Source organism: Ostrinia nubilalis, chromosome 19 (assembly GCF_963855985.1).
Source record: "Ostrinia nubilalis chromosome 19, ilOstNubi1.1, whole genome shotgun sequence".
NCBI lineage: Eukaryota > Metazoa > Arthropoda > Insecta > Lepidoptera > Crambidae > Ostrinia > Ostrinia nubilalis.
Genome location: NC_087106.1, coordinates 548126 through 620214, shown reverse-complemented (window position 1 = coordinate 620214; position 72089 = coordinate 548126). Strand labels below are relative to the sequence as shown.

The 72089-nt window shown below is 38.3% G+C and overlaps 4 protein-coding genes and 1 long non-coding RNA gene across 5 annotated transcripts; 2 read left to right on the top strand and 3 right to left on the bottom strand.

Annotated features, from left to right (window-relative positions):
- The first annotated feature begins 14382 nt into the window (after positions 1-14382).
- On the top strand, positions 14383-22283 carry LOC135081009 (TNF receptor-associated factor 3). The gene is made up of 10 exons (XM_063975731.1): positions 14383-14567; positions 16862-16975; positions 17489-17631; positions 17964-18177; positions 18783-18924; positions 19352-19518; positions 19933-20128; positions 20357-20472; positions 20832-20987; positions 21749-22283. Exons 1-10 carry the CDS (start codon positions 14454-14456, stop codon positions 21977-21979), a joined length of 1593 nt encoding a protein of 530 aa, XP_063831801.1. The 5' UTR covers positions 14383-14453; the 3' UTR covers positions 21980-22283.
- Positions 22284-23302: 1019 nt separating this feature from the next.
- Positions 23303-32999, bottom strand: LOC135081014 (uncharacterized). Its single transcript, XM_063975736.1, has 7 exons — positions 32922-32999; positions 31529-31697; positions 28339-28428; positions 25479-25590; positions 25097-25172; positions 24725-24858; positions 23303-24098 (listed from the first exon to the last, which is right to left on the bottom strand). Exons 2-6 carry the CDS (start codon positions 31670-31672, stop codon positions 24732-24734), a joined length of 549 nt encoding a protein of 182 aa, XP_063831806.1. The 5' UTR covers positions 31673-31697; positions 32922-32999; the 3' UTR covers positions 23303-24098; positions 24725-24731.
- On the bottom strand, positions 26870-27985 carry LOC135081018 (uncharacterized). The gene is made up of 2 exons (XR_010259097.1): positions 27375-27985; positions 26870-27088 (listed from the first exon to the last, which is right to left on the bottom strand). It is a non-coding gene; the product is annotated as an uncharacterized LOC135081018 (long non-coding RNA).
- A 558-nt stretch (positions 33000-33557) lies between the features above and the next one.
- Positions 33558-58457, bottom strand: LOC135081012 (NEDD8 ultimate buster 1-like). Its single transcript, XM_063975733.1, has 8 exons — positions 58231-58457; positions 57642-57901; positions 38788-38888; positions 38395-38519; positions 37714-37871; positions 36328-36453; positions 35620-35815; positions 33558-33810 (listed from the first exon to the last, which is right to left on the bottom strand). Exons 1-8 carry the CDS (start codon positions 58357-58359, stop codon positions 33643-33645), a joined length of 1263 nt encoding a protein of 420 aa, XP_063831803.1. The 5' UTR covers positions 58360-58457; the 3' UTR covers positions 33558-33642.
- Positions 58458-60785: 2328 nt separating this feature from the next.
- On the top strand, positions 60786-66458 carry LOC135081015 (uncharacterized). Its single transcript, XM_063975738.1, has 3 exons — positions 60786-60917; positions 65382-65582; positions 66242-66458. Exons 1-3 carry the CDS (start codon positions 60890-60892, stop codon positions 66436-66438), a joined length of 426 nt encoding a protein of 141 aa, XP_063831808.1. The 5' UTR covers positions 60786-60889; the 3' UTR covers positions 66439-66458.
- The last annotated feature ends 5631 nt before the right edge of the window (positions 66459-72089 follow it).

The window sequence follows — 72089 nt, the reverse complement described above, 5'->3', positions numbered from 1 at the left end:
GCGCCACTGCAAGAAAGGATTTTTTCCTGGCGGCTTGGTGACTGGAATTGAACCGCCACCGGTGCAGACGAAGAAGATGGTGAATTGTCTGCACGTGAAAAAAGAGGTTGTCCGGCTTGCAGAAATTTATATAAGTTACCGTTCCTTGTGTGAAATTAGAAAATGTAAATAAAACAGCTCCCTCTCAATTGACACAATTTATTTTTATCTCGTATGCTCGTATATAGTTAACAATTACGATATTATAATAACTACTGTAATAGTGCCAATCTCAAGGGATTCAGGGTCGTTAATTAGGTTCGGTTTGGTGAATATTATCGCCACTACAAATTTCTTAAAACTCAGCCTAAATATTAAAAGACTCTACTAGTTAAGATAACTGCGCGATGTCAGGTCGGAAAGACTCCTACTTGAAGGATGGAAAAGTGGGTACCTTGGAAGCCATGCGGTTATAAGCCGTTACCCTGAACGTTCCTCTCTTCTTCCGGGGTCCAACGGGTCTCGCACACTTTTAGGTTACAAGCAGCGTCCTCCACGGCCTCAAGCGCGCAGTGCCAGATGAAGCTCTTGCATCTCTTTGACAGGTAAGCGTTCAAACTCTTGCAGAGACAGAGGTTTGATGACAAGGAGGAAATGCGAAGAGATCAGCAGTTCAGAAAGGAGTAATAATTATAGAAATCAATATGAAATATTGAAATATCTAAAATATGAAATGTAAAATCGTAAAATATGAAATTTGAAATACGAAATTTGAAATCCCGCATGAAGGCTGTTCACTAATTTGAGCTTCGCTCGCAGCCCTCAGCAACCCAATACCCTCATCCGAATAGAATTTAGGGAATTTCTGAAAGAAACCATCACATAAAATACCACGTACTGGAATACGAAAAATATCAATCACGAAAAATAAATAAATTCTCCGACGGGAACTTACCTCATGTGTGATTATTTTAAATTATATTATGAAATTATCGCGGATGCATTCTGCAACACACGATTTAAAACACAGGGGATTACATCCCCGAAAATAATAAAATTGCGGTTGCGCAAGATCGACCAAAATTCCAAAGTGATTTGACAGCTCAACTGACAGCCTGCGAGTCATTGACATCGCAAGACGTTTCGTTTCGCCGCTTAGGTAAAAAGCAAATACTAATAAAAACCATGATGAAAACAATCTCCTGAACACTGAAAATATTCTATTAAAAAATAGAATAATCAAAACAAAAACATTAGGAAATGTTTCAATAAAATATTTTTGAATTGACTGAGCAAAAAGCGCCATCTATTGCAAATTAATTCAATATCACGCCAATAGATGTCGCTAGTGGTATCCTAAATCCAAATATCGAGAAGAAATATCAATTTGTGAAAACAGCCAAAACTGCAACGCTACAGTCCCTCTAGTATTTATGGCCGACAAATAAGCTAAAAGACAGCGTACTAGCACAGAATAATAATAAGTACTACGTACAGAAGTTTTACTTCGCGAAGGTATTTAAAAAAATGTATGCTCAATGTCATTAACAATATGGTGTAATTTAGCCTGTCTCAAGAGTCAAGCACCATTTTGTTGACAAACGTCAGTGATCGGCACTGCGCCGAAGCTATAGGGCTGACTTCGGTAAAATGATGTGACGTGAGGTGTCAAACTGCGGAAAATGGTGGAGGAAATACATGATTTAGCATGAATTATCATGAATAATATTAACTAGGTACTTATTTACCTCTCAGTGTCTTGAGGCAACTTAAAAAAGTACATTCTGTGTTTTTATTATTATTTAGGCAGTTAAATACTGCACAGTATTTAGTACACCATTTACTTTATTTTCTTCCATCATACACAAGAATACGCGTGCGTGAGTCAATGTTCGCTCGTATGTGAGGCCTTGTCGAATAGTATCCTGTAGGTAAAAAAAAACCGTAAAATTCTTGGGTCTACATATAGATAGCAATTTAAAATGGCAAAGTCATATAGATTTTGTGTGTAATAAACTTTCCCAGTCATCATACAGTCTTTACCATTTATCAAAAAAAGTAAATCTCCCTGCGTTGGTCACATCTTACCATGGCTTCGTAGCTTCCAGATTGAGGTACGCCATAATCTTTTGGGGAAATGCTACTAACTGGGATAGAGTATTTAGGTGTCAAAAAAAGTGTATACGTGCTATGTGTGGCTTGAAGAGAACTGACAGTTGCAAACCTCATTTCCAAAATTTAAAAATATTGACTATGCCATGCCTTTATATATTTGAGCTGGCTCTATTTATTAGACATAATCCTTCCCTGTTTAAAATAATACCAAGATCGCGTAATCGCAACATTCTTATAGCCGTTGATGGATGTGTGTCATATAAGACAGCCCTCTACGACATGGGTGTTTTTGCTATGGCTCCGAAAATTTATAATAAAATACCTAATCATATTAAAGAGTGCACTGATATCTCAATCTTTAAACAAAAGCTATTTATATTTTTGATCAGTAACAGTTTTTACTCAGTGCATGAGTTCCTACAATTTAATAGTTTTTCTACAATTTCTTCCTTGACAACCTTGATTTAATCTAATATTGACTAATATCCGATTGACTGCCCTGCATTTATTTATTTTAATCTTACAATTAATTTAACTGACATTTATGATTTGACATTTAATCTGCTCATTATTACTTTTCTTTATTTATAATCACGCTTTAACATTTGTATGCCGACAAGGCTGATCACGGCTTGAACACATCTTTTGTTTGTACATCATACTCCTTACCTGTGTTTCACAAATAAATTATTTGAATTTGAATTTGAATTAGGTGGGCCATCGTGCGTGTTTTGTTTTCGATGTAAACTCGCGGAGATGAACAGGCCTGGTACTAGTCAAAGTAAAGGTCAGACATGTTTGCATCAATCAAACATATGACGTAACGACATAATATTACGTTACGCCATAGGAGTAATAACCGCAGTCGACGCAGCGCGTGCGCATCTGACCAAATATTAGCTTTTGATACATTTTCGTATGGCGGACTTGTCATAAAGAACGCAGGACAATATTAATTAAGGCTTGGTATTTCTGCTAAAGTAGCTATTTCGCGCTGTCAAAATCTGCGCGCGCAATACTTCGCCGAAGACAGCGCGCCAAAGAGCTCTCGCGGCTACACAGTATAGAAATACGCAGTTGGTTAGGTTAGGTTGACTTCCTTCCGTTCAAGCGTCACACTCACAGCACTTTCTAATACAAATCATATCCAAGTGATACAAATTAAAACAACTTTCAAAATTTTTGGGAATATATTTTAGAATCGAATAAATATAGAATATACTGCCAAAGTAAACACGGTTCAAAGAGGCGTGGCGTCACCCGACCTTCCGGAAGTTCCGCGCCGGCTAAAAGAATTTCAATATTACGTCACCCGACCTATCGGTAGATCCTCGGGAGCTTGAGCGATTGGAAAAACATTTTATGATCAGTTACTCGTAGTAGCGATTATTTAGAGCTTGGATAATAAAATATAGTTGTTGCAATTCACAAAGCTTTGCATGTGGTTAATTACATTAATCAGTACACGCATCAATTTTGTTCAGTCTTTTTGTTTATTAATAAATAAAAATATCATACTAAAATTGCATACATATTTGTTTGTATTGGTCTGGGTGTTTTCTTTCCATAATTTATGTATAACGTATGTACGGGGCTCTGTATCGAAAATCACTATGAGCAATGAGCATCACACACTGTTACCTGGAGTGCATTACCGCAGCAAAATTTGTATAAATGTTGTGCTTTAGAGAGTCGAGAGTATAGCAGATAATTAGTCCATCGTGAGCAGAAATTTGTCCACTAATAGCAAAATTCGTTCAAATTATAGTTTTAAAGTTATTGGCTAGAAGATTCTTTTATCTTGCAGCTTAGACCTTTAGCTACAGACCTTAGACAGTATTTTTGAAACATTCTTACGCATGGTGGAGGAAGGGACGCTCTAGAGCAGTGGTTCTTAACCGGTGGTCCGCGGACCACTGGTGGTCCCTGGAGGCATTCCAAGTGGTCCACGATGTGCACTTGCACACCTTGGTCAAAATCACTTTTAACCGATTTTTGCAGTCAAACTGGTTTTGACCGATTATAAGGTGGTCCCTGACAAGACAGAAATTTGGTAAAATGGTCCCTCATGACTTAAAGGTTAAGAACCACTGCTCTAGAGACTCAAAACTACAAGGATACACATAATAAATAAATAAATAATAAATCTTTGGACAATTTCACACAGCGCCAGCTAACCCCAAAGTAAGCAACTTAATGCTTGTGTTATGGGTGCTAGCTTAACGGATATACTACTTATATACTTTTTTTTTTAAATACATACATATTATACATAGTAACACCCAGACCCGTCACAGAAATTAAAATTCATCATTTCAATTTCTGCCCGGCCGGGAATCGAACCCGGGACCTCTCGGCATAGTAGTCCGCTCTGAACCACTACACCAAACGGCCGACAACATGAACACATGAACTCCAGTTTTAAATCCGTTGATATCTACTGCTCTGCCATGTTTTTGGCTATAAGATTCTTCTATCTTACGGCTTAGACCTTTAGCTACAGACCTTAGACAGTATTTTTGTGAAAATTCTTACGCATGGTGGAGGAAGGGACGCTCTAGACACTCAAGTCTACAAGGAGTCACATCAACTCCAGTTTTAAATCCGTTGACATCTGCTGCATCTGCCATCTTTTTGGGTAGAAGATTCTTCCATCTTGCAGCGTAGACCTTTAGCTACAGACAGACCTTAGACAGTATTTTTGAAACATTCTTACGCATGGTGGAGGAAGGGACGCTCTAGAGACTCAAGTCTACAAGGAGTCATAAATGAACTCCAGTTTTAAATCCGTTGACATCTGCTGCATCTGCCATCTTTTTGGCTAGAAGATTCTTCTATCTTACAGCTTATACCTTTAGCTACAGACCTTAGACAGTATTTTTTATTATTTATTTGTGTCAGAGTGCTCTTCTAAAGAGTGTAAGACGATTGTATGTAGGTCCTATTAAAATGTAATTTTAACTCATTGGTTTTGTCTCATATTTGAGAAATGTACTATGTATCGTTTAAAAGGATGCGAACGATTTAAATTTCAATAGGTAGACAAAATTGATAATTCTTAATTATCAAAAATTTAAGCTTTCTCCAGTAACACTGATATTATTATACTGTGACTCATCAAAGTCATCATTGTCAAAAATATTGACAAATCGCGAACTGTCACGGCCATAAAACTGACACGCGTCCGTCCTCCGTAAGCGCCACCGCGCGACTGATTGAGATTGTCCAAGCCGTCATGGACGATTTTTTCCACATTTTTTAACATAGTAACTAAATAAGACGCAATATAAAAATTTCATCCGTTAAAAGCCCTCAAGTTATTTCTGAACTTTAGTTTAGTAAAAGATTTAGAATCTCAAATCGCTTATTTTAAAAATAAAACCATAAATAGAAAACGAATAGAGGTAACTTTGGGAATATATTCTATCGAGTCAACTTCATCAAATCGTGTTTCCATCCGTTAATAGCCCTAGAAAATATCCTCAACTATGCCCAATAAAAATCTTAGCCTTTAATTTTACTGTTTAGTACCTCAAAAATGAAAAATGAAAACCTCATTTTCGCCATTTTCTCTGCTACCCGGCCTTAATCGTGAGGATTTTCTCAATGTCCTACTCCAGGACTCCCTATTAACGTTGGAAGTCATGAGTGTTATCATTGATGATCTTTAAACAGGAACCTGGAATTGGACCTTTTCATTTCACTATTTACAAGTTAATGAATTCTCATTTTTCATTTAATAGACGTAGTTTTCTTCTTTTTTTTTGCAAGAATCTCCGGGACAATCTGACTGCCAGAGAAACCCCACTTAGGCCTGTGCCTTTAGTCTGGGTTTAAAAAATTCCTGATATAGGCAATCACTATCGAGTATGATGAGATAAGATGCGATACAATATTTGCATTAATTTATTGTTTAATTAAATAAAATTGCAGTGTTCGTCAATTGAGCCACAATACTTGTCCCAACATTGCCAAAATCCAAATATGTATGAATATCGACAGTCAATATATTTCCCTTGACCCAAAAACATTGGCTAGCGTGTATACCGCGTGTCTGCCTGTCGTTATCAGCTCCGCCCCGTATCAGGTATCAATGACTCCACTGATAAGAGATAGTGCTCTGATTCACTTCACAAAAGGCGCTGCTGACACTAGTGCCATTGTTTTGGTGAAAATTGTTTTTATTTCTGTTATAATTAATAAAATAAAAGTTCGGATTAATAATAGTGTTGCGTAAAAGTGACAATACAAATACCCTAAGTGACGTGAAAGAAAAGTTCTTTAGAATTCAGTAGTAAATAGAAATTGTTACATTCTACTAAATTTATAAGTTCTTGGAATTACCTACTGTTCAAATGCTTTAGATAAGAACAAGATTAATTGAACTGGTGTATACCTAGATTTTTTACGATTTTTTAAGGAACAACAATAATTTGAATTGATTAAAAAAAGTTGAAATTAAATGACTGACTGTTAAACATGTTACATTTAAACAATGTAACATCAAATGAAAATGCAACTTAAGAGCCATTTCACAAAAAAGTTCCGCGCGAATTTTGGTAAAAGCTGTCAACGCAACGTCAAAAGAGTAAAAAGAACGCTGAAATGGACAAAAAAATCTTGAGCCGTGACCGTATTAAGACTTGATTTAAGTTATTAATTTTAAGGTAGAATGAGGTATTCAAACTTGATTAATTAATTTAAATTTTTAATAGAGTTTATTAAGTCTTTTATATTTCGATTCATAATGAAACACGAATAGGTATAATATGTAAAATATATATTAAGTACAAAATAAAGACAGTCACATAGTGAAAAATAAATCTGCCCCCTTACAGCTCCATCATCGGACCCTGGATACGAATAATGAAACACGAATAGGTATAATATGTAAAATATATTAAGTACAAGATAAAGACAGTCACATAGTGAAAAAAAAAATCTGCCCCCTTACAGCTCCATCATCGGACCCTGGATACGAAATATTCGTCAAGGCGAATCACACAAGCCCAAACTCCATATGGTTCTATTGTTTTGTTACGGAGGTGGCCATTGCATCTCCTCCAGATCCATTATCAGACAGAGCTAAGAAATAAATAAATAAATATTATTATAAGTAAACAAATAACTAAAATAATTCATCTTACTTACTTTTTACTAGTCTTACTAATATTATAAATACGAAAGTTTGTGTGGATGTCTGGATGTTTGTTACACTTTCACGCAAAAACCACTGAACAGATTTTGATGAAACTTTACAGTACAGTACAGCAGTACTAGGCAGTCTGTGTTCAACTATCACTCGGGTCGGACGTTCCTATTGCAAGACCTTTGGTTCACTCAGTTCCGATACGACTCTAGTGCTGTGTGTAATTATTTTCGTTAATACACTGAGTTTATTAATTTCTACGAGTGGATTTCATTTTGCCTGAGACCTACGCCATGAACCCTGAACCAGAAGACCCTGTCGCCAGCGACAGCGACGCTCATCCATCCCTAGCGTCGACCAGAATAACAATGTATAGGCTATAATTTATGACGATCTGTGACAAACTAAATTTCAAGCGGGTGAAGCCGCGGGCAATACTACATATTTCATACTAGCTTTTTGCCCGCGACTTCTTCTGCGATGAAGTGGAAAATGGTTTCTACATTATAGATTTAAAATATTCTAAGAAAATTAATTTTGTTAAATGATTATATTTTTTGATATAAAATCTACACATCATTATGTTTAAATATTTGAATACTTACAAAATTATGAGATCTTTCTAAAACAAAATTAAAACACTACACCTGCCGCAGATTTCTTTGTAAACAATGTTTTTTTGTTTTTCCTTCAGGTGCTAAAATCACCAGGCTATTGTGTGCGCATACTCTGGAGTATTCCACATACAACTGGTCGTCGGAGAAGCATAGATTTCCATTAAGTCTACTCCCGCTACCATATGGAACTCCGCTAAAACTCGTGAGGGCGCCAACACTTGCTTTTGTATCGAAAATTAGTATGAGCAGCTGCGCACGCGGTTGCCCGTTGCAGGCTCTATGCAACCACACTATTTTAAACCGTGGTCCCTAAGCATGAGATGGGAAACTGCACTCTCTTGAATTCTCTTGAATTTGATGGTGTTAGGGGAATCCTAGGAATGAATACAGACTTTCCAATGGAATCTCCTCATCAATATTGCGAAATTGCGAGTTGCAATGCAATGTTACGTTTTCACTTGTTATTTTATTGTAATCTGACCTTGATTTTTCAAACACGTGTCAAAATAAAATAAAAAAATTTAAATCAAAAGTACTAAGGAATATTTCATTGATATCAACTTAGAAACAAGCACAGATCACAGAAACTAAAGGGAAATGTGACAAGGGACAAATTGGAACATATTGCTTGTGAAAGCAATGATGACAGTAGCGACGTCATTATGTAAACAGTTTATATTGCTTGCATAGTACTAAAGATTATTCGAACGTTGAATACTGATACCGCAATGGATAATGAGCACATAATTTGATTTCTTTGTGTGTGTGAATTTCTAATACGACACTTAGTTTCGAACTCAGCGCATTACTTAGCATCTCTCTATATTTCTATGGAACCAAGTTATCTCCAAAATAACATTCCACACCTTTTTAACCTAGTCAGGTAATAATTTTAATAAAATACGAAGCACGTCATCTATCAATAGGATATATTATTATGTATATTTTAGAAGTTAATAAATTATGCATAAAATATAAACACTTTAGAAGTTTAGTTAAATCGTAGAATTTCTGAAAAACAAGTACTAAAATCGTACTGAAAAAAAAAGTATTAACATGTTATCTAATTTATTTATTAAACGTCGAATTTTATCAAAGATTTTGGACTAAAGTTTTTGAAAATATTTTACAGCCTACATAGAAAAAAAACCGGCCAAGTGCGAGTCGGACTCGCGCACCGAGGGTTCCGTACAAACCTGCAAGGTTTACAAAGTTCGTTCATTACGACAATCGAGTCATAACTATGGTATTTTTATTGCAAAATGAAATTCATAACATTACAATGGGGAAAGATAGAGGAGCATAAATTTAAGACAAAGATCTCTTTATCGTTTGTCATTGCTGTAACTAAAATTATGTTTACAATCACAATTTTTTTGGTGGTATAACTACTTAAAATTTTAAGCTTTTCGGAATTTTTCTGTTACCTGTGCTGTAAGCTATTGCTTCTTACCAAATTTCGAGATTCTATGTCAACGGGAAGTGGTCTTTAGGTTTTAATTCCCTTGCGTGTAGTTGCGAGTTTCAAAATATGCGGTATCAATGGTTGTACTTTTGCGTTTTGCGTTTTTGCGTTGACTTAGAATTTTTTTTTTTTCACGGGTTAAAGGCAATTAGATCTAAGTATTTGATATGAATTTCAACTTGTTAGCTCTACGCGTTCATGAGGAAAAAAGTAATAAGTTTATATTTATTAAAAAATATATATTTTGTAATGTAACTAAAAATTTAAGGTTTTCGGAATTTTTCCTTTATGTGTGCTATAAAACGTTGCTTCATGCCAAATTTCAAGATTCAAGAAAATATGCAGCTTAAATTGCTGTTTCTTTTGATTGCGTTGACATAGAAGTTTGATTTTGTTACAACTTAAAGGTATTATAGACCTGAGTATTTGGTATGAATTTCAATTTAATACCTCTACGCGTTTATGAGGAAATGGGTAGTAAGTTTAAAATTATTAAAAAAATATATATTATGTGATGTAACTAAAAATTTATGGTTTTCGTAATTTTTCCTTTATCTATGCTATAAGACGTTGCTTCGTACCAAATTTCAAGATTCTGAGTTCACGGGAAGCACCCTGTAGGTTTTGATTCCCTTGCAAGTGTCGAAAATTTGCGGCATAAACGGCTGTATCTTTTGATTGCGTTGGCTTAGAAGTTTGATTTTTTCACAGCTTCAAGGGACAGTAGACCTGAGTAATTGATATAAATTTCAGCTTCATACCTCCACGCGTTCCTGAGAAAAAGGGTCTTGACAGACGGACGGACAGACGGACAACAAAGTGATCCTATAAGGGTTCCGTTTTTTCCTTTTGAGGTACGGAACCCTAAAAATAGGATTCTAAATCGTGAAAGAAATTTTTTTCGGAGCCTATTGCCTCCAAACAAACAAACAATTAAATCTTTCCTCTTTTATTAGTATAGATTTAACAACAAAACAAAACGCTTCTTTTTCTTCTTCACGAAACAAAACTCAAAGCGGATAAATAAATAAACAAATCTTTGGACAATTTCACAGCGCCATCTAGTCCAAAAGTAGGCAACCAATATGCTTGTGTTAAGGGTGCTATCATAATGGATATGTTACGGTTAATGTGATAAATTGAAAATTATTAATAATAACCGGTTATTATGAATAATTACCGACAGTCGCGGTAAAAGTGATAAATCAATCACATTTAACAGTGATTATTTGATAATTCGACCTTAGTATTAACAAATTTCATAAAAGAGAACAACATCTTGTGTACGTGCTCGTGTACAGTCGAACTTTTGAACGTTTTGATATGTTATATTAATATAATTTGGCATAATGAGTTTGGAATGTTTTTTCAATAATATTAGGTACTCTTCCATGATGCCTATAACATAATGTTTTGATTTAAAGTGAAAAATAGGTTAAGGTGCGGCGGGGGTGGCCCTTGGGCCACCCCTAAGCCGCCTATTTAGTTTTATACACACATAAATTACCTCATATTAATCACATTTACCGAATCATGCGGTAATTATTCATAATAACCGGCGATTATTCATAATTTTCACATTTATCACTTTGACCGTAACATATATACTTTTTTTATAATTTATTTATTAAATTAAATACATGGTACCTACATATTATACATAGTTACACCCAGATCCGTCAAAGAAATTAAAATTCATCATTTCAATTTCTGCTCGGCCGGCCGACTCGAAACAGCCTCTCGGCATAGTATCAAATGTATTTGGTCGCCGTACAAATCACCGCTTCACGACACGAACGCACGTAAACGTCACGGCGGGAAAAATGACACAGGTCCTGCCTTGACGGGCGCTCGCGCCATACTAATCGATGTCGGCTTGCGCATTGTAATTTATACTGATAATCACATCAATATTTTGACAAAGTGGTTACTAATATTTAAACAATAACTGTAGAAATCAATTCTACAATGAATATTCTTTATTTTGGGATACTTTTATTGCAGTTATTGCTGTGTTTTTAAACCAAAAACCACGATCAAAATGTGACGTTAATCTTCAAATTTGCCAAATTATTTTTAGATTTTACTCAATAATGGTAATGAAATTCAAGAATCTATTTCATTAATGGACTACAAGAATATATGTCCGATGATTACTATACAGGGTCCTTCTAAACTAGCTACATTCCTTTTAATGGGGGCATCTATACGGTACACTGAACAAGTTCACCAAATTTGAGTATGTGTTTTATAATGATTTTACAAAGTTACATTTTCTAACAAAAATAAAAATTCATTTCGTCTTACATAATGGAACATGTTGTATTTTTTACTCACACAACAAAGCTGTAGTGTATTCATTCTGCACAGGAACACGAGACACAACACACACAACGCTCACTACCACTGCACACTTTTTTGTTGTTTACACTCACGTCATAACAACTCACAGCAGTCGTCACAGCTGATAGCCGATTAGCTGATCGACTGATTGGGCGAGCTATCACTTTAATGTTGCAGGCCTACTCTCATATCGTTGTCTATCCTTATTATCTTATGTTAATCACAGTAAAACGGACTCACGATACCATCGAAAAATCAACCAGCAAAGGCCATGATTTTTAAGGCGCGTCTTAGTAAATTTATTTGCATTTGTACATCTGTGCGTCATAGTTCACTTCACGAGCACTACAAAACGCACCTTCACACAAGAAAGCTAATAAAAAACTGAATTAAATCAAAGCGCACGCGCCGACAAAGCAAAAGCCGAAAAGTTGGCATAAGCGTACAGTCGACGACAAAAAAGAAACTTATTTGTTTATTATTTTATCTGCTTGCTTTCGATTTCAATTGATTCGAATCTAAATTATGATGTTGAGTATTTCATGGTAAAATATCCTATAACAGATAATAATTAAAAATTAATCGAACTTATTGTTTTGTGAAGGTAATTCAATGGCCTAGTCAATTATTTAGAAACATTAAATTAGACTATTGAAGCAAATAAAACTCTTCAATTTGTTTGTATTGATATTCCATTTATCCTAAATCAAAGTCCATTCTTAAATTAATCGTTAATGTCATCATTTCTATTACAATAGAAAAGTAGATGAGGTAGGTAGGTACCTAATTAGTTAAATAAAATTTCCGAATCATTTCCGTTCCAACTTGGTATTTATTTATGACCTATCTTATGTACCTGTGATTTAACAATAAACACAATTTTAATTTGAATAGTAAAAAAAAGTTTGTTGCATTTCTTAATTTTATTTTGGTGAGTGTACATTGCGCTAGCCGGCGGCCGGCGGCACGTGTCTAAAGGCGGCGGCACGTGTCTAAAAGTTCGTTTGCTGCGCGCCGGCTAGTGTTGTACGATACGACACTCGAGTCTTGGAATCTTACTTATTAAAAGTTTGAAGAAAATAAAATAGCTATGAATTAAGACTGTGTGTTTATTATTTTATTGGACCGTTTTAACTTTTTGATTACGAAAATCGTCAGTCTTTAGATGGATACTTCTGATTCGATTATTTGCGTTTAATGCAATTTTATTGATATTACATTTGTATTGTGCGATTTATTTTATTTTCAATTAGGATATAACATACGGATGATGATATGAAATCACTCATTATTGCCTATTAGTATACACCAACTCAAGTTCATGTCATGATTCAGTCTAGCTCAAAGAACTTAAAATACTCGAAAGGACTCGGAAGACTCAATTATTCCCTTATTCATGTGACTAACGAGTCCTAGTCTTAAAAATAAACTCAAGTCTCAAAATAAAGACTTTAAAGACTCGAGGTTCTTACAACACTAGCGCGGTCGGCTATTGTGAGGGACGGCTGTCTTTGATACCACCACATACCACCGACTCCGCCACGCATAAATAAGGATGTCAACTCCAAAATTCTTTCTAATCTTAATAATAATAAAACTATCATTATTTACTTTTATAATTTTTTTTTGTTTCTACGATGATTTTAATGATTATTATTTCAGTTTAAAATTGATAGTTGGGAACAATTATTTACTTATTTACTTCGGAATACTAAAGACTGCCGATAATCACAGGTAGATAATTCGATAGTAGCGTTTAGTTTCTGCTATGATCGAGTCAATTACGAATCACATTTTTATTTAATTTGCTAAGGGGATATTAAGCGATTAAAATTAACATGAAAAATGTGCCTGCTTTATCGTAATAATAACCGTAATTCTAAATTTCATAGTCATGGTAACTATCCCAGTTGTGTATGGCATAAAAATAAGTCATTGATTTCGGCAACTAACTTTTTGCTTCGTTTCGTTGCTACGTTTGAAATGAAAGATTTTTACAAGCGCAAAAGTATTTTAACGAACTTTTGAATAAACATCATTCCATTAAGGCCACTAAATAAGTACTTACCACATAAGATTTTTTTATGTTACCAAAAATAAATAAACTTTAATTTTCTGCTTAATTTAATTCCTCAAATAACTAGTAGTAGCCCTAGAATAGCTTGTGTGGCGCCCGGTCCGTCGTCCGGCGGCACTCTTGTGTTCGCGGCCAGTGGCCCAACGGCAGCACAAGCGCAATGGCGGCCATTACGTAAGCTCGTGTGCGTGCGTTTTTGTCGGTGTAGTAGTGAATCAGCTGAACAGGGTGTTGTATTGGGTTGATAAGAAATGAAGTTGTTTCCTTAATTATCTCGGAAACTAGCCTGAATTTTTGGCTCAAACTTTGGGAACGTATTCAGTGTGACGTATACATGCTCCCATTAAACGGAACGTAGCTGATTTAGAAGGACCCTATATATTTTTAAGCTTATTATATGAGCATAAATAATAGATACAGGACTTTGAAAATGAGTCTGCGGCAATTTTTTCGTAAAATGGTTGTGGGAGATGGGGCACTGTGAATTAAGCAAAAGAGTTTTAGTAAATCCGTTTCATTAATGGTCAACAACAAGGATTGACCTATCTTTCGCAGTTATTAAATAATCTCTGGGTGTTGCTTAAGATAGTAATTCATGCTTCCAAAATCTTAGAAATTCGCACGAAAATGTAAAATGGCTCTTAAAAGTTTCTAAAAGACGTAAAAGTGGAAAAATTAAAACGTGTGCTGAAGAAAGTGTCAGTGGCAATGAGTTTGAACAAGAGGGCCTCGGGGGAGGGAGACGGCACGATGGGGCGGAGGAACGCGAGGGAGAGTGCGTGCTACTTCTGCAATGAGATGTTTGAGTTGGGACAACTGCAGGTGCAGTACTTTTGATTACTCTAACGAAGTTTTCCTATTTTTTCTCTCTCAAGTAGGAAACCTTGTTGGAGGAGTCTCGCGGTTCAACACACCTATAGTGCGAATTCGATATTTTTGTAGATATTGCCGCTTTTCTAATGTCGATGGTTATAGTGGCAACCTTGCAAGTTAAAAAGACAAGTGGTTTATGACATAGTCTGGCTTGATTTGCAACAATACAAACTATTAATAACAAAGAATCTGTATCAACTGTCTATTTATGGTTCCTAACATCTAATTCAATCGCTCATCGCAGATTATGTTGTTGTATCGGCTTCAGTGCGATTGTATTATCAGGCGTGGAATGTGTTATCTGATCCAAGGTTAACCCTTAAATGCATGATTTTTTATTTAGTTATGAAAAAAATATTTCAATTAGGTTTTTAGTCACAGATAGGGGGAAAAATAATAAAAAAAATCTTAGTACGAAAAAAAAGTATATTTTTGAAAAATAACAGTATGTAGCCAAATGTCTACACCATGCGTTTGTATGCCATAAAATTGTTCTATGGTTTGCTTATTTGGCTTTTCTTTCCAGCATATTTGGCTCGCTACCTGAAAAGGAAATTGAGGCAGCTCTTGCTGCATTAAATGATGGTGCAGTCTCAGAAGATGATGAAAATTTAGATGGTGATAACATCGATTATTACGGGATTTATTGCATGATCTGAATGAGGAGTCCATAGATCATAATGTACCCTTGGAACATAACGAAGACCCTCCCATAGTCTATGAAGAGGAGCACATATTAGATGGTGTTTCCATGGCGGAACCTGTGGCGGGTACTTCATCGCAATCAAGTTCAGGTATTCCAGGAATTGCTGATCACGTAGCCGTACGGGTCACGTAGATGATTTGGAAAAAAAGAAATTTACCATGGGACGAAGATGGCATTGCTTTTTTAGGGGATTCGGAACTGCCCACAGAAATATCTGACCTGGAGGAGCCATTTCAGATCTTTATCCAGTTCATAAACGATGACATTGTTTCGAAAATTGTAGTCGAAACGAATTTATACATTACTCAAAAAGGGTTTACTTCAAATATTCGTATTCTATTAAGACGAATCTCAATAGAACTGACACGAAACACCATCTGAACTAATATATGCTCCTCTTCATAGACTATGGAAGGGTCTCCGTTATGTTCCAAGGGTAAGGTCTTCGTTATGTTCCAAGGGTAGATTATGATCTATGGACTCCTCGTCAAGATCATGCAATAAATCCTGTAAGTTTGGGTAAAAATCGATGTTATCATCATCTAAATTTTCATCATCTTCTGAGACTGCACCATAATTTAAAGATGCGAGCTGCCTCAATTTCCTTTTCAGATAGCGAGCCAAACATGCTGAAAAGAAAAGCCAAATAAGCAAACCATGTAACAATTCCTATCCGAACAATTTTAGGGCATAAACGCATGGTGTAGACATTTGGCTACATACACAAAAACCAAGTCGAAGGCACATTCGGGATAGATTACCAAAAAATAAGTTATAATAATGAATTCTTACATTATTTCTAATACGTATGTATTTTTTTCCAATCGTTTTAGCAATTAATTCTCACTGAATCCGAAATTCAAATACCACAAATTTTAACACTACCAATTTTTTCTCTTTCGCGATCGCTACGTCAAATATCGGTTAATTTTTTTAAAAATCTACCTTCATTTGCGGTTTTTTTATTTTTATTATGATGTTTCCTATGATATTAGCGTACGTTCAGAAACGCTTATAGAATGTGTTACTTTTTATAATTAAAAAAGTACTTCGTAGACAAATGGCAACACTATGCATTTAAGGGTTAACCAATCATCAATATTTTTGCTAGATGATCCGTTTGAAAAAAATATCGTTGAGCAGAAAAAAATAAATTCATTATTCCTAGAGCAGAAATATGATGGGACTGGAAAAAACTACAGATCAGACCATTAAATGTGTTATGGCTTGACATCTTACCACAAATCAAACCTCTCATTTCCACCACTGCAACCTTTCTATGGCCAAAACCTACATCTTGGTCGCTGATGTCGCCGAGCTGAAACCGAACCAGCTAACATCTTAAAGACAAAAATCGTATCATCATCATCATTTCAGCCATAGGACGTCCACTGCTGAACATAGGCCTCCCCTAATGCTTTCTACGTTGATCGATTGGTAGCGGCCTGCATCCAGCGCTTCCCTGCTACCTTTACGATGTCGTCGGTCCATCGTAAATCGTATATTTCTATTTATAATGCTTTCGTACCCTTCTCAGAGCCACTTGAAGCTATGCGGCAGTATCCTGGAGCAGTGCCCGCTGCGCTGCGGCGCGTGGATACAGCGCAAGCACAAGGAGACACACGCCAAAGACTGCCCGCAGTATAGCAAGGTACATTTACTACTCTTACTCTGAAGGAAGATGGACATTCTTACACTAAGGCTGGGCTGCTATACTACCCCACACAAAAACAAAAAGAAGAGCAACACAAAGCCACAATTCTTACGGATGCGAGTAAAAATAAAAGTTAATCATCATTTCGTTCATAGGATGTCCACTGCTGAACATAGGTCTCCCCCAATGATTTTCACAATGGCCGATTGGTGGCGGCCTGCATCCAGCGCCTTCTTGCTACCTTTGTGAGGTCGTCGGCCCACCTTGTGGGTGGACGTCCTTCTTCGTCGCTACACTCTTGTCAGAGTGGTCGTGGTCGTCACACCAGGTCCGGTGGCAAGTCTCACAATCCGTCTCCATTCCTCCCGCACTGCAGCCTTTCTTGTGCAATCGTGGAGTGGACCATTGAGTGCGGTTTTGATCTGGTCAGTCCAGCGCTGGGCGTCCTACGCTGCTAAAAATAAATGATATGTACTAGAAATAAAGTGCATCATAATAACTGTGTTCCAGTCTCGATCATCCACCTCCCCTACACACGCGCGGCAGACAGACCCTGTACCGCCGCCCCCGGTATCGAACCACACCTGGTCTCCGAGGCAGTCGCCTCTTGACGACTGTGTCACTTATTTGGAGAAGGAAGTCACCAACATCAAGTGAGTAACATACATTTTTCGGTTTGTCTCGCCGATGTAGTTTCATTATTATTATCAGCACTCAAACGTAATTTAGTTTTTGTCTCAGTGACCTGGTCAATAAATGGTTGCTTTGATTTCCCCATTTTTAAAATTCCAAGTCTAGCAAACATTTAGTTTACCTACACATAATGATGATCGTGAAACAGCAAACGCATGAGTGAAATGTTTGAACTTTGTCATAAGGTATAGTAGCTCAACCTGCCTGTAGGTACAGATCTAGCTAGACAGTTTTATCGTGTTTTACTTCTGCGTTTTCAAGCCATCTTTTAACGTATATCCTCCATCCCCAGAATGGTTCTCACAGAAGAATCATCCAGACGAGACGTGCAGTCCACTGAAATCGACAACCTGCGCTCTAAGCTGATCCTGGTGGAAGAGAAGAGTCAGCACTTCTTGTCGACACTGGTGTCGCTGCGCGCCGCGGTGGACGACGAGGCGGAGCGCGCGGCCAACTGGGCGGCGCAGTTCAAGCACGACCTGGCCAACGTGCAGCTGGCACTGCAGGTACTATACCTGTGTTTTAGGTCCACAGAAGAATCTAATCACCCAGATGGTCAGAAGATTGAGATGTACACTATGTGGGAAATTGGTCAAGACGTAGCACACCATCTCGGTTACTTTCTCCTGTCTTCTGGCGTGCGTTACCCATACTTCGGGTGTGCGGGCTAGCGCTTCGATTTGGACAATTTGCCGCATAGTGTACATCTGCCAAGATACTTTTCGTGGAGGCAGAACAACCTTTCCAAGTAGAATAGTCATAAGAAAGTACTGTTAATCGGTTTTCGCCTGTTTTTTCTGTTTTCAGTTTCTGACGGCATCAGATGGAATTGCGATGTTTAAGCATTCTTTGTCTTTGATATGATCTTCAAATTATTGTCGTCGTCGCTTAGCGACCTCTGAGTCACTCGACGTTATCCATCCATTACTCAGCGTAATACATTCGACACTTGCCTCGCCCATTTCCTTTTCAGTTTTGATTCCACAGTGAATTTTACTGATTTTTCAGCGCAATATAATCATAATGTAAAGTTGATATAAAAGTCGTCTTAAGTCTCGTTATAAGAACATCAGTGAAATAATGACCCCCACTGGCCTGTCTCATACTCCAGGAGCTGCAAAGCCAACAGCTGTCCACAGTCATGCGGCTGGAGAGTACGGTCAGCAGCCTGGTGCACGAGCAGCACGAGCGCGAGCTACTGGAGCAAGCACTGACACAGCACGACAACAAGATCCGCGCCGTCAACAACCTTGGTAAGTCGAGGCATCATCACCGTCACCGGTACCAGTAAATCCTGGATACACTGGAGTTGTAGTAGTAGCAACGATGTCTTTTGTTCGGCCGTATACTTCTCATGTCACATAGTCATCAGATTTCGACCATGATATACCTAGAGCTGGACACTGATATCTCTAGCCTGATACCAGCCTAAACGAGGTCTGTTAGAATAAGCGAGAGCGTCGTTGAAATGGGTCACCAATAGTGACGAAGGTAGGTCATCACATTGTGCTGAGTGAGGCCAATAGACATCGCAAATGTGACAGGGTGGCACTAAACACGTCACTTCACTATTCTTCTTCCTTGAGCTTCTGTTAAACAAAAAGCTGTCTTGGAAGTATTTCAACTTCCAGGGAACAAATTAAGTTCAAGTAATGAAAAATGACTGTCCCATTTTCCCAGAGGAAGTAATCGAGTACATAAAGAGGACTGTGGAAGAAGAGCGCGAGAGAAACGCCGAGAACAGGGCCGCGCTGGAAGCCGAGCTCATGGAAGCAAGACGGTCTTCGCAGCAGCTCGCGCAGCTGTCTGCAGTGAGGATGCAGCTGCAGAACGCAGCGAATGAACCGGTTAGTGGAATTTTATTACAGATCACTCATTTTTCTCAGTATTATCTTTACCATAAGATCAAGTTCCTTGTATCATCTTGTTGGACGTACCGATGTAAATAGCTAGTAAATGCTTACAATCGGTAATTTACCTAGAAAAACAGTCTAAATATTTTAAAGTCACTTAAGTGAACGTTACACACGTTAACGTCACAATTTTTTTTAACGAGTTGCTGCTTTTTCTGCTGAAAATCAGTATAATAAATTTTATGGAGCGGGCGTGTTGTTTCGGCACGAAAGTACCTTTTACTGTCTGCATTGTGTTTTTTTTTGGTATGTTTGCGTGTCCGATATTTGATTTCTTTTTTTTTTTTGACATTCAATAGCCAGACCCAATATTCTAGCTAACTGAACATTTTAATCTTCCATCCCCAGACTATCGACCGGCTGTCCATCTTGGAAGTGTCAACAGCAGACGCGCGTGCGCAAGCTGCCGAGCACGCCAGCCGGATGGACGTCATCTCGCGGGACCTGCGCGCGCTCACCAAGTCCTACCACAAGGTCCGGACCGAGTTGGCCGACTTTCAGGCCAGGGTCAACTTTGAGAACAGTGAGACTGGCAGTGAAAATGGTTAGTACTTGAATAGAGACCTATAAGGTAGTAGTGATCATTGAAGGATTTTTTAATTAGACGATCCCAGATTTCACGAGCTATCACCAAATATTGTAAGAAAAGTGCAGAACTGATTCTCAACCAAGAGTATTGTTATTGAGCGAGAATGGCAGTATATTAGATAATGGGCGCCGTACTGACTGCATGTCTCCAATCTGAAAGACTAAAAACCACTTCTCGTTTCAGGCCACCTCATTTGGAGAATAGACAACTTCTCAGCTCGGATGAAAGAAGCAAAAGACAATGACACGGTCCTCAGCAGCCCTCTATTCCGCACCAGCAAATACGGATACACTTTGAAGGTACGAGTACATTATTTTCTGAAACATACAGCTGTTCATTGAGGTTTCCTGCGTTAGGACAGCGCTTTTGTTTCCGTAGGTCTTTAAATACTTTTTTAAAGGCTTTCATTGGTTGTTCTGGCCCGCATTCAAGGCGCGGGAGCCCACATTCTTGGTCCCATTTTTCTAAGTCTATAGGGAACGACCGCAGCGAGAGATCACCGAAGATTTTCCTTTAGCAGTTGCTTCCAGAGATTGTCTTCGATCAGACCGTCACATAAGCTTTATGTTGGTCGACATTTGTAGTCATGACAATTGCTTATTTACTCTCTTGGCGTCAAGTCTCTATCAAGATATTCATCATCGTATCTATCCCTCAGGCCGAGGTGAACCTGAACGGCATCGGCAAGTGGAAGGGGCGGCACATCACGTGCACGGTGCGGCTGGTGGGCGGGCCCTACGACGCGCTGCTGGAGTGGCCCTGCGACTTCGGCGTCAACATCGTGCTCAAGGACCAGCCCGCTAACAGGAGCCAGGTAAGTCCCCCAATCCGGCGCAGACGACCGGGAAGAAGGAGATTCGCACGCCTCTTTCCCCCTCCCTAGGTGAGACAAGTGGGTGTTAGGCCGGGGGGCCCATCACCCACATTGCACGGTCCCATCATGTCTGGGGGGATCTACCAGGGACCAAGGTACCGGTAGACCCCCTCTCTAGCGCGGGAGGCCCGGCAAAGGCTGGGCCATGCGTTGGTACGGCGTGATCTAAAACGGTAGGACCCCACGTCGTACCAGTAAAACGCAGAGGGTGCACCGCAGGTTTTTAGTGGGTATACTTGTCAGTTGACAGCCGCTATTGCTGCCAACCGACTACTAGGGAGTCCCACATAACCCGTGCCCTTCCCCGGGGCGGGGAGTATACGCAAAGTATTTTACTGCGCAAAAAAAGGATAAGTCACCCAAACCAATTGAAATGGTAAATTGGTAGAAAAGGTGAATTCTCTTGCAGTGGAGACTAAATCACCTGATGATGAAGTCCCCCAACAAAAACGACTGGTGGCTAAGTAATTTCTAAGTAAGATGCCAGTGATTTTCTTGACGTGCACGTGCCGTAGGCCGTACAAAGCTAATGCGTTAGTTAATATGCCTCGTAATTATTTCATAGAGCGCACTACAAGTAGACATCCGATAGAGCGTGATATCCGAGACAGCCTAAATCCAAGTCTTGGACTAGATCAAGCGATAAAAACGAAAAAAAATCTTCCCTATTTGTTTCTTATCAAATATTTTCAATTTTTTAGGCAATGGACATCGTAAAATCCCTGCAGCTTCGTCGCAAGTCGTCCTCAAAGAGGCACGATTACGACTCGACAGAAGACCAGAACCAAACCCGGGCGGGTTCCACGGAGGCCCTGGACAAGTCCGTGCTTCAGCTCAAGAGGCAGTTTATCTTCATCCCGCACACCAGCCTCGACAAGTTTGACTACGTCAAGAATGACGTCATGTTCATGGAGTTTATTGTCAATATGTAGGCAGATGAATTCTGCGCCATCTTGTGGTGGATTTTAGGAACTATCTTCGGAAAGCACTCGTGGAAGGAACGCCAAAATGACAGTTGTTATTTGCGCACGCAAGCGCATGTCTATTTTATTTATAAGCGATGTTGTTAGATAACTAAAAAGTATTTTTGCCATAACAGATTTCGAATTTATTAATATTGTATGTCTGTCTCGATTATGAATATTGTTTTATTGTTCTTGTTTTTTTATTTTACCAATATTTTCTTTTGTAATCGAACAGAATTTATCTAATAAATACCTATCTCCGAAAATTATTGTTAATAAAAATCATTTAATGAAAACAATATTACTTTAATATCATTTTAATCGTGTATAGTACTATGTATGTGTAATTTAGATAATGACATTAATGAGTTAATAATGTATAATTATGTGATGAAGTTATATGTGGATGTGATGTATTCTTATTTTCAACCGACTTCAAAAAAGGAGGAGGTTCTCAATTCGACCCGTATGTTTTTTTTTTTTTTTTTTTTTTTTTTTTTTTTTTTTTTTTTTTTCTATGTTTGTTACGCGATAACTCCGCCAATTATGAACCGATTTGAACAAATCTTTTTTCGACGTATAGGTAATACCTCAAGGGTGGTCCCATTTAAATTTAATGATAAAAAAACAACCCCCAAGGGTGGAAAATTGGGGATGAACTTTTTTATACGCAATATCTCCGCCGATTATAAACCAATTTGAACGATTATTTTTTTGTTAATAGGTATTATGAAAAGGGTGGTTTCATGCGAATTTGAAGAAAATATTTCACCCCCAAGGGTGGAAAATTGGGGATGAACTTTTTTATACGCAATATCTCCGCCGATTATGAACCAATTTTTTTTGGTCTCAGTGTACTGCCTACCTTCAGTGGTAACATCAAGGTAATAATTAGTTAACTAAAAAGCAAGAAATAAGTAAAATTTTATAAAAAAAAATAAAACCGACTCCAAAAAACTTACACTAAAACGTAGAAAAATAATTACTAATTACCTACTTATTTATTAGGACGAATTATTAATATTTATGTAGGTATACCATGATTGATACTTTTGGAGTCGGTGCAGGCAAACTTTACATGTTTCATAATCTTGGCACCGACTCCAGAAGTATCAATCATGGTATACCTACATAAATATTAATAATTCGTCCTAATAAATAAGTAGGTAATTAGTAATTATTTTTCTACGTTTTAGTGTAAGTTTTTTGGAGTCGGTTTTATTTTTTTTTATAAAATTTTATTACAACTACCATGCACTTAAAATTATAAATTAATAAATAAAACACTAATTACATATCGTATACATAATTTTATTGTTTTAAACATTCATACAATCGGAAGGACCCATCGGATGAGCTTTTTTATACTTACTAGTACAATTATTATTATTATATACGTGAATATTCTACTTTATGATATATACGTAGTATATAAATAATACGATAGAGTTAAGTAGTAGAAATGTTTTTTCTTAATAAATCTTACTGAAAAAACAGGTCATGGCACAAAATAGCACTGCTATAAATATAAACGTCAAAAAATAAGTACGTAGTAGGAATCAAGATACTATATTATGTTATATTGACTATGAGTGTGTATTTGATCAATTATTTAATGGGTATAAAATAGGAAATTAAACGGTCCACCTGACAAACGGGTTTGCTGTTGAGTTGGACCTCATGTTGTTTGAATTCATGTAGAGTCAATCCAGATATATAAATTCGTAAATACTAATCTTATATAAATGTTATGTACTTCGGGATATCAATATAGTACATGTAATATAACCATAAAACTGTTCGAGTAATATGTATATTCCAGTAGTGTTTAAATAGAGTAAATGCGGTCTTAAATTATAAAGTTACTTTGACTTTGGGATACATTATGCTTTTGTAGTCCTACAACGAGTATAAAACACTAAAATACAGGGTTAGTGATATTTCTTATTAAGTCAAAATACCAGTAACCCGGTATTACACACACATAGTAAGTTACCACTGGTTCCCGGGAAGTTTATTTCCTCCTCGAATGGTTGGACGCACTAAGCGACCAGCTCACCTCGTGGTAAGGGCAGTCCTTAGAATCCTGCAACATAAGGAGTTGCTAATTTGTTATGGATATTTGTTTTTACTATTAAGGAATATTTTAACTAAAGCAAATTGTAAATGGTAATTTTTGATTTAAATTAAAATTCAACAGTACGATAACGCGAGGTCACGTCACTCTTGAGCTTGAGTAGTACTAGTGATATGTACAAAGAAAAATAAATAAGTCTAATTTCGCGTACGCGACGTTAACGTAATGGATACGAAACGCACGGGCACGACTCACGCTACTGCAATGAAAACGGGGAATTATTGACCGGGCGGTTAAATAATATACGTATGACTGTGAATTATGTGCTAGGTGGATAAAAATTAGCGCAGAAATCACCGCTAAAATGACATAAAAGTGACTGTCGGCAGTGCAGAAATCTGGCGTCTATGAACGGCTAAAGTGACTGATGCAACTACATATTTGATACGCAAGTGATGAATGATGTGCCGCCAGTGCCTGGCACAGAAGTGAGTGCCGCCACTAACTGGCACAGAAGTGAGTGCCGCCAGTGACTGGCACAGAAGTGAGTGCCGCCAGTGCCTGGCACAGAAGTGAGTGCCGCCACTGACTGGCACAGAAGTGAGTGCCGCCAGTGACTGGCACTTTGAACGTACCTCTCTCTTACAGCAGCGACTTGTACTGCGCCAGGAACTCCTCCTCCTCCGCCAGCGAGGTATCGAGGTGCGCCTCTTCGTCGGCCCGCAGCGCCGATGACAGACGCTTCCACGCCTGTTCACGTTCCCGCTTCCTGAAGAAGCCGACAACACACAAACTTATATTTTGGTTAAATAAAAGTGTGTTCGATTTTGACCTCCTTTAATAACCTCTTCTAGCGCTCGGCAAGTTTTACACATAGCAGTGTTAAGAATAAATGACGAAAAAAAAAAACGCAGTCGCCACTCGTTGCCAGTTAAAAGTAGTAGCATATACGTGGAAACTTAACTGAATGAAAATCTAGTGGTAAAATGTTATAAACATGTACGTACTTTTTCTCCTTCATGCGTCGCTTCTGTCTCTTTTTTGACGCAGCTCCCGAGCTGGTAGAAGGGTTAGCTGGATCTTCTACAAAACACAAAATAGAACTTTAAAATTAACTTGTCAAGGAGCGCCGTGAATTGCGCTAGTTAACTCCGCATAGCGCCATCTATTAGTAGATTATGGAACTTTCTATTCGTACGAGTATTTTGGCCTCTCTATAGTCTGGTCTGTGAGCACGTAGAATTTTGTCCAATGTCGCGACTGTGCGACGGGCGCCCGCAGTGAGTGTGCGAGCGCAACAGCAACATAATTACGCGCGAGCGATAAGGATGGGTAGCTTGGGGTCATTGGACAAAATTCTACGTGCTCACAGACCGGGCTTTAGCTTACCTTGCATGAAATTAGCTCCCGCCACCAACAGTTCCACCGCGAAGCTGGCTTGGTTCTTGGCCACGCGCAGCGCTAGCTTCGCTTTATCCGCATCGTAGCCCATCGCCACCAACTGAAACGATAAACATGGAAAGTCATCAAGCAGTAAGACTTTAAACTTTATGTTAAGGCAATAAAGATTATGTTGCGATTATTCAAATATTACAAGCTTCTCTTATTGTACAGCAGGGCTAAGATGCGCGCCGTGATAAACTGCTATCGCGGCGTTATATCGATTTTGACGTCACTATATCGTTTTATCTACCGGCGCTAACATGGCACCCCGAAAATTATCATGTCATCTGTCAAAATGTGATAGTGATAGATTTGTTTTTTTTTTGTGATAAACCTGGCAAGCCCTAACATGAAGCGCTAACTATATCATATTTTGACATCACGATAGGATAGGATGTGGTGTTTTTATCGTCCTCGATCCTTGCCCACGATAGCAAGACGATAGGAGATTAACTTTTTTGCAAGCTACTTTAACTCTATTTATAATGGTAAATGACATTTTACGACTAATTTGAGGCTAGTAAAATTCAAAGAAAGGAATCTAGCACCTTTGTGATACTTTTATTTCTAGGTGGAAATTGAGTTCTAGTTCAAGAGTTTATCAGTGTGAGGCGAATCTTGCGACAGTTTATAATCGCTAGCTGCAAAATCTTAGTGCTCCCACAGTCCCACCCACATATTAATTATTACATTACCTACCTTGTAAAATAACCATTACTTACCTACTTAGGTAGGCAGTCAACAGTACATCAGACAATACATATTAAGTTGCAAATGTCGTGAGATACCCCACAGTGTTTAGCTTGATTTAAGTACCTACTGTTATCTGTACATAATCTTGTAAAATTATTGAAAATGGGGCGGAATGTGGTGACCGAGCTTCTTGTGTCTACATCAAACAGTGGCAAGGTCATTGTCATTGGGTGGGATGTGTAATCAAACTTGCTATAATAACAATGAGAATAAATGAATTTTACTAATTTTATAACTTGATGGTGATACCATACATACATTCCACATTACTATCAATCCTCCATGTGGTCTTTTTTAAGGGCTTTAATGTGACAGGATGATAATCTTGTACAATTTATTCCATTATAATAAATTCATCATCATCTCAGCCATAGGACGTCCACTGCTGAACTTAGGCCTCCCCCAATGCTTTCCAAGTTGCCCGATGGGACAGCAAGGTTCTGGGGTGGAGGCCGGGTACCGGAATACGCAGCGTGGGACGTCCACCCACAAGGTGGACCGACGACATCATAATGGTAGCAGAAAGGCGCTGGACGCAGGCAATAAATTCATTATTGCAGTGTAATTTCAAAATAATTCAACCATTATTTACAAAATCTTTATTTGGAAAACTTTTGTTTTACAATAGCTATTTATAATTTCAAATACAAACAGAATTCCATGAATTGGTTAGCCTAGCCAGTACCCTTGAAGTTTTTCTTGCTGATTGTTATTGTAAATTTTCATGATAGTGAGCAAGACTTGATTATGTCTGCTTTAGAATGAAATAATCACTCATAATCCCACACTTCTTCATCCACTGTCTGAAAAAAGAAAGAATATTATTCAAACACAATTATAAATATTACAATTACATAAACAGTTCATAAATAGAAACATTTACTTAATCGTATTTGTATTTTAAGTTTACATACAAAATATTGATCACAGTATTATTACACGGTGAAAGAACTATGTGAAATAAATATAGGAAAGAAGGTGAAAGCTTATTTGTAGGAATAAAGATATTTTTCCTTTTCTGCGGTGCTGTTACTTATGAAAATCAAGATGTGCGGAGTATAGCTAATATTTTAGACTTTAGGTACTTACTTTGCTACTTATGAGTGTAACTTTATTTCTCAAATCTCAATAAACTTTCTGACTGCTTCATGTAAGTTGAATAATTACTGTAAACCTCGCATTATGGGGTAGGTAGTGGAGTTCGGTTATTCTTATTATTTTGAAGACTTCATTCTTTAATACTATCGGTATGATTAGGAATTCTTCATTGTTTTTCTTTAACTTGGTTATCTCTTCGTTTGATATTTTCCGTACTTTAGAAATATTAAAAATAAGACTGGAAACATAAAAATACAATTTTAAAAACACAAACAAATACAATCAAGCAGTCATGTAATGTCAACAAAATTGACATAACTTTTTTTTAATGACGTTCTCACTGCTTTAAGATATGTGTTTTTAGCCGAATTAGTAGCAGAAATGAACGAGATTGAACGAATGAGCTAAAATATTTCAAGGTTGGCCAACATAATAACGCAATTTTTTCTTAATATGGCAACAATTCGGTTATCACGCGATAGCGGTCGATAGACTTTTCTATCGATGGTCCCATGTTAGGGAAAATGATAAAATTATCTACGTGATCGAAAATTGTCTTATCATATCATGTCATTGTCGATGCGCGCATCTTAGGCCTACTGGTCTGCCTAATGACGGTCTAGTGAAATTGTTATTGTAGAGGTCGCATATGACCAAACTCCTTGGCCGCTCGCCTGGCTGGCGAGAAACTTATTTTTCTTTTATGTGTTTTTTTATCGACTGTCACTTTTTTCTTTTCTCTTGACTCTTTTACTTTGGACTAAAATGTAACTTGATTTTATTTTTTTAATATAATTTTATTTTACACCACAAAGCCTTTCAATCAAATAATCTCTCGTAGTGTCGGTGACGTATTTCGTTCACTTATTGTGTCATTGTTTGTAAGCAATCGCCTTCCAAATCTTTACCCATTCCAGTAGTTTTACTGAGCTAAAATAAGATTTTTAGCACTTACATCTTCGACCAGTTTCTCGTCAGGCACCACCAATGAATCATCTGAGCTGGATGGCTCTGTCTCCTCCGATGACAGGTCACTGTCTTGAAGCTGTAAACAGGATAAAATTTTAAATCCAAGTAATTATATCGATTTTAGATGTCTATTAGATGGTATCGCATCCAACTTCCATGGTACAGTACCCGGCAATAAATATTGCACATCGACCTTTGGAAAGAGACAATCGGTTAATTTCGGCTCGTAGAGCGTTATCTCTGTCGCACACTACCTATACGATTGACAAAACGTCATTGATAAAACATTATTCAATGAAAATATTGTCCGAACCCTTAGTATTTCTCTTCGACAAATACTTTAACATATTGTGAACCACTTTTCTTTCACGACTATAAAAAGTTTTTAGCAATTTAATTCTCAAAATCAATTGCACACATTTAAAATAAAGTTTGTTTACACTTTGACAAAACGTCATTGTCAGTCGTGCGACAGAGATAACGCTCTACGAAACCGAAATTAGCCGATTTATTTCTCTTTCTTAAGGTCGATGTGCAATATTTATCGCCGGGTATTGTAGGTATTTAAAACAAAAAAATATCTGACATGGCTGAACTTTGAACTCCGTGTGGTAGGTAGATAGAATCCTGAAAAATCAGACCTGGTCCAGTAAGAGTATTTGCAGTTTGCGTTGGGGTCATGCACTTTGAACACTGGTTGCATTAGATATACAGGGTGGCCAAAACAGTGAGGTCTAAAAGAAAAATTTAGAATCCTTACATCAAGGTGTATCTAAATCACCCCCATGTGTATAGTACGATTGTGCTTAGTTTAGGAGATAGAGTTAATTTTGTGATATTTTAAAATTTGATGACCTAGTAGGCTTTAAACATTTTTATCTTTTTTTTGGGGTGACTTTTCTCAGATTTCTTTTTTTCGACACATTTGTTATTAATTGCAGATGTTTGAAAAAAATAATCATCTTCCTATCTTTGATTCAAGATACAAAAGTTTTGCTAGAAACATTAAAATTATGCTTTTATCAGAACACTATCAAATTTTCAACTTAAAAGTTTAAGTAAAAAAAAGAGCTTCCATAGGTCCAAAACCATTTTAAAAACTGCGCAGTTTCCTGAACATTCATAATAATACAAAAAAACTTGTACTTAATGGGCCACTATTTCCTGTAATCGGTCCACTAAAGTGGTAAGTCGGAGATTTCGTTACATGTTTTTGACTTTCTTAGAGCGAATTAATATTGGGAATCCTCTAAGTTTACATTACGTAGAACAGATTTAGAGCAGTAACTGGACAGAACATGTTTTTATTCTCAACGAGGAAGCTCTTGCCCTTCATCACACCTGGTGGAAACTGATGATTAGGCTGAAGGTGGAAAGTAACTTCAACTACAGAGGAACTATGGCTTCCTACCTCCAAATGCCGGAATACAGTAATGCTATTAACATTATTGTATAGTGACAGACTTAGGAAAATAGAGTTGTTAACTACGAAGACTTAGATCAAACCCTACCACCAACCAAACCGAGCAGAAAATTTCACCTCCACTGGGAATCAAACCCGGGACCTCTGATGCTTACCTCTTACCACTTGAAGACAGAGGCAGTAGTTACATTTTACTATTACCCTTGAAATACCTGCTACAGTAAGAAGAAGAAGGAGGGATATTTAGTTTATGTTCATTAAAACGTACTTAAAATAACAATGTGTTCCGGAATTTGGAGGTAGGAAGCCATAGTTCCTTTGTAGTTGAAGTTCCCTTCCACCTTCAGCCTAATCATCAGTTTCCACCAGGTGTGATGAAGGACAAGAGCTTCCTCGTTGAGAATAAAAACATGTTCTGTCCAGTTATGGGCACATATGTCAGGGCAGATATGTACCATCCTAGACTGCATCTCACTTAACACCAGGTGCGATTGCGGTCAAATACCTGCCTTGTCTAGCATAAAAAAAAAAAAAAAAAAAAAAAGTTACTGCTCTAAATCAGTTCTACGTAATGTAAACTTAGAGGATTCCCAATATTAATTCACTCTAAGAAAGTCAAAAACATGTGACGGAATCACCGACTTACCACTTAAGTGGACCGATTACAGGAAATAGTGGCCCATTAAGTACATGTTTTTTTGTGTTATTATGAATGTTCAGGAAACGGCGCAGTTTTTAAAATGGTTTTGGATCTATGGAAGTTCTTTTTTTTACTTAAACTTTTAAGTTGAAAATTTGATAGTGTTCTGATAAAAGCATAATTTTAATGTTTCTAGCAAAACTTTTGTATCTTGAATCAAAGATAGGAAGATGGTTATTTTTTTCAAACATCTTCAATTAATAACAAATCTGTCGAAAAAAAGAAATTTGAAAAAAGTCAACCCAAAAAAAAGATAAAAATGTTTAAAGCCTACTGGGTCATCAAATTTTAAAATATCACAAAATTAACTCTATCTCCTAAACTAAGCACAATCGTATGATACATATGGGGGTGATTTAGGTACACCTTGATGTAAGGAATCTAAATTTTTCTTTTAGACCTCACTGTTTTGGCCACCCTGTATAATAGCGGGTAGCAGCATTACTTCAGTGCTGCCAATTTGGTGACACCAAGTCAAACTGTTCCTTAGTAATAGACCTGCACTTGGTCTCCTGCTACTGCATAAGTCCAGCTTGCTAGAAGTCACCAGGTGTTCCAATAATACTACAGTCTGGCTACATATACGGTCTCTCTGTCTGTATTTTGTCATTTACCAGTAACTGCTCATGATGATAGTCGACGAAGCACATGATGTCATGCCCTGCGTGCCCAAACAACTACACGCAGGAAGATTTATTGAAGGCTACTGACAACGCCACCAGAGTAAATACAAATGAGTAGGTCATCTTCATAGAAACGCACCGAGCGCGGTTTGTATGTGAGCGCGCCAATACGTATGCGGCGCGCACGCACACACTGACAAAATTCGGCGCAACTCCCCGCTAATCCACGCTAAACGCACGTGTATTGGCGCGCTCACATACCAACCGCGCTCGGTGCGTTTCTATGAAGATGACCTACTCATTTGTATTTACTCTGACGCCACTCTTGTGGCGGAGTTTTGGGCTAACACTGTGTAGGTTCGTTGTCGACACGACAAGAAGAAGATGATGATATTGTGCGCGTTGTGTATGTGTGAGAGATACTACTGACCAGCTCGGGCTGCTCCTGGATGAGTCGCACGGCCTCGGCGACGTGGTTGTTGGAGTTGCGCAGCGCGTGTGCCGCCAGCCGCCGCGAGTAGCCCATGCCCACGAGCGCGTCCACCAGCTGCTGCCGCACTTCAGACCCGTCCATGCAGAGGCCGAGAGCGCGCCGCTGCCTAAGGGTTAATGGGTTATTATGAGCTGTTTTAATATTGAATAAATGCTACCCAAAGTGAAGAATTCTTCTCGATCAACACCTCAAGAGAAGTGGGGATGGCTGAAAACCAGCGCCGTCTAGGACAAGTAGTCCTTGGCAGCACAAGCTGAGCCACCTCCAGTTGCTTCCACCATTTTAATATTTTTTTTGTATTTCCTATTTTGTAAAGTAAGCAATAAACGATTTTTTATTTATTTTATTTATTTATTTAAGAAGCCATTATGCCAAATCATCCATTTGTCTCTGTTAAATTACAACGTCACGCCGCGTCGCATAGGCATGTAGGCTGAAAGCAAGAGATGTCATTGATTGCAAGTGCGATCAAGTGGTCGTAGCGCTTGCTGCATCGCGCTCGTCGCTGACTTAAAAGAGGTGTCTCCACTGCATGACCTGATGATGATGATTTATTGGGTGGATTTTTATTGGCGATAGGTAAGAAGCCGTGTGGTGACGGCAGAGTAGAATAAATTTGTCACCAACCCCTACTCTTTCCGCGGGTGTCGTAATAGGCGACTTAAGGACTACACATCAAACAGAGAACGGGCAGCAGCGCTCTCTGAAAAACATCAATCTTTTGAACTGCGATTTCCAACCTATCTGCCACGCGTGGGGATTATGGCAAAACCCTCGGCTATAGTGGAGGAGGCTTATAGTTCAGCAGTGGAATGTAAAGGGCTGTTGATGATGATGAATGATCATGGCTACATGGGAGTTGCAGCAGTGGGATCAGTCAAAGATGATGGTTAACTTGATCTTCACCAGTTGGGTTTCTATCGGCGGTGAAGCTGTAGATCCTAGTTACACAGGAGTTGCAGCGTTGGGAACGAGAGGTGGGTATAGTCCTTTATTTTTTGGTGATGACGATTGGCTGTTGAGGAGCCTAAAGCCTGGTCTGTGAGCACGTAGAATCCCGTCCAAAGACCCCAAGCTGCCCATCCTTGTCGCTCGCACGTAATTATGTTGCTGTCGCGCTCGCACACTCACTGCGGGCGCGCGTCGCAGAGTCGCGACAGCAATATAATTACGCGCGAGCGATAAGGATGGGTAGCTTGGGGTCATTGGACGGGATTCTACGTGCTCACGGACCAGGCTTTAGCTTCGCTCACTCGGTCCAGCTGCCGGCCGCCTGCCCGCAGTCCAGCCCAGCTGCGTCGGCGCTGGGGAGGAGCCTAGCCTCGCTCACCGGTCGCGGCGGTGCTGCTCGCGCTCCAGCTCCCGCTGCGCGCGGCGCTCGGCCAGGTAGTGGTGCGCACGGTCCAGCTGCCGGCCGCCTGCCCGCAGTCCAGCCCAGCTGCGTCGGCGCTGGGGAGGAGCCTAGCCTCGCTCACCGGTCGCGGCGGTGCTGCTCGCGCTCCAGCTCCCGCTGCGCGCGGCGCTCGGCCAGGTAGTGGTGCGCACGGTCCAGCTGCCGGCCGCCTGCCCGCAGTCCAGCCCAGCTGCGTCGGCGCTGGGGAGGAGCCTAGCCTCGCTCACCGGTCGCGGCGGTGCTGCTCGCGCTCCAGCTCCCGCTGCGCGCGGCGCTCGGCCAGGTAGTGGTGCGCACGGTCCAGCTGCCGGCCGCCTGCCCGCAGTCCAGCCCAGCTGCGTCGGCGCTGGGGAGGAGCCTAGCCTCGCTCACCGGTCGCGGCGGTGCTGCTCGCGCTCCAGCTCCCGCTGCGCGCGGCGCTCGGCCAGGTAGTGGTGCGCACGGTCCAGCTGCCGGCCGCCTGCCCGCAGTCCAGCCCAGCTGCGTCGGCGCTGGGGAGGAGCCTAGCCTCGCTCACCGGTCGCGGCGGTGCTGCTCGCGCTCCAGCTCCCGCTGCGCGCGGCGCTCGGCCAGGTAGTGGTGCGCACGGTCCAGCTGCCGGCCGCCTGCCCGCAGTCCAGCCCAGCTGCGTCGGCGCTGGGGAGGAGCCTAGCCTCGCTCACCGGTCGCGGCGGTGCTGCTCGCGCTCCAGCTCCCGCTGCGCGCGGCGCTCGGCCAGGTAGTGGTGCGCACGGTCCAGCTGGCCGGCCGCGGCGCGCAGTCCCGCACGCGCCTGTCCGCAAGTCCAGCCCAGCTCCGTCAGCGCCGTCACTGCGTTTTCGTCCACCTGAGGAACGAACATTTTCTAACGTAGATGTTCGTAGAAGAGGTCACTCGCTGGCCATGTGGTGGACTATCGTTTCAAGGGATTTGAATTGAACTCTCTGAGATCAACGGCCAGGCAACCCAAAGCAGACTATTTGGCGCCTTTGACGAGGAAAGCCAACCCCAAATAATGGCAAAAGCACAAAACAAGATATTTATCTAACATTCGAAGACGCATGCGTTAGCTGACGTCATTATGATGCTGAGCTTGCGCCACAAAAAAGGCCGTGCAGTATTAACCTCTCAGCCCCTAAGCGGTAGCCGGCTGCCGCGTAACAATGAGGGCTATCGTTTTTATACTTAACAGTTGGAACCCGTGGCGATTGACAGGACCTTTCTCTACACGGATGCCCCCCTCAAATTCAGCTCTTATGAGTAAAAGTATATTATGTATGGCACCTAGAATTTACAATAACATCCCCTTAACAATAAAAAAATTAGAATTGTATGAATTTAAAATGAAGGTTAAAAATTTATTAATTGAAAAATGTTATTATAATCTGACGGACTTCCTAAGTGACAAATTTTGATTTACTTCTTAATATTATTTTTTTTCCATTTAATCTGATTATGCAACATTGACTTTAACTTTAATTTGATTTGATTATGCAGTATTATTGTAATTGATATTTTATTTTTAATTTAATTTGTACACCGCAAAGGTACGACATGTTGATACCATTTTAAATGCTGACTTAACACCTTATGTACACATGTTTGAACAAATAAATGTATCTTTATCTTTATCTTTATCTTTACAGTGGCGCCATCTTGATGAGTGCAAATGCGATAGTCCTCCTACCACTTTAGCACTCACCAGTTGGTGCCACTGTCTTCGCTACTAGCAAGTGACAGGACCTTACTCTACAGTGGCGCAAACTGGTGAGCGCTAAAACGATAGCCCTCATTGATTATCTATTGTGTCTAAATTCGCGGAGCTTGAAGGATTAAAAATAGTGGTGCGCGAAGCGATGATGCATTTTCGATATAAATATCGATTTTAGGTTGTAGGAAATATTAAAAACGTAATAAGATAGCGCTACTATCTCAATTATGTAGTGTAAAAACTAGAGATGAAACGGATAGTTGTTTGGCCGGATACCGGATATATCCGGCGGCCGGATAGTTGGCCCATTGTCTCGTTGCATGTCGTGACGAGTTTAGCGCCGCACAGGTGCTTTAAACGCGATCAGTGGGTTTAGTAGGCTAGACAAGTCACACTTTTCGAAAATGGAATCCGTCCGAACAGAATGTCAGGTTTTGCCACTTGTCTAGGGTGCCCCCTATCAATTCGGGCGATATCGGTTGCCATCGTGAGTGTGTGATTGAAAAGCTAAATTCAAATTAATTTACTTGCTGCGTAATCTGACTGAACTGCATCATGTCATCAGACCATCAGTGAAAAAAAGATCGCCTATTTTATATGGCAATATTTCAACATTAACAGATATTTACTATTTATGTATAGGTACTATTATGTACTCGTATGTCATTAGAGTGAATAGCCCAGAAAAAGAAATTAGTTTTTTGAAAGGCCTTAATATGGCTTTTTTTTAACATTTTGGACTTTAAATAAAAGCCGTCTTTATTATAAGCCATTTTATTGATATTTACCTAAAAGATTAATGTATTTCATTTTATTATAGGAAATTGTAGTAGTTTTTTTGAATATCCGGTATCCGGCCGGATAGTGAGTTACTATCCGGTATCCGGCCGGATAGTACCGGATAGTTACCGGAAATCCGTTTCATCTCTAGTAAAAACAGCTTACCCGCAAGAAGTTCAGCTCGTTCTCAGCCTTCTCCAGTAGAGCCTTGGCTTCAGCCCGCTTGTTCTGGTGGTAGGCCACGATGCCTTGCAGCAGGTACAGCCGCATGATCAGCACTCGCTCGTTGGCTGCGGTGCCTTTCAAGGCGATGAGCCGCTGGTGATCTTCGCCGTAGCTATTCTTGAATGATTCTTCAGCCCTAGAAATATTTTTTAAGGATTATTAGCAATTTGCACAAATTACTAGCATTAGCAGGCCTGTTCATCTCCGCGAGTTTACATCGCGTATTCTTGTGTATGATGGAAAAAAATAAAGGAAATGGTGTACTACTGTGCAGTATTTAACTGCCTAAATAATAATAAAAACAGAATGTACTTTTTTTAAGTTGCCTCAAGACACTCAGAGGTAAATAAGTAGTTAATATTATTCATAATAATTCATGCTAAATCATGTATTTCCTCCGCCATTTTCTGCAGTTTGGCACTTCACGTCACATCATTTTACCGAAGTCAGCCCTATGGCTTCGGCGCAGTATCTATCACTGACGTTTGTCAACAAAATGGTGCTCGACTCTTGAGACAAGCTAAATTACACCATATTGGTAATGACATTGAGCATACATTTTTTTAAATACTTTCGCGAAGAAAATCTTCTGTACGTAGTACTTATTATTATTCAGTGGTTATGCGCTATGCCTGTAATAATGTGTACCTGGCGAGGCGGGCGGCGGCGTCGTTGGCGGAGGAGAGGTTCTGCAGGCACAGGTAGCACCAGGCGATGTCCAGCTGCAGCACCGCCCAGTTGTCCACCGACTTCAGGATCGACGAGCTGCACTCGCTGTGCGGACAAGTCTCTGGTTAATATCCTATTAGCGTCGATTTGACAAACGAAACACATTGATAGCGCATCGACCTTCGTAAAAAATCATTTGTACAAGAGCTATAAATGTTGGTTGACGGTCAGATACGTAATAAATAAGGCATTGTCGTTTCTAGTAATTCGTTACTAGGCTGATTGATGAGCGAATGGGCAAGTGCGAATATTTCTTTTACTGATACTTATAGCTATCTACAGGTATTTTAAGTTTCCTGGTCGTTGTCGTCTCACCAGCGCCTGCGTAGCATTAACGCTTCGCAACAACTTTCTTTAAACTAAATCATGCGGCGCCAGCGCTGCGTAGATCCGGCGTTTGGCAGCCGCTCAGCTACACGGGGTTACTCCGAAATACGATATCTGAAGTTTCGAATGTTTCCCTCTCACGCAAAGCAAGATGACATCGACCAGCATGAGCGACGATGACAGTAACCCGAAACTGTCTCGGCGTAGCCCTGCAACATTGGCATTGACGGCACGGCGACGGTGAGCCAGCGCCGTGTCGATATTGTGCGAGCGCCGGCAAGATGACGACGCTCGAGCCTTGTATTCACTTGAGCGGATCGGTTTAATGAGTCGCTTATTTGCTTGAGTATGCTCAAGTAGATACAGTGAAACTTGGTTAAGTGGGACCTGGATAAGTGAGAAACCTCCATAACTGGAACTCATGCTGAGGTCCCAACACTTTGGCACTGAATTACCTCTGTTAGTGGGACAAGGTAAGCCTCTACATCTGGGATTTGTTCTTTCGATTTATCATCATAGTTACCTCTATAACTGAGACAGCGAGTAAATTTTATATGCATAAAATTCTGTAACTGAGATAACATTGTTTGTTTACTCATTCTTATTCTACCCACAAATTCCACACGTAATTCCAAGTACGTAGGTACAAATTTTGAGCTTCAATTACCTTCAGTTTTAGTTTCGCTTTACTATCATACAGATGTTTATTTGAAAAATGCCAAAACGAAAGCTACAATCGTTATCATTACGTGAAAAACTGAAGTTAATATCCGTTTAACCGTCCGTGTATAACTGAAATAACCTGTATTCTCACCTCTATTAATGGAACCCTCTGTAAATGAGACAGATATTTATTTATACCTGTATATCTGAGACACTGGGTAAGTGGAATACCTCTATAAGTGAAACGACATTGCAGGTCACTTGATGTCTCACTTAACCAGGTTTCACTGTATAAGGCTTAATACTGTAACTCACTTGAGCTGTGCGTCAGCTGCGAGTAGCAGCACGAGCGCGAGCGAGTAGTCCCGCTGGCGCGCGGCGGCGCGGCCTCGCTCGTGCAGCGCCAAGCCCACCATCAGCGAGCGCCGCTCAGCCGCTGGCAGGTGCACCGTCTTGCCGGATTGGTCCTCCAACTGCACAGCCACAGCCACATACAAGCAAAGTGAACTTTTGGAAGAAGGAAGAGAACAAGTGTTACGTCCCTAAATAAAAGCAAACTTCGCAAACAACATTCAACATGTCAACTTCATATAAAATGCCTTAGACACTTCCGTGAGTTAACTCCGCACAGCGCCATCTATTGGTAGGATAGGGAACTTTTACTCGAATACTTTCCAATGAGTGTTTTCGCGAATGAAATATCCGCTAGATGGTGGGACGTGGATGTGAGGTCACACTGCTGCGTGATTGGTGGATTTTGACATATCTGTCAATATCATGTCAAAAATAACCAATCATGCAGCAGTTGGACCTCACGTCTACGTATTGCCATTTGGCGGATTTTTCATTCGCGAAAACCCTCATTGGTTTAGTTGCTTTGAAATCAATAAATAGTCGAAAAGTTGGATAAAAAATGTTGTAACTTCAAATTGCTAGACCAAAAAGCATTTTTGTATGAAAAAAATGTATGTTCATTATTTATAAAAGGATCCTCACCTTTATGTATTCATCATCATCATCAGCCAGATCGTCAACATACTCGGTCAGCAAAGTAGCATCATCCCTTGTTGCTTTCATTTCCATGTACATGGTGTCTTCTTTCTTCACCACTTCAGGTGCCTCTGAAGATGGAAACACTTTATTAGTATTTTGTTTACTATCCTGAAGCAGTGGTAGAGTAATCTTAGAAAGTTATATTGAGATGGAAAAGATTTTAATAAGTAAAATTAAAGAGTTAAAATTATGTAATGATTTAAAAATATAGTGGAGAAATATTTTGATTTGAAACATTCGCATTGCATGTTGTAAAAAGGTGTACTAATTAAGGTGATCGAAAAATCCTTTTAAACAAAATATAAATATTATAAAAATAAGCTAAAAGTGTAGTACCAGCCATAATAAGAGCCATTATCTGGGCCCCATTCTTCACACCCTGCTGCTCTAGATTGGGCACTGGCTTTATTACTTTGCCATTAAATATTAGCTTTACTCTGCAAGCAAAACAATTATACATACACTATAATATAAAAAAACAAACATGAAATAAATATGGCTATAGGTGGTGCAATAATTTGCTAAACAAGCCTAAAATTTTTTTTTTTTTTTTTAAATCTTTGGACAATTTCACACAGCGCCAGCTAGCCCCAAAGTAAGCAACTTAATGCTTGTGTTATGGGTGCTAGCTTAACGGATATACTACTTATATACTTTTTTTTTAAATACATTAATATTATACATAGTCACACCCAGACCCGTCACAGAAATTAAAATTCATCATTTCAATTTCTGCCCGGCCGGGAATCGAACCCGGGACCTCTCGGCATAGTAGTGCGTTCTGAACCACTACACCAAACGGCCGACTTTATATTCTAAAACAAATAAAATAGAGTTGGAACTTGAAATCATTTTTTAGCGGCCGAGTGTACCGCTAATTTATTTGTATAGAAGGAGTGCGAGGAAGAAATAACAACGCAAAGTTACGAGTGATAGTCGCGTCAGCCGGTAGGTATAGTGAGCGAGCGAGCGGCGTGCGCTCCGCGTCGTGCATAGGTTCGGACTAGTTTGAGGTGCGGCGGCGCACGCTCGGCCACGATCGCCGAACGCTCGGCTCGAACAACAGGCGGGCGCGGTGACGTAGTAAGCGGCACTCGCAGGCGGCGAGTACACTGTGCCGCGCCGCGATAGCTACTTCGCGCGATAGATGCGCGAAGCTATAATTCGACTTGTTGGCTACTACGCGTGTGTAAATATTTGTAGGATATGAAATGTTATTTATGTATGTGTATTTAAATGTAAATAATAAATGTAAATGTGTTAATGTGTAAATATGTTTTGTATGTAAATATTAATTACTTATATTTAATTTTATTATTTAAGGTTTTAGTTTAAGTTAATTATTTATTGTTGTTGACATTTACATAAATATAATGAGTAGCCTACATCATACCCCCCCAGAGACCGTCACTACGGGCGATAATAATCAGGGAACCTAACTTTTCGGCCAGAACGTGTGGTTCTAGTTACTGGCGGATTGTTAGTATTGGTGTTATGGGCAATGATATCTTGAGCAAGAGATGTCGGCTCATTTAAATTATTTTCGGGTGACAGTATATAGGCTGGTTTGAGTCTTTCTATGGTTACTGTCATCGTTTTACCTTTGACATCTAATTTAAATGTTTTATGACCTCTGTCCAAAACTTTATATGGGCCTGTGTATGCGGGCTGTAAAGTGCCTCTAACAGTGTCGTCGCGTAAAAATACATGGCTACAGGTGGTTAAATCCTTAAACACGAATATTTTATCAGAACTGTGACGTGAGGCTGGACAAGGTTTAAGTTTTTGAGCAAACGATTTGAGTCTTGCGATAAAGTCGGTCATATCGGTCGTACCATCTGTGTAGGTGTTAAAAAAGTCTCCGGGAAGTCTTAGGGGTTCACCATATAATAGTTCAGCTGGTGAACTTTGAAGATCTTCCTTAAGTGTGCTACGTATACCTAGTACGTATACTTAGCGTGACAAACTATGGCTGCTTTCAACTGGCGATGAAAACGTTCAACAAGACCGTTACAGGCTGGATGATACGCTGTAGTTCTGCGGTGCTGGAATCCAACTTTTTGGGACAGATAAGTAAATAGTGCGGATTCAAACTGTCTGCCACGATCTGTGACAATGATGGTAGGGCAACCGAAGCGTGCGATCCAGACTTCAATGAACGCTTTTGCTACTGTTTCAGCCGAAATGTCAGTTATTGGTATCGCCTCAGGCCATCGCGAAAAACGATCGACTGCTGTGAGGCAATATCGGTAACCGTTAGATATAGAAAATGGACCGATCAAATCTATGTGCACATGTTTGAACCTACCACGTGGCAGTTCAAATGTACCTACGGGTGTGGAAACATGTCGGTTCACTTTAGCACGTTGGCAGTTCAGACAAGCTCGTGCCCACTCCCTACAGTCTTTACGTATACCGGGCCAAACGTATCTTTGAGCTACGAGCTTGGCGGTGGCGTTACAACCGGGGTGGCTAAACGAGTGTAGACAATCGAACACTTGACGACGCATAATTTTTGGTATGAATGGCCTGGGAGTCGATGTACTGACGTCACAGAACAGTTTGTATCGACTTCCTGGGATTTTCATTTTCTCCAAACGGAGTGATGTGCCGTCTGTAATTATAGTTTTGAGCTCGTTGTCGGCGTCTTGAGCCTTGGCGAGAGAATCATGATCTACAGGACTTTCGATCTCCTCAATACGCGAAAGTGTGTCCGCGACAACGTTGTCTTTGCCGGAAATGTGCTGGATATCCGTCGAAAATTGCGAGATAAAATCTAAGTGACGATACTGTCGCGGTGAGCAGCTAGACTTTCTTGTATGAAAGGCAAAGCTGAGTGGCTTGTGATCAGTGTAGATCGTGAATTCTCTCGCTTCCAGCATATGGCGGAAATGTTTAATTGCCTGGTAAATGGCAAGGAGTTCGCGGTCGTATGGAGAGTATTTACGTTGCGCGGGACTCAACTTGCATGAATAAAATGCTAATGGCTGCCACACGCCTTCAATGGACAACACGCATAAGTTGTAATATTAAGTTAAATTATGACTTAATTTAAAGCTTAGATCACACACATTACACTAGTTTTTATTTCACCTCAATCCATCCAGCATTACCGAAGATAGAGCCTCGAGAAGTTTACGGACTTTTTAAAATTTTCAAAAATTTCCAATATTCGCGCGTGACGTCACAACATGATTTTGCAGCCCCCGCACGTTAACCCATTTACCACTTTTTGTCTTTTTCCAACTAAAATAAAATTTTACCTAACTGACAACTGTTGTTAGTTGTCATCGTTCAATCACATTTCAAACTAGGCGCTAAAAAAGTAACCATTATTATGCCACCTATTGCCAATTTTGTGCACTATGAAGCCATTTTAACATTTATGCACTTAAATATAAATTTTCTGGAAAAATAACCAAGTTTGTGTCTCTGTGCTCAATAACGAGTAAATAGTCCAGTTATTTGTTAATTTTACTTGGAAAGTTTTCCGGAATTTTTGAAAATTGGTGAATAAATAGATTTCGCTATGTTCTTTCCGAATTTTGTGACCTCGTTTATAGCCGCGCGCGCGCCCGCCTTATTGAAAAAAATCCGCCTTATTTTTAAGGCCTTTTGGTTTTTGACAACTACTTTTTTCATTTTATAATTTTTGGGACATAGACAAGCTATAAGAAGCTTTGATAAATTTCATGTAATGTAAGTTAAATAGGTTTAGAGTTGTGAAACAGTCAAATTAATGTACCTGCTAAATTGCGAGTTCTCTTTTCTTTGATCATGGCAGGACACGCTGCCGGGTGTCCTAAATATGCTGAAGTATAAAAAAATTCGCGTTGCTGAAGTATACATTTTTTTTGTCTTGTTTGTTTCTACATTTCATAATTGTATCCTACTAATATTATAAATGCGAAAGTTTGGATGTCTGGAAGTTTAAAATAAAGTAAAGTAATGTTTATTTCTCACCAACATAACAGATAATATTATGATAACAAACAATCAGGAAAAACAAAAAGTAAGAATGTTGGTGGGTTGATACCTGAACTAGGAAGATTCCTGTGTCTCAGGTTTGTTACTCTTTCACGCAAAAAGTACTCAACGGATTTTGTTGAAACTGTACAATATTATTGTTTTGTTTGTAACCCAGATTAACATATAGGCTATAATTTATGCCGATCTGTGACACTAAATTTCACGCGGGTGAAGCCGCAGGCAAAAGCTAGTCGTGAAATAAATAGGAAAGTTTAAGGTTCTGAAACGTAGTCGCTTACTATGGGCCTCATAAGAAGGCTCAAGGTCACCCAAAGGGTAATGGAGCGGGCTATGCTCGGGGTTTCCCTGCGTGATCGAATCAGAAATGAGGAGATCCGCAGGAGAACCAAAGTGACCGACATAGCACGCAGAATTGCTAAAATCAAGTGGCAGTGGGCGGGACACATAGCTCGTAGAGACGATGGACATTGGGGCAGAAAATTTCTTGAGTGGCGACCACGGGCTGGAAGACGTAGCGTGGGCAGGCCTCCTACTAGGTGGACCGACGATCTGGTAAAGGTCGCGGGAAGAACCTGAATGCGGGCAGCGCAGGACTGTTCATTATGAAAAACTATGAAAAACCCAAAGACCTCTCGCCTTTGTCTAGCAGTGAACGTCATTTGGCTGTAACGACGAAATAGGAAAGAATGTAGGTAACTATCAAAAATCTTCTCTAAGGCAGCATTTTTCCAATTTCGCAACGAGCGCGGCAATCACACTTAACTAATAGACTAACAGAGAGCATAGCGAAATCTATTTTAATCACCAATTTTCAAAACTCCCGGAACACTTTCCAGGTAACCACGTTAATTTGTACCAAACGACTAGACTATAATTAAATTGATATAAAAATTTGGGTACATCTTCTCAAAAACAAATGAACTGGTGCTAAAAGGGTTAAGTGACGTTTTGACATTTGTAGAGGGCCTTGTAGAAGGGGAGGCTATGGTGCTGAATGTGGATTAACTCGAGTGTCATATTAACTTATTAGACTGCTAAGATTGATGATAAAAAGAAAAATATTTTATTCAATGTACATAGTCTGGTCATAAGTTCTGTCATATGATAATAACTTTTGAATTTTGAATGAAGGTTTCAAAAACATTTTTTACTGAATTAGAATTAAAAAGAAAAAATGTGCGATAGTTCGAATTTTATTGTATGTGTAGTGGACGCATAAAGAAGTCCGAACTGCAGTTGTCACGTTGCATTGCTACGCGCCAAAGCAGATTTTCGTTGTACTGAAAAAGTTTAGTTTATCTTTTCATTAAATGATGTGTACCAAAATCTCATGGCAAACAAAAATATTGAAAAAGTGTGTCTTTCATATGGCAAATGTCTATGGCTTTATTGTCACCTGTCAAAGTAAATCAAGTGAACTCTCAGTCGCTGCAGAAATTTTGTAATCTCTTCATGCCTATTTGTTATTTTTGTGAAAAAGTCGAAAAAGCTCAAGCAAGTCATATTGTTTTCAATGTGTATTGTAAAATAAGGCATAATTCAAAGTCAAAAGGTTTTGATTTTAAAGCGCGTCGTTGAGTTGACAGTAAGTTGGAGTGAAATTGGATACATTTAGTTTATTACCTAACTGCGTCAGAAGGAGGGTGTTTTTTAAATATTATTCTTATAATAGCTGCTTTATCGGGGGTTTCAGGTGTACCTCACAAATTGGTGCAGAGGAATGGTGAAAATGTTATGACCATGTAAATAAAATTGAAAAAGATTTCATCAAGTAAGATGTAAGATAGAATAATTGAAATGGTGGAAGAGCAATTTATAATAAATACCTCTTTATCTTGATCATCTATTGAAGAAAAGTGGAATCCTTGGAATCGTTTTCTAGTTCTGAATGAAGTGATTAGTTATAAGTATGATACATAATAAAATTAGTTACATAAAGTAATATACGATTTACTTATTTTTCAAGACATTTTCCTATTATTATTACTGACGGGATTGCTACCATGTACCTTAGTTTTGAGTTTCCAACATTTCGGCACTGTTGCAAGCGCCATGGTCACGGAGTAACTGAAGAAATTAAAACCAGACATCGTTCAGATGTGCGTTCAAAAGACCTGAGATTTTAAAAAATCCCACGTTTTGTTTAAACAGTAAGCGAAAAAAAAGTGACTTGAAAATGGAATGCAAAATGATAAGGTATGGTAAATAGAATAGAATAGAATAGAATAGAATAGAATAGAAAACTTTTTATTTGCAAGAAAGGTATACAAGCAGGTAAGACATAGATTAAAACAGAGAGAAATAAACAAGTGGACAATTAACTGCTTGTGCCCCTCTGACAAAAAGGCACCCGCTCAGCGTACATCAAGACCGCCAGGGCTTGTCTTGAAACTGATTTTCAGCGGGGGCCCTCTGTTGTCACGGCGTACCCCTGCTGACGGAGATGCAAGAGGAGAAAGGAGTCCACAAGTCCGGCAGCAGGGAGAACGCAGCAGGGGGGCGCAAAAGAAAAAGAGAAAACAAACAAAAAGAAAGAAACAAGAAAGCACCATAAAAATTAATTAATAAAAATAAATTCATTTCACATTAATTATAAATTACAATAATAATAAATTAAAATTATAATAAATTACAATAAATTTAGATTTTAATTATTAATTACATAATTAAAACACATTAAAAAAAAAAAATAATAGATTAAAAATACAAATAAATTATCAAAAAACACCATTATTTACTTATCTATTGCCATTGATATGTGGCCATAACCATAAGGCCTCAAGTTATTTAAAATCAATGGTAGAAAAGTGATTGAGGAAAGAAAAAAAAAAAAGAGATTAAAAAAAAGAAAGAACTGTCACTTACTGTCAACGACCGACATGTGCACGAGATGTGAGAATAATTGCCACGTAAATTGATGAAATGTGGTACATTTAAAGTAAATGATAAGTCTTTATCAATGAAGAAGCAGAAGTTCAATTTCATGTGTCCTCCATCTAGGCTAGTTTCCATCGTCACTCAAAGTTTGGCTGCGGTCTCAAATTTGGGCTTAATTGAGGTATTTTTTGGGTGAGAGGCATAAGAACTAATGCCGTTTTATATCAGAAATTCATACTTAAAGGTAATCAACCAGGTACAAAGTATTTCCTTGTATGTTAGTCTGCCACTCTTTAGTAAGTCCCGAAATCCCCGCTTCGGCTCCCCTACTAACCATTCTAACCATTGTACACAGATAATATCTTACATGCAGCTTTTCATGTTACTACGTCACATTTTCAAAATCCGCGCGGAAAATCGCTCCTAGCGGAAGAGCGCACTTTGAGCTTGAATATTTCAGTCATTTTTAAAGATATCAAAAAAGTAAAAATACAGTATTCATTCTAATTTTTTGTAGTTTTTTTTGGCATCTTCAACAAAAATTGTGCGCCATGTCCATTCGCTGCTGAAGAACAGCGCCTACTGCCACATCTGACGCATCTGCGGTAACGGCTAACTTAGCATGACAGGTAGGGTAAGCTAAAAGTGTTGCATTGCTGAGACTGTCTTTGCAATCGTGAAAGGCTTTTAGCGCTTCTCCTGTCAGCTCGATAGGATGGTTGCCTTTTACTGAGCCAGTTAAGAGAGCATTAAGAGGTGCCTGGATTTCTGCTGCACGGGGAATAAACCTCCTGTAAAAATTAATCATGCCGAGGAACCTCCTAAGCTGTTTAACCGTAACTGGCTTAGGGAAATCTTTGATAGGCTGAACCTTCGTGTCGAGTGGTTTAATGCCGTCTGCCGATATCCTGTACCCTAAAAACGTCACCTCTGAGGCGCCAAAGACGCACTTTGACGTATTTATTAAAATACCATATTCGGAAATTTTTTTAAAAAGTTGTCTGAGGTGGTTTTGGTGGGACAAGGGGTCAGGGGATGAAATTAAAAAATCATCTAAATACGGGTAAACGAAGTCCATGCCGCGTGTCAGCTCATCTACGAAACGCTGAAAAGTTTGACCTGCGTTGCGCAAGCCAAAGGTCATATAAGGGAATTCGTAGAGGCCGAAAGGTGTTGTGATCGCCGTTTTAGGAATGTCGTCCTTATTGATAGGTATCTGGTTATAGGCTTTGACAAGATCTATGGTTGAAAAGATTTTGCAACCTGAAAGATTGTGTGTAAAGTCGTGAATGTGCCTTACCGGATCATCATCATCATCATCAACAGCCCTTTACAGTCCACTGCTGGACTATGAGCCTCCTCCACTATAGTGGAGGGTTTTGCCATAATCTCCACGCTTGGCAGGCGGGTTGGAGATCGCAGTTTAAAAGATTGATGTTTTTTAGAGAGCGCTGCTGCCCATTCTCTGTTTGATGTGTAGTCCCTAAGTCGCCTCTTACGACACCCATCAGGGATCGTACGCGCGTTCAATCGACGGTAATCACCGCAGGGACGCCAGCCGTCTTTTTTGGGAGCCAAATGTAGTGGAGCTGACCAAGGGCTGTCAGATGGTCTAGCTGTGCCCTCTTGTAACATGATGTCGAACTCCTGTTTGGCTATTTTTAATTTATCAGGGGCTAAACGACGAGGTGTACTAGCCACAGGTGGGCCAGGAGTTGTGCGTATGTGGTGGACTGTATGATGTTTAGTGTAGCGTGGTGAGCCAGCAGGTCGAATTAAGTCTGGAAATTCCCTAAGGATTTCGTGATAGGTGGAATCACCTGTCAAAATTTTAACAGACGAAATGTCGCTATGTCTATCGGCTGCTACGGCTGAAGTGTTTAATGACGTAACATTATCAATCAGTCTTTTGTTTCTAATATCTACTACAAGATTGTAATATGCTAAAAAGTCTACGCCGATAATAGCTTTGTTTACGTCAGCTATAACAAAACGCCACACAAAGTCCCGACGCAAGCCTAAATCTAGCCGAAGGCTTGCATAACCATACGTATGTATCACTGTTCCATTGGCCGAACTTAGTTCGTAATCAGTTTTAGTTCGTCGTTCCTTAAATGCCGTACGGGGAAACACGCACAAATCACTTCCAGTGTCAATCAGGAATTGGGTTTTGGTGTTCCGATCGGTGACAAATAGGCGACCGTGGCTGTTAGGGTAATCGTCCGTCGCCATTACCGACCACCCTGTCCGTTTTCCGCTTGGAAGTTGCAAGGCTTGACACATGAATGAGCCTTGCTGCCAAACTTCGAGTGGTACCAGCATACTGGATACTTGCGGTAACTGGCCTGGGATCTGCTACGGCTGCGGTTACCTTTGCCGTCTCTGGTCCTGGCATTTGATCTGGATCTGCTGGAATGCGTAGTAAGTGCGTGAACCTGCTGTGTCAGCCTCTCAATCTGCTTCGCCATCATGTCAAACTTGTCGTCAGTGGTTTGACGGTGTGATGACGGTCCTGCTGAGGTTGATGCTACGCACGGGGATGCTGGCACGATATCCTGGATACGATCCGCGAGATCAGCTACGCTTTCCAGGGATGAAGTGGTCTGCGATGCGATGATGGTCTGCATGCTGCTAGGTAGTCTGCTGGTCCAGATGGTGCGGATGAAGTCTTCGGGCACATTTGGGCCCGCCAAGTGTTGTAAGTGCCGCAGAAATTGGGAAGGCTTTCTATCGCCTAGCTGTTCGTGGTCCAACAGCTGTTTCACCTTACGCTCCTTTGATGCTGATAGGCGTTTTATCAGTTCGCTCTTCAATTTGTTGTATTTGTCAGTTTGTGGAGGCGACTCGATGACATCTTCAACTTCTATGGCATATTGATGGTCAAGCATGCCAATAGCGTGATAAAACTTTGTCGTGTCGCTCGTGATATTAGACAAAATGAACTGACCTTCCAGCATCGAGAACCATAGCGATGGCTTGTCCGGATAGAATGGAATGTTCCTTACACCAACGCGATGAACATCACTTGTATCGCTTTGACTGGAATGCTGCCCTTTCGACGCGCCGCCATTACGTTCTTCCATCGTTGTTTGTGTTAATACGGGGTCACCAGTTTAGCGGCCGAGTGTACCGCTAATTTATTTTGTTAAATTCGTACACATACTCACTCACAAATTGGATATTAAATACAAATAGTCTGAAACCAACTTATTCACCAATGCCATAATTTGCCAATTCAAGCCATCAATCATAGGTACACAACACACTGATATTTTAGAAGGCTCTCGGGTCATGGCGTTTAGCTCGCGGCCAACGTTCGAATGCCACAAGGAATATCTTTTTGTTATCCCGTACGACTCCCCGCGTTCCTCAGGTGTAATTTGATAGCCAAATCAGCGTTAATCCTTTCGTTGCTAACATCGTTGCTAACAGACGGCCGTCCTGATGCCGGAATGTCCCCATTCCGCTTCGGCCATTCGAACGTTATGATGTATGTCCCCATACATGTATGCTATCTATGTCGTTTAATTACTTGAGAATCAATTATCATCTGCAACACCTTAATCAACAGTTGAATCAATCGTCCAGCTGAAATTCGATTCGCATTTGACAACACCAGTGTAGTGTCAACACCTTCCTTGTGAATAGTTTCACCCGAGGACCTTAAATTAAACATTCTATTTTACTCTTCCGTCTTCGTTACATTTTCTTTTTCTCTGTTATTGCAATCATTCTGTCTGAGCGATATTCAGTACCATTTTCATAATAATGATTCTGGCGGTCTTCGAGGCCAGTGTCATAAATCAATCTTCTTTCAGTAAGTCCTGAGGTACTTTCTTCTTTAGTTTATGAACGAATACTTGAAAATATATCGTCCACAAATAAACTGTTATGTAGCTCCAGTTTTCATTATGATAAGTTTAGCTTTATTATTTATTTCTTCTTTCACTGTTTTGATACCGAATTTTCGGTAAAGTCTCTCGTGATGTACCACGGTGCTTCTACAATATCTCAATACTCCATCGTATACTGCTGCTTTACCACATTAGTGCATTCACATAAAGATTTACAATTCAGGTAGCATCTTCGACAGTTTCCATTGAAACTTCAACAAAACGTTTGTCTAGATTGGTTTCATTATACACTTATACTATAACAAGACCTTATTTTCCACTGCAGGTTGACCATTTCTTATGACTTTTTGCGTTATTGTTGTCCTATTGCTGGACGTTTGGTAAAAATATGCTTTTTCCACGTTACGTTTCATCCAAGTACATGCCAAGATGTAAATAACTCTTCATCGAAACTAATTTTGTCACGTTCGCTTTGACGTTCGTTATTTCATTTCATCATTTCGTTTCATCATTTCGTTTCATCATTTCGTTTCATCATTTCATTTCATCATTTCATTTCATCATTTCATTTCATCATTTCATTTCATCATTTCATTTCATCATTTCATTTCATCATTTCATTTCATCATTTCATTTCATCATTTCATTTCATCATTTCATTTCATCATTTCATTTCATCATTTCATTTCATCATTTCATTTCATCATTTCATTTCATCATTTCATTTCATCATTTCATTTCATCATTTCATTTCATCATTTCATTTCATCATTTCATTTCATCATTTCATTTCATCATTTCATTTCATCATTTCATTTCATCATTTCATTTCATCATTTCATTTCATCATTTCATTTCATCATTTCATTTCATCATTTCATTTCATCATTTCATTTCATTTCATTTCATTTCATTTCATTTCATTTCATTTCATTTCATTTCATTTCATTTCATTTCATTTCATTTCATTTCATTTCATTACAATTCATTTCCTCATTAACAGGTTTAGGCGGCATAGATACAGTGTAGGTTCCATGACATGACCTTGTGGAACTCCTGCTTTCACTTTATCAATCCCTTTAAGATTCTACTTGTTCAAAAACTGAGTAAGCATCGCTTGTGCATCGGCATTCTTTTCACTCATAATAATATGTATATTCATAATATTTATTTATTCATTATTTGCAAGTCATATTTCATCACATACTGTATCATACTTAATATTAACTCTGTAAGGGTGTAGCAATTTTACAACTTATAATAATTTAGGTACTGAGTGAGCGCAGCTTGTGCTTCGACATCCCTTTCACATTTTTGAGTGAGCACCGCTTACACTTCTGCCCCCTTTTCACTAACAATATACATATTCGTAATAATTCAGGTACTGAGTGACTACCGCTTGTGCTTCGACATCCCTTTCACAATTAAAGTGAGCACCGCTTGCACTTCGGCCTCCTTTTCACTCATAATAATATAAGATTTATAAACATTAGCGTTCCATTTCAATTCAGTAAATCGTATAAAATTGTCACATTGAGACCAGCGTTTCTTTATTTTACTCATAATGTAGTTTTAAAATAATTCAGCTATCTACTGAGTGAGCACCGCTTAAGCTTCATCATCCATTTCACGATTAAGTGAGCACTGCTTGCTCTTCGGCATACTTTTCACTCCTTTGTCTAATAAATAATATTAAATCATTACCTCCATTGGTGCCAGCATTGCTACCAAAATAATATTCTTAATCACCTTTTTTTTTTTTTTTTTCACTTGCTTTCCTTCTAAGTAGTTTGGTCCCGTAACAGTAATATAATAAACATTCTGAAGTAAGGAATTCCACCATTGCTTTAACAGTAACATTATAATTTACATTACATTACATTTTATTCTCAATATAGTCAACCAATATGTAAATGTTCATAAATAGGACCCAGTAATCATCACTTGTACACATGATTAAAATAGTTGCCTGCAAATTTTGTCACGTACATATCCCAAAATGAGTAGTAATTGGATAGTCCACATGTCTAATCTTAACTCTCAATGCGCTTTTCATAATTTAAAGTAGGTATCCATTGGTGACGACTTTTCACATTGTCAAGTCTCTAGTTGACTCACTCTAGTCTCAACTCTCAATGCATTATATCCTAAAGTAGGATCCATTGGTAACAACTGTTTATTTCACATTGTCAAACCTCTAGTTAGACTCACTCTAGTCTCAACTCTCAATGCACTATATTGTAAAGTGAGTATCCATTGGTGATGTGACTATTTCACATTTCAAATCTCTCATTTTAAATTCACTTTAGTCTCAATTCTAGTATTCGCTAGATTCACAATCGGCCTTGTTATTACTGCACTGCTGTCCAGGGTTTGTTTGGAATTATAAATGCTTGATAACTTTAGTGCTGCTCCTTTACTCAAGGAAATAGTGGTGAGTCTGGATGTACTACTCACATCTCGCATACACGGTATGGTGGATTAGATCACTATCATAAGTTTCATTAATGCTTTTCAAGTGTGACAAACTAATGAAGTACCACTTATATTCGTCAATATGTCTACCACTTCATAAGACAAGACATGTTTATTCAAATTCAAATTATTTATTTCTCATTATGGTAGATAAAGATTTTACCACGTGTTAATCGTACCTATGTTTTTTCAAGTGTATCCCATTTATAAAAATTCACTGTTTTCTATAAGTTGGAACACATTATCATGTATCTGTATACATACATCTTGGATTATTTCACTGAGATGGCAGTAAATATACTTTTCTTTGTTGTCACGTCCACTAAATGTATAGTAGTAAATGTATATATTAATAAATACTTTCACCAAACGTACCTATAATATGTAAAACAATAACACAATCACTTTGATTTCATCATTCACCATTATTGTTCAGTTTCATAAAGTCCAGCATTAAAACTCTTCTCATTTAAATGAACTACGACTTGTTGTATCCTTTGCAACTTAATTATTTATGTATGAATTTCGTATACATAATGTTCCGATAATGTTTTATAACAATAACTACACTCGAGCCTGGAGTCGGTCATTTGAAATGTTTGTAAACATCTCAGTGTCCACACTTGTATCGACTTCCATGGACAAATTTTCATATGTGGCCAATTAATTATTATATTATCATCTTCAACTTTTCATTATCTTATGCTGTTAAATTCAGTTACAGTCCGGAATACCGGAAATGTAATGTAACATTTCCGGTGTAACATCATTATCTTCAGATTTTAAAGTGGGAAGCAAATAAGTATGCCTTATAACTCTTGTGAACTGGGTCGATCGTTGCAGAATTCAGTAAGTACTTACTAACTCTTCCACCAATGAACTTGAATCATTATAAAGAAGTTTAGTCCCATGTAAATAGATACATATATGTACTAAAATAATGTCTTCATTTAACACTGGAACAGCCACTTCGAGAATCGCCAAGATAAACGTAAACTTTTACTGTTTGCAATTATCGCTCTATTTTATTAATATTTCATTTATTCTAGTGATCGGGTTTTCAATAAAATTTTGTCCTCCGTCAAAAGCCTGCTTAAGGTATCTTTTGCTTCTCGTATTATATCCATTATCAACAGGCAACTTTTTTTTTTTTCATTTTCTTAACGTTCCATTTATTAACCTTTTACTTTTATTTCCATCCCTGGAATATCATTCTGATTTAACTTAATCACCAAATAAGTACATTACTTATTTTAGACTTTCGTATACCATATATTAAGTGTACCTTGAAATGTGGTTAAATTTATTTCTGTATAATATTATAACATCTATCCATGCGAGGATTTTATATTATCTACTCAATTGAGTACATTGTTTTCACCGTATGACACTCGTAGAAGCTGCTCTCAATTAACAAAATGCTCTAAGATCTGTCTGTCAGGCACATGCCTCCTCGTAGTCCTGTTTTGAATTTACATAGTTGTATTCTCCAATTTACACACCTCTAGTTCTTTCGTCTTCAGTGTTGTAGGTCTCGCATATACGTAACAACAGCTAAATTGAGTCTCATAAATCATTAGTATTGTGTTATCAATTCATTATCAGGCAGGTCCACTAGTACACTGCTCGAAAATGGTAGGTAAACATTAAACTCTACATAAATTACAGAGAATGTGACCATGTAATATGAACTTCAGAACGACGAGTCTGTTTCGATTCCTTGTCTCGCAAATAAGCAGGTTGCTTCTTTTATTTTTATTTTTTTATATATGTATATATATTTATTTTTTTTACATACATCACTATCACATTTCACATATCAATAAACATACATTCTTTTCACATAGTATCACTCGTATATTAGTCTCTTCTCCATAGTGATTCAGGTCTATAGCTTACTTATTTGTTAGTTCATTCATCACTATTCATTCACTATAAAATATAGGGTATTCGACACAATTTGTGTTACTAGAATCAAATAGTTCGATTTGCATCAATTATTATGGGTAATTTGTCTATTTATAAGAATAATCTCTGGCACCCTTGTATTTGTTCTCATAGCATTTCCCTTACTCAATAATTCAGGTATCTATCTACCTACTGAGTGAGCACCGTTTAAGCTTCAGCATCCATTTCACAATTATGTGAGCGCTGCTTGCTATTCGGCCTACCTTTCTTACTCAGTCATCGAATAATAATAATAATTACAACATTAACACACCATAACTTTTCCCAACGGGATAGTTACACTCAAACTAATATAACGTAATTTCAATGATGTATCTATTTTCACTGCTAATTGGTTATACCACCAATCACAATAAACTGTCTCTTGGTAAATCAATTGTAGGTATGCTTTAAAACACTGTTACCCATATGGTACACAATTTATCTAGCTCTAATTTCGCTACATCCGCTTCAACAAGATCAACAAACGTAAACTTAAAACCGCTCTAAATAACTGTTGTAAAAACCAGTAATTTGATTAAAATCATATTCATCGATACTACATGGTATCGCTCACTACACATGGCTGTATAAGCTGCACTGGATGTATTACACATCAGTTATGTATTAAATTACCTTGTTCCGGTTAACAAATCATCATTTAATTCAAATCTTTCAATCAGTATCTGTAAACATTACCTGTAAAATCATTGTTATCATCACAACATCACCGGACTTTCGTGATCTTTACACTTAGGTATCAAACCATTATTAACTCAAGTTCAATTTTTCATAGTGACGTAATAACCAATACGTTACTCATATAATATCACAAACATTCTAGCACAATGGCTACCAAATCTGAAAGCCCAACTGTTAAATCCCACATTGATGGTTGAAAACAAATTACTTACTTATCACTTCATTTACCTCAGATACGATTTTATTTCAAATACATTGCGTGTGGTAACATAAATGTAACGCAGACACATTTAGACAATCACGTAGGTGTCGCTTTTCAACTTGTAAACTTTGACCAATCTTTAACCACTCTGACAGTGTTAATTACGTATCTTCAAAACAACTCCATTCACTGGAGTAATGAACTAATTACCGAATCTTATTTATTTTTCGACGTCAAAATCAAAACACTTATCATTTGTGTTCACATCTCTACGACAATTAGGTAGTCTTAACCTACTTATTATCGATTTGTTAAAATTACCAACTTTCATCGTCCATGTGTTCAGTCAGTCAATGTTATGATTATTTCAGTACATTTGCCATTTGTAAATATAGCAGGTACCATACCTTTCCATGGGCTAAAATACACAAAATATAAATTATTATTACCAGTAACTCTTAAAATATATGTATCTCCATAAATCATGTTTGCACAATCACGACAAATTGTCGAACCAAATTCATCATAATAGTAACAAATCGCAAGTACTTACTTTGAACCTTTAGAACCACACACAATGGTGTTTATTGTTTCGAGGCCTCGCCACGAAATTTTATCTTAATGGTGTTAATATAAACACAGGTTCGCTTCGCTAGCGCAATCCGAGTCAGGATGTGTTTGTTCCAAACAGCATGTCATATTACATTATTTTAATACAAAACAATTACGAACTCTATATGGGTAATTTAAATTTACTTAATTTACATCACCATAATTATTATTTCACAGTAATATATTCCATAATTGACTCACATAACTTCTAATAATCCTTTGTCACTTTCAAATAATTCACATTTATTTTGTTAAGATCTTAATAACCAATGATGGAGTAAAAATAAAATTAATGAACTGTGCCATTATGATATATTTTTATATTAATCATAAACTATCTGCTGAGAACAATGATATTATAGAACTATAGATATGTTACGTTCATAGAAATTACGATTTGAATCCGTGCCGAGCTATTCCAAATTGCACACATTGACAAATGTAACTGATAAGTGAAACAACAGATACGAAATAGCACGCAAATGAAAGAGATAGCTATAGTTTTAACGATTCTGCGCTAACTAATCTATGTCCGCAGCGCACGCATCCTTATCGCTCTAACGTCAAAACAAGATCGCTTTCTCTTTCTTAACTTGAACATGGCGCATGGCGTCTTGATTGTTTGCATAAATAATTGAAAATATAAATACTAAATAATTTTGCATAATCACATGTGGTAAGAGATCCCTTGTATTTTGTTTACTTTAGAGTCATAATTGGTACACTTTCGAAACACACACGATGGCATTTTTTATTTATTTTGGTAAGAACACAGGAACTTACGGTGTGGTATGCACGCGATTGCGCACGACGCAGGCCACACGAAGACTAAACACAAGACGTCCCAATTGGGACGTATTTGAGTATTCACAGCGCGAGCGCTTATAACATATCTGCTTTTGTTTTTATATAATATCATTGGCTGAGAACTTATCTTTTCTCTTAGTAAAATGGTACTTTTACGAATTCAATATATTCACTATAAAATCACTTTTAGCAATTCCAAATTCATACCTTAGTTTCTTGCGAAGATCTAAATTATAAATATCTTCAATACTTGATAAATAAAAGAAATCTTTCTTTGCAAAAATTGCATAATGACATCCTCATACCAAAAATTACTCACTTCGCGTTTTTTTTTTAAATTAAATTAAAATTTTAAATTATCGAAGCAGATCTTCTCAAATAATAACGTAAGTAACAGTATCCAAAATAATATCAGTTTTTTTTTCTCACTGTATTTTCCATTCATTTGTTGTGAACTTTATCGCGCAAAATAAAAGCGCATAAAATAAGGACTTAATGTTATTTTCTGTCAGTCAACTATTGATTGAGCGGCTACTTCCAGAAAACTCACTTGTTGTTTCATGCAACTGCATCAATAATAATAAAAATAATTTACATACCAATGGGCGTCGGACTCACTTCTGATATGTTAAATTCGTACACATACTCACTCACAAATTGGATATTAAATACAAATAGTCTGAAACCAACTTATTCACCAATGCCATAATTTGCCAATTCAAGCCATCAATCATAGGTACACAACACACTGATATTTTAGAAGGCTCTCGGGTCATGGCGTTTAGCTCGCGGCCAACGTTCGAATGCCACAAGGAATATCTTTTTGTTATCCCGTACGACTCCCCGCGTTCCTCAGGTGTAATTTGATAGCCAAATCAGCGTTAATCCTTTCGTTGCTAACATCGTTGCTAACAATTTGTATAGAAGGAGTGCGAGGAAGAAATAACAACGCAAAGTTACGAGTGATAGTCGCGTCAGCCGGTAGGTATAGTGAGCGAGCGAGCGGCGTGCGCTCCGCGTCGTGCATAGGTTCGGACTAGTTTGAGGTGCGGCGGCGCACGCTCGGCCACGATCGCCGAACGCTCGGCTCGAACAACAGGCGGGCGCGGTGACGTAGTAAGCGGCACTCGCAGGCGGCGAGTACACTGTGCCGCGCCGCGATAGCTACTTCGCGCGATAGATGCGCGAAGCTATAATTCGACTTGTTGGCTACTACGCGTGTGTAAATATTTGTAGGATATGAAATGTTATTTATGTATGTGTATTTAAATGTAAATAATAAATGTAAATGTGTTAATGTGTAAATAAGTGTAAATATGTTTTGTATGTAAATATTAATTACTTATATTTAATTTTATTATTTAAGGTTTTAGTTTAAGTTAATTATTTATTGTTGTTAACATTTACATAAATATAATGAGTAGCCTACAATTTCATTGAAATAAATATGGCTATAGGTGGTGCAATAATTTGCTAAACAAGCCTAAAATTATATTCTAAAACAAATAAAATAGAGTTGGAACTTGAAATCATTTAAGAAGCACACTCGTAAATGATTTTGTAGCACTAAGGATTTGCATTTGTAATTGCTAAAAAAATCATTTAAAATACAGACAAATAACATGAGCAAAATATTAATAAACAAGGTGAAATTAAAGTAGTAAATAGGTGAAAGGGAAGAAAGCTTAAAAAGTTAAAAATAACAATATTATTATGTATCTGACCTGCTCTCTGTGACACCGACTTCTTCCGCCACAGTTTTAATCAATTCACTTCCTAGAACGTCCAGTTTCCGTTGGATTTTCAACACTCTAGGCCTCTCTCCAGGCAATGTGGCTTTGACCCTGAACGTAGCACATCCCGTCTCTTTGAACTCAGCATTGGCCTTTGATCGGTCAATTGAGTGCAGTTGAAGCTCGTGCAATGCTTGGAGCACTACATCCACATCCAGGGAAAGTTCAGTGGCATATTTTTTTGCCAAGTCCTGTCAAAACGAAAAGTAAAGACTATTCCCTCTGACCAACTATTTAAATCTAAAATCTTAAAAATAAAGTGGGCAATATTTTATCATTGCGATGTTGATTAATTTAAACAAAAGACGTACACGCTCTGCCAGATTTTGTAGTGTATTCGTTGCTTTTAGGAAAAATAAACTTCATAATTTGGAAAAATGCTTCGTCATTGGGTAAGATCGTAAAATCTTCAAAAATTTATCCAATACATTATTTTTATATAAAGTTATGCCATATTTTTGATTCTACGGCTCATAACACGTGTTAATTATAGGTAAACTAAACAAAGCACGGTAAGCACCTGCAAACTTTGTGATAATTCATTATCGGGCAAGATGTACGGGCTTTCCCACAGCTTGACTTTCTCCTCGTTAAGCTTGGCCCGCAGCTTGATGAGCAAGTCTTCATGCTGAAGGTTCGTCTCTCCCATGGCTCTTTTTTCTTTGAGTCGCGTGAGAAAATGACTAGCAAATTATCAAAATTTCCTTTTCTCAGCCGAACGAAAACACAAACAAACAAAACATGTGTCAAAAATGTAAAGCAAAGACAATAAATATGTCGCTGTAAAAAAGCGCCATCTATATTTTTGTTTAAGAACTATACGGTTTGCTGTATGAGCCCAAAGAAGTGTCTGTATACCTATTTATGTACCAATCCAAGTTACCCAACAAAACCCTATGTTCGATCGATTCGATGGTACTAATACCTTCAAAAATTCTTTCACATTGTTTTCAAATTATTATTATTTTATGACGAATGAACCTTTGAAACTCATAATATTCCAGGTGGACCCTATTGCGTTTTGATTCTTTCAGCCTAGATAATCAAAATTAGTAGTACCTTCGAAATAATGTTTTATTTATAGGATAAAATATTAAGTGATTCTTCTTACATAAATTTAATCAATATGAATTTGAATAATTTATAGAATAGAATAGAATTTTTGATAGTAATCGTCCATTTGCGACGACAGTGTGACATCTTCAAAATTGAAGATGTCACGTTGTCGTCGCAAATGGACGAGTTGATGATGATTTTTAAAGTTTGTGATAGTAACTACAGATGGCGCTGATGTTCTGTTTTGCCTCCTACATTTGATTCAATAGTTGACAGTGCACGCACTTTTTTTGTCATCTGGCACAGTCTGAGTCTGGCACAGATAACATACTTTTTTTTACGACACCATAAACTATAAACTACATTATTAAAAAAAAGAAAAGTTAAAGGTTTAAGTACACCTGTTTAAAGCTATTTATTTTACGAATAGATCTCAGACGACCTCTTGGCCTCCCTTGCTCGACTTCATGCTCTCGCTAATAAACTTCAAATCACGGTTTTATTGTTTTAATGGCCGTTCAGAAGATGTAGCGATAGATCAGCTGGAAGACGTAGCGTGGGCAGGCCTCCTACTTGGTGGACCGACGATCTGGTAAAGGTCGCGGGAAGAGCCTGGATGCGGGCAGCGCAGGACCGTTCATTGCAGAAAACCTTGGGGGAGGCCTTTGTCCACCTGTGGATGTCATTTGGCTGAAACGAACGAACGGCCGTTCAGATATCCATCTAAGTACAGGATGACAGGATATAAGTACTCAACCTATTCCTTGAAAGGGGTAGTTTATTCACAATTCTCTCTTACATACCCACACAAACACACACCTACTCACTCACACTCACACACCACACATACCTTATGCACCCATAAAATTCACTTTTGCCAGTACCTGTGCAGTTTAAAGTAATCGTACAACCGTAAAACACAGCAAACTATCAACTCCAGTTCCCAAGAGACAGGATTACCTAGTTTGGGAACTACCAGTAACCTTAAGTTGTTGTTGTTGTTGTATTTATAATTTTCAAAAAAATCGTAGAACCGTCACAGCTCACTGGACTTAATTTGTTACTAATGACCTCTAGTGACTTCTTGTTGTGTACGTTTCGTTAATCGAGTATTTTCGGGCAAGTGGGTGATTAACCCGCTGTACCCTAGTCCGGTGGTGGGGCTGCCACCTCAGAGCTTCTGGACTAAGTAGCTCGGTTTTTTTCGGGTATCCTCCCTAGTGATGAGATTCTGTTTTCAGGCGCAGAATACTCGCCTTTCGCCCTGCATCCTCAGCTCAGCTGCAAGTCTAGGTAGTGGGCACGCAGAGCTTGACTGCAGCAGGTCCCAGGGTGGACGACGAGGACGTGGATGACGCGGACTGGCCGGGGTTCTGCTACATCGGTGTTCCACTACTTAACACAGCGGAGGGCTTCTTGGCATTTTGTAGGCAATGCTGACCTCACTACGTCAGCGATTACCACCAAGACCATGCCCCGGCTTCCCCCCCAATGACCTCTAGTATAACCCCATTAATTTAAGGAATAGGTCGAGTATCCCAATCACAATCATCCTATAAGTAAATCTCTCCCTTCTTTTAGGTACCTTTAATTAGTAACGGCACAGAATAAGTAATAGGTAACGGTTTATGCAAAGACAAGGCTGGTGTTTTCAAAAAGTAAATTAAATACTATTTACTTAGGTTTGTTTCGATCTGTTATACTCGTAATCTACCTGTATCTCTAGCACGAAATCCTTAATGGATATTTTTAAAAATATTATCATATTTATTAAGTTATTATTAGCATGAGTCGGTTCTCTATGTAGATCAATTTATAAGAAAAACTCTGTGTTCATGTTTATTACGTTTACGTATAGATAGAGTTTATGATAATTCAGCAAGGAGCACAAAATTACAATAAGCTAGGTTAGCCTCTCCTATTCCTATCGCATACCAACTAAGATACTCGTAAATAAAAGTAGGTATTATGAACTCACGCTAAAATAATAATTTTCATTTCACACTCAATAAATCATTAACGAGATTGTAATACCCACTTTGATAAGTATGATTAAGTTTAGTTATGTTGTTTCACTAAAGTTGGTAGTTTGATCAATGCGTGTTGCACCCTGAGGATTCGCGATGGCTGTTATTGTTTTGTGGATTAGTAGTAAGTTACTAAAATTATTAGAAATAATAAGTATACCGTACCTACTTGTATGTAAGCAACTTATTTTTATCCTAAAGTTTGAACAGGGTACAAAAAGCGAACTTAATGCCATAATCATAATGGCTTTTTCCTTCACTAAACTTAAGCCTATGAGCAATTTCGTTATCGTTTATTGCTAAGTAACGTAGTACGTATTAATGTACTGTACCTCTAGTAGGAAAAACTTTCGAGTTCGTTTCGTTGCGTATTCAAAGTGTCATCGAAAAATTTTGTATGAAAAATTAAACAGCGCCCCCTATATTATAGCCGCCCTAGGGGGGCGCTGTTTAATTTTTCATACAAAATTTTTCGATGACACTTTGAATACGCAACGAAACGAACTCGAAAGTTTTTCCTACTAGAGGTACTGTTGTAGATTTGTAGGCAAAAAAGAGGTGAACGAAAATTTGCAACTCCACTCTAGTCAGAGTCGTGGGCAATGGGGGTTTGATCAACCACCTTCTAAATGCCATACCTCTGTTCTAGCCTACCGTGGTCGGTAGATGGAGAGATCTTTGCAGCCTTGGGCTCTACATTTTCTCTCATAATAATAATATCTCAAACTGAAAGATTTGATAAAATCAGGATTTTCTATGGATATCATCAATATAATAAAAAAAAAATACAATTATCAAAGATTAAAAGATTATTTATTCATTATTCACAGAGTTAATGTGGTACAATAAGTGGTCTTGAGTTAAAGAGAGGTGCATCTTATCTTACCAGCGTAGCTGGCATGTGAATATTTGCAAAATTAAATCATTATTATTTTAAATACTTTCTATTCTATTCTAAATTGCAATTATAGGTGCGTCAATAAATTCAATTAATTATCCAATAATATTAAATAAATCACACTGATTCCATCCAGTCCCATCCCAAACTGATAAGCATAGATATAACATAACATTCACATGAACATTACATAAAATTCACACTTTCATAACGCTTATTTACTTATTTCATCTTTAATACAAAGGCAAACTTTTTGGCTAAACAGAATAACTAAAACCTAGTTAAGTATCGTTTTACAACTATTGTGGCGTGTTCGTGGTGTATAAATTAAACTAGGGCTCAACGCTTATTTCAGACCGTATATTTAGCTCAAGGTAGATTGCCTGTATAGCAGCTAGAGCGATTTTCAATTACCTATATCTTTGGATTTTTTTCATAAAGCTCTAAAATAAATTGCTTTACTAACATAATACCCAACCACAACCAGATAATTGTTTTTTTAGTATCAATAAGCCCGCCTAATTTACTTAGGCCCAGAACAATAAGGGGTCATCCATAAAGGGGTGCGTGACAGTTTATATAAGTTTATATGATATAAATTCATTTCAATAACGTTCATATTGTATAATAAACGTATGTTATAATAACACTTCATATAATTTTTAACATATAATGTTTACTTCATATAATAAATCATTTCTAATAATATCATTTCAGATACCAATCACAACGCATAAAGACATCTATATATATAAAAGAAAGTCGTGTTAGTTACTTCGCTTATAACTCAAGAACGGCTGAACCGATTTAGCTGAAAATTGTCAGGGAGGTAGTTTAGAGCCAGGAGAAGGACATAGGATACTTTTTATCCCGTTCGAAATTAAAAAAGTCTGCTTATTTATTGCCATTAAGGCGGAACAAAGTTCGCCGGGTCAGCTAGTTTGATATAAACCTTACTTAATCTAAGACTCATTTGATGTAATTTTGTTTAATATAAATATTATTTCACATAACCATTACTTGTAATAAATATTATTTGTTATACTCTTTAATTGATATAATTTCTGATAGATATAACTTTAAGTATGTTCTTTTTAAGCTTGACTTATAAATGACTTTAGTGACAAAAACGAATCGCCGTAAAACCGACTCCACGTAGTCTTGTCTGCCCTACCCCTAGAGTGTAATTTAGAAGCGCGTAGGCACGGAGGGGCGAGGCGGCCCGCGGGCTGAGGAGCAGGTGGCTGGAAGCGAGGCGCCGCGGCTGAGGCTGGCCGGCAAAGCCGGCCATCAAGCCGAAGACGCGGTGTCGAGCGAAAGCCATCTGCGACGATTAGCACGCGAGGGACCGCCAGAGCCCCGCAGTGCCGGAGCCGTGACAGAAGTCTCAAGTTTTTAGTCAAATTTGCATGCTGCATGCCTGCATGCCTGCTTGCTTGCTTGCTTGCTTGCCTGCTTGCCTGCTTGCTTGCCTGCTTGCTTGCCTGCTTGCTAGCTTGCTTGCCTGCTTGCTTGCCTACATGCTAGCTTGCTTGCTAGCTTGCTTGCTTGCTCGCTTGCTTGCTTGCTGCATGCAATGCTTATTATAACAAATGAACTTTATATAAAATTATTATTGTTATATGATTTAAGTTTTATAGGAAAATAATTTTATCTCATTTGATTGTTCGACATTTTATTTTTATATGATTTGAATGTTATTTGTTTTAAATAGTATACATTATAAGTTTTATAGAAAATATTCATTATATCAAACCATTTTATATCAGTTAATACTTATTTGTCTTAAAATTATTCGTTTTAAAATTATATTATTCGTTTATTATAGTAAATAATTATTATATTAAACGATTTTATATAATTTGATGTTATATCCTCTAAGTATTATATGATATGTAATTATATCATACATTACACACCCTCCATAAAGTACGTCACACGTAAAGAGGGGGGGTGAGGGGGTTGACAAAGTGTGACATGGTGTGACAAGGGGTGGGAGGGGTCCTAAGTTTCGTGACATCACATTTCCATTGTTTCAAATATTTGATATAATTTTGATTTCATAAAAAAGTACTTAAGTTAATTTAAATGGAAATAAAACTAATTTCGGAACTGCTGTTAATTTAATAACACCGGTCAACAAAAAAAACTTTTTTTTTTGCGCATGGATTTTACTTATTATATTCTGATTATATAAGCAAATTTATATAAAAAAGTGCGATTACAAATCGAAAATATTTGCTTTTTAAAGAGTTATAGCGATTTGAATTTTCCATCTTCATAGTAGAATGTCTCTAAAGATGCACGTCACATTCTCATTGGGATATATTTATAGATAATTATGGGGGCTTATTCGCAAGAACAAGGGGCGTGCTTTCATCAAAATATAGTGGGTTTTGAGAGACGACGTTACCAAGGCCAGTAAACTGAAAGCATGATATGGTTAGATTTTTATGAGAAAAATCTTCTATGGAACATGACAGCAAATTAGAATTTTTCATTTTTAATCAATATTTGGACTCTATTTTAAATTTTCTCTTGTGAGAATGAATCTTAAATGGATGTTTGGTATGTTTTAATAATTAGAAAGAATGAAAGAAAGAAAGAAAAAAAATATTTGGCAACATAAATATGAAATCATCTCTATGTTCATGTTTCATACATTCATTGATATGTTTTTTTCTATTTTTTACACATAAAAGCAAATTCAGAACAATTTTTTGTTTTTATTCTTATTTCTAGGTATTAAAGCAATAAAAATAAGCTATGCATAACCCGTGCGCAAAAATGCTGTAGACAGTTGTAATTTTTCAATGTGAAATTGCAAAACATGTGACGTCACACTAGGGAGGAGGGGGGTCTCAGAAATGTGACCACCTGTGACAAGGACGGAGGGGGGGTCAAAAAATCATGAAATTCGTGTGACGTACTTTATGGATGGCCCCTAAGTAGTGGATAAACACGCGTGTTTTAAACAATATTTAGGTAACCTAGCGAATATCATTACCAGTTTATTTGAAATGATTAAAATATATTTATATTTTGATAGGACAAGATTACCTATTTTGTTTACCTTAATTTTACAGTTTGCATTTAAAAATGCATTCAACTATTACGTACTGACGTGAAATTAAATAATCGCTACTGACTGGCTACTATTTTTGTGAATACCTATTTACAGCAACGTTAAAATCTAAAAGTGGTAATGTAAACAAAAGCCCATCAAAAAATAACAACCAAAATTGTTTCTTGTCACGAAAATATTGTAATATGACGTCACAGCATTTTCGGGTGCCCGATCCAATTTCTCAGAGAGATCGCTTTCAATCTCTTTCAAAAAGAAACCGAATTAACATCGGACCTACCGTTGTAGGAAAAATTTGGAAGCCTGCTGAATATACTTAGAATAATGAGATTTCCTTTAGTATATGTGACGGTAGACAGCGTGATAATATTTCACTGTACAACTCTACGTATGAAGGTCGACATGCGTTTAAAAAATCATATTCAAAATTCATTGTGGAAATCCGAAATTATGTAGTGGGTATTCGAACATAATTTCAGTCAATAGTCCACTGCTGGAAGTCAGGTCTCTCATAGCGCTTCCTTTATCAAATACCTACCCTAATTATTTATATTGATCTTGAAAATACATCTAGTTACCTTAATTAACGTATTTTTTTTCCACAGTGATCTTGGCTGCCAACTCGGTGCACTCGTACATCTTACTGACAGCAAACCTGGAGGATGTGCAGTCCATAGCGAAGCAGATGGTCGACTCCCCGCTCGGGGACCAGATCCGGAAGATCTGGCGCCGCGCCTCGCACCAGTTCAACCAGCAGATGGCCAGGTCGAGGTTGCACCAGCGGGCGGAGGAGGATAAGGACTATAGTATGTAGTAGTGGTTCGTTCGTTCGTTTCAACCAAGTGACGTCCACGGTTGGACAAAGGAGGTATTAGGTAGTAGTGGTAACATGGCAAAAATCAAGGCTTCTAAGGTAGAAGTCAATGGGCAAATGGGCAAAAAAAAACTGTGCACATTTAGTATAATAATATTGTAGGTACCTACATCTGTATTGGAAAGGCCATAAATGTTAACTTTCTTCTTCGTTTAGTAGTTGGTTTTTTAAGTGGGCAGAGAGAACTTGTTCGTTTCTGCCAAATAGCAAACTGCCAAAGCCACTGCTAAACAAAGTCTCCTCCAAGAATTTCCACAATGACCGGTCCAGCGCTACTTGTATCCAGATGCATCTTCATCAGTGAAGGTTGAGTAGTCCTGGAGGAAAGCTAACTGGTCAGGTGCAGTGCAACTTATTGTATTTATTAAAAACTAGCTTTCGCCCGCGTTGAATTCTGTCTGTCACAGAAAAACAATATCGCGCGCGTATTTGCTCACCGTTTAGACCTACCCTGGACTACGACAAACATTTTAACACCAAAATCAGCTCAATCGGCCCAGCCGTACTCGAGTTTTAATCCGACTAACGAACATCAATTCATTTTTATTTATATAGATAGATTTTATGCTCAACTTTTAATGTCTTTTTAAGGTGCTGAAGAAAATCCTGCTCAAATGGACGAGAATTCCGTACGAAATGAAGAAGATATGCAAAATCAGGAGGCTGCGGCTGACGACCGGAGCGGCGAGCCGCTCGTGGAGCGCCGGCATGGCGACGACGTGGCCGAGCTGGCCAAGAACGCCAGCCGCTACCTGACCTCTATGCAGGACATGATGAAGAACTTATAGTTTGGGTTTTTTGAATAAAGCTGTTATATCGAGAATAGTCGCGGTTTTTGGTCACATTATTTTTTAAGGATGAAATAATGTAAACAGACTTATGCCCGTTTTCACCATCAATCCCTAATTTTTAAGTGACCCCTATGGGAACACATAACAGGAATTTTGTTTTCAAAGGGGTCACTTAAAAATTAGGGGTTGATGGTGAAAACGGGCATTAGTATCTCAAATATATAGGGAACTTATTTAGTATGAGATATAATATTACATTTTTTTTATTGATCTCTACATAGTTGTCAGAAAACGGAAAGAAAACGCTCTATAGAGCTCCAAGTACCTATGATCTGTAGAACCAAGGGCCTATATGTATAGGCCTTACTTATGATATCATAAGGAACAAATAAGTAAGTAGGTAGCTCTACTTTTTTAAATAAATAAAACTAAACAAAGTGGTGCAGTAGGTACATAATAATATACATTATTTATTACATGCGGGGATAAAATCCATGACTCTACATAATTCGTCGCACACGATATCCATAATGATTGATTACAAATTAATGCCATTAGATTGGGCAGCCGGGTCTTGGAAACGGTCGTCAGAAATCTAGCTCAAATTAGTTTTCAGAAGCCCTTAGGTTGCGACCAAGCGAGGCGAGTTACTTCAGCAGGGCAAAGCCCTGACCTTTGGCTCAAGGAGCAATTACTTGGGAATTAATTTGACAGTGAATTGCGGTTAATGAATTCGCGGATTGGGATTGTAAAATTATTTGCATTTAGAGTAGGTATTTCAGCATTTTGGAAGGATATTTTCAATGATAACACGTTTCTGTCATTTATCCCAAGAAACATGCACAGTATTATCTTAGGCTAAATACATCATTGTATTTTAAAATTGACGGAGTAATCGGTGAAAATAAAATAAAGTAAATTACCTCAACCTCCGTTAAGAGCAGATCAGAAAAATAAAATTATTGAGTAGAGTCAATACGAGAAGCGGATCCAAAATTATGTAGAGTTATGTAGGTAGGTAGTTAGTGAGCTGCTGTAAATGCTTTCGCGCGGGACACGCGTACCTAGTTGATAGTCATAGTATTGATTTTATCGTGCGCCCACAGAACACACAGTTCGTCACAGAAATATAGACCACCAATAATTTTGCAAAGTGCAATAATTTTGGGAAAGAGTGCAATCTTTGCTTCAATGTTTCTATCATACCGTGCCGTACAGTAGAAACATGAAAGCTGTGGTCTGTAGTGACATCTGGAGCAACTTACAAAAGCTTTCGAGCGCCATCTGACGTTTTGCAGCGGCGCTAACAACTCATATTCTACCAAATTGAGAGGTACCGTTCCATACGGCAACTACGTAGTTGGATCGTCGTCTTTACTTCGCAGGGTTACGGTACTCCTGTTACCTGCTCATCAATAATTACAGCAAGATTGCAGGGACTGTTTGACAAGCGAAAATATCAGCTGCGTATTTTGAAAATAGTCCAAAATTCAGTGTTAGTGTGTCTTGTGAAAATTGGACAGGATTAATGGGAGAATAACGTACATTTAATATTAAACATGAGGAGGAATTGTGTTGTTCCCGGATGCTGGAGCTCTGATGTATCGAAAGCAATTCCTTCGTTTTTTACCGTCCCCAATGAGGATGAAGTAAGGTAAGAAACATCTAGTGGCCATGTACAGTCGACAACATATTATTTTATAACACTTACAATAATTAGGTTTAGGTATTTGTGTTTTTTTTGTGATAGCACCTGTTGCAATGAGGATCATTTCGATTTTTAGCTGTGAATGCAGATTTATAAGGCTTAGAAATCCTTAATACACAGTGCAAAAATTTTTGTTCTACGACAAAAATTGACGTAGTTATGGCCAAATTACTAAAAAAGTTCACTGACCGCCCGGCGCGGGGACGATGACGTCATTATATCCGATCCGAACGCTGCCGGCGTACTGCGTGGATAGAAAATATTTTTTTCTAGCCAAATTATCAGTTTTAGAGAAAAACTTGTAATGACATTTATTCATCAGAATAAAGTAAGCTATTGATAGGTAATTTTTAAAAATGGAAATTGTGAAAAATAACGCAAAAAATCCATACGCTCATACGATTCAATGGCACGCAGAGACGCGATTGGGGTCTCCGCGGTGGTATATTTGGCGATTTATTCAAATAAAGTGTACATAAGTGTTGTTAGAGTCATATCTTCTTCCAAGTAAAATATAAAAATGTATAAGTATTAATTTATTTACTTCTAACAATAAGGTATAACTTCTAACAATAAGACATTGCTATGAAAATCATTTCGATGTACACTTAATAGTTAATACCTACCTGTTATTTAGTTTTTCTGAGTTAAACCTACGCACCTACCTATCCATTCGCCGTTCCCATGGGCGGGCCAGCTGTTGCAGGAAAGGACAGCCGCTCCGTGCTGGAAATCTATTTAATCTTAACCTAGAAGCTGGGTATGACTACCCCGCCCCTCTCCTCTCCCCAGGTCATAAGCTGGGCATGACTTCCCCCTCGGCCAGAAGTTGGGTATGATTCACCCCCCCCCCCCCCGGCCCGAAACTGGGTATGACTTGACCCCTCCCCCTCCCCCCAGGCCAGAAGCTAGGTAAGGCTTGCCCCTACCCCCAGGCCATAAGCATAAGCTGGATATGACTCCTCTTCGGCCAGAATCTGGGTATGACACCCCCCCATGCCAGAAATGCCAGAAACTGGGTATGACTTGACCCCCCCCCCCCCTCCCCCAGGCCATAAGCTGGGTAAGGCTAGCCCCTCCCCCCAGCCCTAGAAACTGGTTATGACTTGACTCCTCCCCCCCCCTCTCCCCAAGCCAGAAGCTAGGTAAGGCTAGCCCCTTCCCCCAGTCCATAAGCATAAGCTAGGTATGACTCCCCCTCGGCCGGAAGCTGGGTATTACTTACCCCCCCCCCCAGGCCAGAAACTGGGTATGACTTGCCTCTCCCCCCAGGCTATAAGCTGGGTATGACTTATCCCCCCCCACAGGCCAGAAACTGGGTATTAGCATCATATTATGTATTATTATGTTCAATACAAACAATCATTAAGTTACACTCACCCCAACCGCGTCTCCGCATTGCATCGAATCCTATGAAAATGTGGTTTTTGGACATAGCAATACTTATTTTCACAATTTTTATTTTTAAAAATTACTGGTCGATAGGTTACTTTATTTTGAAGAATAAATGTTATTAAAAGTTTTTTTCTAAAACTGATAGTTTAGCCGGAAAAAAATATTTTCCATCCCATTAGTACGCCGGCTGCGCTCGATTCGGATATAATGACGTCACGCGGCCTTGCGTACGTTGACTTTTAGCGGCAAAAACGGCCTATGTTTATTACTTAATATCTTCGTAAGTAATGGTCCGATTTGGATAATTCAAAAAGATATATCTTTCTTATGTCTTAAAGATTAACGTAGATACTAGTTTTATTGAATTTTCTACAACAGTACTGATCCTCATTAGGTATGTGTCTGTAATGCCTCATTGTTTTGCTTGATGTGCGCCCGTACTTACTTACTACTTTACCGGCCGGTGCTTATAGGTTTGTGATTTAAAAAATATTTATATCTAGGTACACACCAACCTATTTCAAGCCACCAAAACCACACTAAATATTTCGTTTTACCAGACAAGAGACGCATCCATTCAAAATAAATGTAACTATAAATGTATGTTTACTATAGACGTTTTTTTATAAAGTAAACTTGCGTCTCTTTTTTCAGTCGGCGGCACATCAAAGTTAACTCTTCCATAATTTTTGGAACACACTGTCGTCATGTAAGAACTAGGCATACTTACCCAATTACATAAAATCATTCGTTCTAACCGGAAATAGGTCACTCTTTCCAAACAACAATAGAGTGAATACTATTCATAAATGATCTTTAATTTATTTACCTATGGTAAATGCTCACCAGTCTAATTGTTTTGTATTCTAATGACATTTGCTTTAATGCTCTTGTAATATTGACCGTTTTTGTCAGAATTGTTTAACTCTACTTATTTCTAAGTAACTACATACATGAAGCTTGACCATTAGAGCTTGGCTGTCGTTCTGGAGATTTTATCATTTCGTTTGTATACAATCGGGTGATCGTAAATAGGTAAAAAAATATCTTTGCTAAAATCTAAGTTCTTCTAACTACTGTAAATTACAGAGCAAAGCGCGCTTACCGCAATCCGCATTTCGCTAGAGCTGTGGATCTAGTATTCAAGTTATAGCTTACTACTATAGTAACAGGTTGTTACTGGTTCTATTTTTTTATCTTCATATTATTCTTTATTGATGTGGTTTATTAAAGGCGGTTCTTTAAGGCAATTTTTAGGTTTTAACATCATAAAAATGAAGTTTGAAAGTAGCTACGATTTTGATAGATCATTGAATTATTAATCATGAAGCTTTTAGAAACGTTATTTACTTCTAATAATATCTAACTACAACCATATTTCCTATATATCTTCCGACTACTATATTAAAATAAAAACATTACCCACGAACTTCTATTTCAGGCGTTCAACATGGCTAAAACTTATTACACGAGAGGATTTGATGAACAAGCGATCACAAAACCACCTCATTTGCGAAGAACACTTCGACCCCGCGGATATAATAAAAGGGAAACGCAGGAAAAACCTAAAAAGCAATGCGGTGCCGTGCAAAAAGATACCAACTCAAGATTTACAAAAACAAGCGACAGTCTCCGAGCCGGCGGTCGACCAGACCACACAAACGGACGCCGCGCTTGCTGCTAAAGGTCCGTTGAAAAGGAAATCGGGATCCAAGAATAAAAATTGCTCGAAAGTTAAGAGGAGGTAGACGAATACCTAACTTAGTTAGGGCCATAAATACTGCGAAATATTATTAATAAAGTATCTTCAAACACAGAGCGAACAATGTTAGCAACTAGATTGTTTCATTTTACTGAAAAATTTCAATTTAAAAATGTATTTATAATTTAGGTATCACCCAAACCTTGAGTTCAGAAGTGTTATTAAAAATACTTTTGAGGCGCCAAAAGATAACGAGCCAAATATTGTAAGAAATATCTACATAGGCGTGTAAAAGGAACACAATTCAACTTAATGTGAAAAAACTTATTATGAAACATTTAAATAAGTTTAATTCTTAAATGAAAACATTTATAGTACCCTAAAATTAAAATATTGTTAAACATTATGTAAGTAGAAAGTTTCTACCAGAAACATATCATATTTCGAAACTTTGTATACCTACCACGTTATTTTATATTAACGAACTTACTTAAATAATGGAAGTTACATTCCGTATCTTTCATTCCTTTAATTATATCGTAATCATTTTATGTTGTACTGAAAACGTTTGGTGAAAACTAAACAAAGATACAGGTGTCGATACAGGGAAAGCAAATGCGGCGTTGCGCAAGGCAGCACTTTAGGACCAATGCTGAGGTTGCAGACTGGCTGAATGACTGTAACTAACAAGTGCGTTAGCTAACTTTAGAAAGTATTAACGCATTATTTGTATCCCTTTTTAACGAAAACTTCATTATTGTCTTCTGATAAAGTTACTTCACTAACATTTCTGTAAATAGTCTTAAGTGTCTATGAAAATAATATTTTATTTTATTAAACGTA

Coding starts and splice junctions, on each gene's coding strand:
- LOC135081009 (XM_063975731.1), top strand. CDS start 14,454: ATGAGTTTGAACAAGAGGGCCTCGGGGGAGGGAGACGGCACGATGGGG. Junction 20,129..20,356: donor TGAGACTGGCAGTGAAAATG/GTTAGTACTTGA, acceptor TTCTCGTTTCAG/GCCACCTCATTTGGAGAATA. Junction 20,473..20,831: donor AATACGGATACACTTTGAAG/GTACGAGTACAT, acceptor TCTATCCCTCAG/GCCGAGGTGAACCTGAACGG.
- LOC135081014 (XM_063975736.1), bottom strand. CDS start 31,672: ATGGACGGGTCTGAAGTGCGGCAGCAGCTGGTGGACGCGCTCGTGGGC. Junction 25,173..25,478: donor GGGAGCTAATTTCATGCAAG/GTAAGCTAAAGC, acceptor TGTGTTTTGTAG/AAGATCCAGCTAACCCTTCT. Junction 24,859..25,096: donor CGACGCATGAAGGAGAAAAA/GTACGTACATGT, acceptor CGGCTTCTTCAG/GAAGCGGGAACGTGAACAGG.
- LOC135081012 (XM_063975733.1), bottom strand. CDS start 58,359: ATGGGAGAGACGAACCTTCAGCATGAAGACTTGCTCATCAAGCTGCGG. Junction 38,520..38,787: donor AATGGCTCTTATTATGGCTG/GTACTACACTTT, acceptor TTCCATCTTCAG/AGGCACCTGAAGTGGTGAAG. Junction 36,454..37,713: donor GCAGCTGACGCACAGCTCAA/GTGAGTTACAGT, acceptor TTGTCCGCACAG/CGAGTGCAGCTCGTCGATCC.
- LOC135081015 (XM_063975738.1), top strand. CDS start 60,890: ATGGCTGTTATTGTTTTGTGGATTAGTA. Junction 60,918..65,381: donor TATTGTTTTGTGGATTAGTA/GTAAGTTACTAA, acceptor TTTTTTCCACAG/TGATCTTGGCTGCCAACTCG. Junction 65,583..66,241: donor GGAGGAGGATAAGGACTATA/GTATGTAGTAGT, acceptor TGTCTTTTTAAG/GTGCTGAAGAAAATCCTGCT.